We start from the raw sequence: 54,872 nt of genomic DNA, 5'->3' as shown, positions 1-54,872 counted from the left end.
CGCCGTCCCCCGCAGCCCGGCCCCGGCCGCGCAGGTCCCCCCTCCCCGAAGGCCGTGAGCAGTGAACCGGGGCAGGGGGTCGCTCCTCACCGTGGCGAGCAGCCAGCGGCTCGTAGCTTACTAGCGAGGCCCTCCATGTCATAGGCCCCCTTACGCCCCGCTCACGCGGTCGGGATAAGCTGGGCGAGGTGTAGCGACTCGAGAAGCCGATAAAGGCATGCGAGAGTTTAATGGGATCCTGCGGGGGGGGGGAGGAGAAGCTATACATGGTGTTTTGCCTTGCTTTTTCTAAGGCTCTTTTAATATTTCTTGTGCGTGTTGCGTTGTGGTTTTGTTTGTTTTTTGTGGGTTTTTTTTTTTAATGTTTATAGTAATTAATAAGCATTTGATTTTTATTTTTTTTTACCTGGGTCGAAATTTGCTTTCAGACATAAATATGCATCCCCCACGAGTATTTAAGTAAGGAGCAGTATTTTTTCTGGATCTTTTTTGCTTAAGACGTTTTGTTCTCTTAAATTTAGCTTTCAAAGGTTTTGGATCTGCCACCAGAAAACTTAATAAAGTCCATATCTGCAGTTCCTGTCTCCAAAAAACGGTAGTGTTTACATATTATCTTACAGTGCTGTGTCATGTTTTACTATTTTCTGTTGTGCTTATTGTTGCAAGAGCTTAATAGGACTTTAGGGGAAAACAAATACAGAAAAAACAAACCTAAGCTGATATACAATCCAATTATAAGAAGATACCTAAATCTAATTAAATTGCTGTGATTTTTCAATATAATTGCTTAAAAAGATGTTCAAATTATAGGCAGTCCTTGAATGGCAGATATTTTGGCTTTAATGATCTGAATGTGAAACTACTTAGAACCAGTATGAAGTTATCATGGAGTTTTTTTCAGTGTCCCATTCAAGAGTTGCAATGATGTTAGTAAGTAAGTTACATTTTTTCATGAGCATGATTTTTAGTTATTCTGAAATGGCATTCTCACCATATCTGCTTTCTGACTGCATTAGAGCAAAGGTAGTATTTGGCCCTATAGTGCAGCTTTCTAAATACAGTAAACTTTCAGGTATCTGTGACTGGGTTATGCTTGGCAGTTAGACTTGTGATATGCAGTCAGCTTGGATCTGCCAAGTCTACCCATCATTTTAGCAGGTTTTTGTTCTTCCTTTTTGTACGTTCTTTTTTTTTTTTTCAGTCGTGTTGCTGATTTCCAGCTTTCCATTGCTTCTGTAACAGAAGACAGTTCTAGTGATTGCTTAGCACCAGATCTTAATCTTCAAGCTCAGAAGCTAGCTGAAAGGGTAAGCTAATGTATTAACTGTATTTATGCAATAACAAACTTACAGGCTATAGGTGTAACAGGCATCATTGGGTAAATAGTGTTTATTCAAGCATCTGTCAGGGCCAGAGTAGTCAACTGCAACTAGTATAATTGTACACAGAATCTTCACACAGAATTGGCAAAGCAGTTTTAGTTAAGGTTCTTGTGAAATTACTGTTTTCAAATAGTTTGAGATTAAATAATATTTGTGAAGTTAGGAGGGTATCTACAGGGTATGCCATGGTCTGTACTGTTGCCCAGCACTTGAGGAAGGAATTAAGTATACTATTTTGGAAATCCAAAGACTGCAAAATCCAGCACTAGCATGACAATGGGTAAATTTAGCCTGTGGGACAAACAGGCCAGACTTGCAAATCCATAACTGCTTGAAATTGAGGTTTCTTAGAACAGCAATTTTTTCAGGTGTGTTATTCTGAGAAATTGAAGTAGCTGAGGTATTAAGACTAACCACAGCATAAAAAAAGAAGCAGTGTGCAAAACAAAGTCTACAGAAGTGTCACAAACCTTGAAGGGAGGGAAGGAAATAAAAACTTGGAGAAATTTGCAATTATAAAATTGAACAAAAGTGGGATCAGAAAGGTGATGCTGAGGTTGAGGGATCACTTGAGTTGAAAAAAATCCTTTACAATCTAAAAATGCATTGATCCCAATGCAGAGGAGTATAAACTAGAAAATTGTGTTAAATTGTGTGAAAATTGCAAAGAGGAGCTAGATCAAATACTGAAAGTGCAAACAAAATTCTTCATCTGCATCAGAAAGAGCAAGCTTGAGAAGGAATTAGCCGGGCTGCTATTTGATCAGGAGTTTAAAAGGTCACATAAAAACAGTTGTAATACTGTTGAGAAGCTGAACTATTTCTCCATGTCATTCACTGCTGAGATATTGAAGAGATCCATAACTTGGACCCATTCTTGTAACATGAATATTCTAGTGAAAGAAGAACTGATGGTGCACAGATATACAGCCAAAAGTTCTGAAACAACTTAAAGATGAGCTAGAACCATACAATAATTCAGGTTGGAAAGGACCTCAGGAAATTATCTGTTCCCATCTCTTCAGTGCAGGTTGTTGATGGTTATTGGATTTGGTTGCTGAGGACTTTTGAAATCCTCTCAGGTGTTGAAAGCCTGCAAGGATTTGACAGCCTCCCTGGGCAATTCGTTCCAATGACTGTAATGTCATAGTACCAGTTTTTTCCCTTGTGTCTAGTCTGTCACTTTAAAAACAGCTGCTATTCCCAGTGTTTAGATAGCTGCAAATTATCTCTCTTCTTTGTTGTTTGTGGCTCATTAAATAAACCTGGGATACTTACCCTGCCTTTTTACATGGAAAAGCAGTTGTAACAATAAAGAACAACGGACCATCAATATAATTCCCCAAAATGAATAGACCGTGCCAGTTATACAAAGTTTAAAAATTCCATTAATCTGTTAGGAATGTTTTTTGTTGGGTATTGAATAAAGGAGATGCATTTAGTATAATTTGTTCAGACCAATAAGCAATGTAGAAATTAGCAAATGACCACATACCAAAAACTAGCAGAGAGACAGAAATATGTAGGCAGTTACCTCTTTTTGTCATGATAAGCAGTTGAAGTGCCTCAAGGTTCAGCAGCATGTTCTTAGTCATTTCTGAGGAAATAGGTCACAATATTTGAAATACAGATATTTAGGTTAGGCAGAAGAGATTGAAATTTTTCTTGTTGACTAGAATAGCCTAAATAATAAGGCAGCATGATATTAAAGCATAATGCGCTCTGATGTGCTGAGAATTGTCTGTCAGAAAGGTCAGGACTATCTTGTTTCCAGCAGCTTTTGATTTCACCTGGCTAGTTGTTTCTTGATTGATCTTTGGACCCTTCTTGGTGGAGGGGACATTGTGCTGTGGGGATTTTATGCCTCTGTACAGCATAGTGGCATTCTGATCCAAGCCTTAAGCACAGGGAGATTTGGTTACTAAAGAACCACAGGGCACTTGGAGGAGAGGTTATTAAAGCTATGGAGGGGCCAGATGAGCACTCACATTAAAGAGAGATAAAAACCACTGAGCTGACAAATGACAGATTATGTAGAAAACGTTCAGCAGAACAAACAGTATGGAGAGAGCCCAGTGGGAATTTCTGTTTTCTCTCTGCCCCATAAGTTAAAAGGGTGTTTGTTAAAATGGTTAAAGTGGGAAATTCAGAGTCGATATGAGAAATATTATTTCATGTAGCTAGCTTGTGAATAAACATTGGAACTTGTTGTTGTTGGAGCTTGTAAAGGTTAAAGAACTTCAAGACTAACCTTGATTTCATCTTCTGGTTAAGTTACTGTTAAAGCTGGAGACCTAGCATGGAGGTAGAATTTCTTTTTCACTGATGAGTTTCAGTAAGAATGTATAGCTTGCCTTTTTGGATTGTTTTATCTCTTATATGCTTTCCATCCCTTTTAAATTATTTTTTTAAAAGACAATTTCTTGGCTGTGAAAGACAGAAAGTTTAGTAAGAAACTCTCAAACCTGATAGGTTGAGATCCAAAGCTCCGAGGCCATGAAAAGACCAAAATTTGTGTAAAGAATAAGTTGATGTTAGGGGTTGGTCAGAAACTTCAAGTAACAGCAGTCAAAAATTTCTGTGTCTGTTTTTAAGACACTAGTTTTGATTTTTTTTATTTTTTTTTTTTAAAGTGCTGTCAGGTGCTCAAAGTTGTCAAATGTATCTCAGTTTTTGTGTGTACAAAGAGATCAACTACAACTCCCAGTCAAAATAAAACAGACTGTATGCATGCAGGGACTAAAGTAAAACGTGTGACATTTCAGGCTGAGTTACATTCAAAGCTATTAAGGATGGATTGGAAATAATAAAATTATCCATTTTCCAAGAAGATTGATTAAATGATCCATTTTTGATTGCTTCAAACCAATAAATAACATTAAATGTTTACAGTGGATTAAATTAAGATTTATAATGGATTGAGTTACAGTTTTCCAGTTTAGCTGTTTTCATGCAGGGTTTCTGTTTTATTTTGTTCTTTTAGCTAAAATGTGATGCTGTAGTGAGTGAAATCAGTGCTGGTCCAGGAACAGTGAACTTTACAATAAACAGGGAATTATTAGCAAAGGTGAGTACTGTATTTCAGGTGCATGAAGTTAAAAATAAATTCTTCAATATAAAACTTAGAACAGAATACTTACAGTTATCTTAGGTATTTTCTACGTAAAACTGTTTTGCAAGTTCTCTTCTACGATCTCTGTTTCTGGTTTGTTATATAGGCCTAGAATTTGGAATGAGGGTCACAAAAGTTTCCTTACCAGGAAAGAATATATCACTTAGACATGTAGTCCTCATTTCTTGAATGGTAAGACCCTTTGTTTTTGTGAATTGCTAATGCTTAGACATGCCTATGAATCAGTTGCTTTATCCTTGAATTTTCCATTAGCTATTTGTAGTCAATCCATCCTCATAAGAACATAGCAGCTGACCATTCACTGAAAGAGTAGTTTCAATGGTAAATTTTAATCATGGACAGGGTTTCACAAGGTACTTTATCTGTAGGGATTCTAGTCAGTTTAATGATTCAAGCTGTGTGTCTAGCTTAGTAGAGTTTTGCTAGAAAAAATGTGAAATTAGGACATATAACTTTGCATTATGTCACTGAGGGGAGAGGAGGAGATAAAACCTAACTGTAACTTTCACTGATAGCAGATAAGTAGAATAGGTCTATGGGTAAACTGATGATTTTTGTGTGTGTCTAGCTTACCTTCCTAGGTGCCGTAATAAGAACAGAATTAAAGCTTTTTCTCCAGGTCCCTTTTTTTTTTTTTTCCTTCTTCTTCTTTAAATTTACTCAATATCTACAGCAGAAGAATTGTAAAGTGATTTTTGGAGGGGAAAAAAGAAACATTTCCACTGAATGAAGTGAGATTTTTACTTTTATTCACGTGTTAAAGGTCTCTATTGTCTTCAGGAAGTCTGTCCAGTACATGCAGCTTCGTATATTAGGTTTTGTAGTGTAGTGGCATCTGTGTGACAAACTGAAGTATGCAGGGTGTGTACAGGGACTTTCCTTCCTGTATGATTGCATTACTGGTAATACATACAGCATAGGATTCCTCTTCCCACAGGCTGTTGAGGAAGTATTTTAAGGCATTTTACAGAGTCTCCATACTTTCAAAGGAGGTACGTTTTTGTATAGACCATTCATAGTGGCCTTACAAACTTTCAGGTGATGGAAAGGAAGAAGGAATGTTTGGACACATGAGGATTGAATAATTGGCTTTCTTTGCTACTAAAGGAGTAGAAAGCAAGATGACTTTTGGTGCCTAGAAAAACCTAGCTTCCCCGTTCTTCTGCTTCCCTATTGTATATGCATGCTCTCTTCCAACAGGAAATGAAAAGAACATTAGGCAGATACTATTCCTAAAAAGGATTAATGAAGAAATAACAGTGAACAGTGATGTAACGTAACTGGAAAAATGTAGAAACATTAATCTGCCTCGTTCTAGGATTAACAATGGAAGCAGTTTAAATTTATACAACTGAAATTAGAAACAGCTAAGCCTCTTTTGTCTCTGTCCCTTAAACCACTGGTTCATGTTTAAATATGTTGTTAGTTATGAATGACCAAACCTTCCATGAGCTGTTGTTGCAGTCTACCTGCAGTGAACTGATGGAGAGAACTCTGTAGTAGTTGTTTTGTCTCTTAAGTTGGCTTTGGTGATAATCATGAAGACTAGAACTCCTGTACTTCTGTGTGAGATTTCCTGAAGCAAAAGAAATGTGTTCATGTGCTATTCAGGTGACCTGCATTTGCTTATGCAGCCAGAGCTCATTGGATTTCTTGTAGGCTCTCAGTCACAAGGAGTGTGTGGGAGTTCTGATGTCTCCCAGAGGGTTGGACCTAGGGCTGTGCACAGCAGGTGTCCCCTGTATATTACATCTTGACAAAACCCTTGGGTATTCCTAGGAATTTGAGAGAAATGGCCAGACACCTCAAAGTGCCTAGATAAGATGTATTCATGGGAAGAGGATGCTTTTGAGAAAGCTCAGAAGTATGCTGTGTAGCTTTTTTTTATTAATTAAAAATGGCAAGACACTGAGCATTTGGCTGCACAATGAGGTAAGTTCTCTAGTGAAGTCTACTGCTCATGAGCTCTCCTACTTTTTCATCCAAGTCTATGGTCTAGATCTACAAGATACTCTTTATTTTAAAATGTGTGCTGGTTACAGATGAGCATGCTTGTTAGCATAAGGTAACACTCCTATTTACATGACAACTCCCTCATTTTACATGACACTATTCTTCCCACCTGCTTAGACTGAGTTTTCTTTCCAGTCCAGCAGTTACCCCCAGGTTACACTCTTGCCTTTTTATTTTATGTAACTATACAATAATTTTAGTGAAAACTAGATTTTCCACTTCATTTTAAGTTGTCACAAATTCAGCCTTGATTTTCACCAAAACTCTGACTGTGTTTTCTCTAACTTTTTGAATTGATGAAATACAGCTTTCAAAAGCTAATGGCATTTTCACCCGCATATGGGATCTTGTTTGCTTGGCAGACCAGCCATCTAATTGCTAGTGTGAGTAAAGGCTGTGGGATCGGTGATAGATGGACAGTTTTCCTGATCATGCTTTTTTTTAATCATCTTGTGGTTTAGACTGTGTTGCAGCAGGTGTTGAAAGATGGCTCAGAGTATGGAGTAAAAAGTGAACTTTTCTCTACAGTGCCTAAACAAAAGGCAGTGATTGAGTTCAGGTAAGCACATGTAATAAGTCCTTTGAAAAAATTGACTTGTCTGCTGATTGATATTTTTCTGATTGATATTCACTGCTATAATGTATGATGCCTGTGAAATTAAACCATATTCAGGGTGTTGTATTCAACCATATTTGATACTCTTATATATTTGCCAAGTAGAATATAAATTATATTTAGGGAATTGAGGCTTTCTCCCAGAATACATTTTTGACATTTAAAGAGTTCATGCCTCACACTGCTGTCCACTAAAAATATTCTCATTTAATGCATAATAGCATTCAGTTTTTAAGTAGACTTCTTTTATTTTATTATCAAGAGACATCATTTGAATTTTCAGCCAGTAACCCGTTATTTTTTTTCACCTTAATACCTTCATCCCTGACTTGCTAAACCAGCCGGGCATTTGTCATGTTAAATTTCAGTTGCTGGCTCCAGAATTTCTGTCCAGTGCTATTGTGTTTACGGTCACCTGCCCATGGAATGAAAAGTGGCTGACTCGGATCTCTTTATGTATAAATATCTTTGTTCACTTATAACCTCTCTGCAGGCTTCTCTAGTCACGGGAAGTAATTCAGAAGCTGAATTTCATAGCTGAACTTCCATTTTGTTATCAGGGCAAACAATTGTGGGTACAGGATTTTGAGGGGGGCAGGGCCATTGCTGGTAGAAGATGTGATTTAATTACTGACTTTTGTACACAAGGTCCCCTGTCCTGGTATCAGATTTATCTCTAATAAATATATGAGGACAATGATCTGTATGTACAAAACATGTAAAAAGTGGGAAAATATCCTGGGCTGCATCAAAAGAAGTGTAGTCATCAGGTGCAAGAGGTGATTCTCCCCCTCTACTCCAGTCTCATGAGACCCCACCTGCAGTACTGTGCCCAGCTCTGGGGCCCCCAACATAAGAAGGACATGGACCTGTTTGAGCAGGTCCAGAGGAGGCCACAAAGATGATCAGGGGGCTGGAGCATCTCCCCTTTGAGGACAGGCTGAGAGAATTGGGGTTGTTCAGCCTGGAGAAGAGAAGGCTCTGGGGAGACCTTATAGTGGCTTTCCAGTACTTAAAGGGGGCTACAGGAAAGATGGGGAGGGACTCTTTTCAGGGAGTGCAGTGATAGGAGGAGGGGGTAATGGTTTTAAACTGAAAGAGGGTAGATTTAGGTTAGATATAAGGAAGAAATTTTCACTTGTGTGGTTGGTGAGACAACTGGGAACAGGCTGCCCAGAGAAGCTGTGGCTGCCCCTTCCCTGGCAGTGTTCAAGGCCAGGTTGGATGGGGCTTTGAGCAGCTTGGTCTAGTGGAAGGTGTCCCTGCCCATGGCAGGAGGGTTGGACTGGATGATCCTTAAGGTCTCTTCCAAGCCAAACTATTCTATGATTCTATTATAAGTTAGTGCAAGTCTTTTGTCACTAGTATAGTTGAGTTTTGGGGGATTCTTTGTTGTGGGGTTGTTTGTGGCTTTGAAAAGCTGGTTGGATAAAAAAAAAATTGCTGTCTAGAACAGAAGTTAATCAGGGAATTTGAAGGGAAAATTGAAAGTGCTGGTTTTATTCCAGTTTTGCTATATGCATGAGTTGAATTCTTTTGACTTGGTGATCTGGCAGTCTTGTACATTAAACAAACATTATTTGTGAAAATTTGTTACAGCTCCCCTAATATTGCCAAAAAGTTTCACATAGGACATTTGCGTTCCACAATAGTAGGTAAGTATGCATTTAACTGCCTCCTAAAAGCGCTTCTTTGTCTTCCCGTTTCACTTGACAGGGGAACACTGCTAACCTTTCACACTTCTAGTGGAGCGGCTGTGTCAGGCTGGACTTGCTAATTAAAAACCTTTGGCTCATTATGCAGTGAAGAAAAGAGAGTGGTGTGTTGCTGGCAGATTTATTAAGTCACACGTAATATAGTTTTATGACTCTGAACATTAAGTGAAGTAGTTTAAATTTGTTCTACAAAGACACCCAGGGCAGTTTTCATTGAGGTGCTGTGAGTCTCCTTTGAATTTTAAATTTCCAATTTGCACTCGATGGCAGAGCAGTCAGATAGTTACATCTTGGTGGCTGTCTTGCAAAAAACTTGCTTTTATATGTTAATTAATTTATGCCAGTATTACTAACACAGTTGCTGTAATTTGTAATGGAATAATTAATAAGTTTATTGTGCAGTACTCTAATGGCATATGAAAAACATTATTTCTCCCTCCTTTCCCTCTCACAATAAAAACTAGTAGGTTGTTAGCAGAAGATCCTACAGCATCTGTGCAGCTAATAATATATTAGTTTTAAATGATATTTAGTGAATCATGTATAATTATTAATTACATAAAGTTAATAATTCTGCCTCCTCATGGACTGATAGTTGAGTGAAATTGAATATTTTAGGCTCTTTACGTTCCATTTCTGGACCCTTTGCTATAGAAAAAAAACACTATGAAAAATAGTTCAGTGATCAATGGTTGACCAAAAGTAAGAGGATGAATTGGCTACAGAAAATGGAATTGCAAGCTGTAGTATGGTATTATAATAACAGAAGAAGAGAAAGCTTTCTGCATTCTTTTACATCAGTATTGTAATTAAAAGGTGCCCATGAAGGACAGGAAAGTGATGGGGGTATTTCTTCCTCTTTGTAATTCTATGGTTGCATCTAAGCTCAGGAGAAAGATGAAGGGTTTTTTTGTAATAACAGAACCAAAATGTCCTTATGTGATTCTGTAAGTTTGGAGCATTATCAGACACACAGTGTGTTAAGTGGCAGAGCTCAGTGCTGTTCCAGCAGTATAGAGATATTCAGGAGTTGATGTTTTCTATTTAACATCACAGTTAACAGCAGTTTGTGAATTTTGAGTACTTGTTTAACCTCCTGGTGTGAGGCTGCCTGACTGCAATGGCAATGATGTATACTGCCACATATTTGTGAGAATACAAAAACACTTTTAAAAGACTTTTTCATGTTCACAGACTTTGCAGTATGTGCATGCATATACACGTGTATGCTTTTATCACTGTGCTATGAGAGACACCTTATGGCACCTTTCAAATGCACAGCCTCTCTTTTCCTGCTCAGAATACTGTTGCTTTTAGTTGTGAAGTGTTTTAGCAAATTGTTTGGAATAGTTTATCTGATTGCTTTTCCTCTTCAGTTTGAATATAGATTATGCAAAACCTGAAAATTCTTTTGTTGGGATGAGAGACTACTTACAATTGAATAATAATACCAATTTTGTTTCTTTATCAGGGAATTTTATAGCAAATCTCAAAGTTGCACTGGGACATGAAGTAATAAGAATGAATTATCTTGGTGACTGGGGCATGCAGTTTGGTATGTTTTAATATTTGTGTCTCTTAGTCCCTTTTCTACTGTACAATATGGACTCAGTTTCCAGCTTCAGTTTTTGCAGGCCCATTGGTTTCACTCTGGGCTCATAAAGATTAGTATTGTGTTCCATGTATGTAATGTGCATTTAATTTCCTTAAAATATGAACAAGACAGTCCAGACTGATTCATTAGCAGTATGACCTATACTACCGGACAAGAAATAACAGGAGGGAATTTACCTGACAGTCCTTCTGTACCTCAGTAGCTCCTCTCTCAGATTATGTATGTGTAATTTGGGGTTTATTATTAAAAGGCAGTGGAAATATTTTCTGAGTGTGCTGGCTATACCTTTGGAGCTCTCACAGCTGAACTTGCTGTCTCCAGACAAAATGCGTCCATATTACCATAGGTGTTGCATGTCTACTGCAATACTGTCGTCTTAAATTTTGCATGTGTAACTGTTGTGGAAGAGGAAGCTTGCTAACTTACCTATGCCACACCTGTACACACAGTAATAGAATAATTGTAACAAAATGTGTATTTTATATTTGGTGGTCTTTGTGTGTGCTTGTTTTGTTTGTGTGGGGGTTTTTTTTGTTTTTTTGTTTTGTTTTTTTTTTCCTCTGGAAACTAGTTCATTATTCATAGAACATAATTAACTTCCACAGCAACTGCTTTTTAGCAGGTTGAGGCCCGGAGAGTTTGTATCTTTAAAGATATCCTAACACTTCCCCCAAAATATTTAGTTTCCCTTTAAAATGTAGCACGAGAGAGGCAAGTAGGTGGAGAATGTGCAAGTGAATAGGCCCTAGAAGGCTATCAACTTGCATGCCTGTGTTTGCATGCACACACATACACACTCCTACCTCTTCTGAAATGTCCATCAAATAAGTGAGGACTGAAAACTCCTCTTATGTGCAGCCTAGCATTGTTTGATACTTATTCCCTGACTAGAGATCATGTAAGTCTGATTGTTGGATCTGTAAATATCCTCTTAAACAGCAGTTGACCCATCCATAGGATTAACAACTTTGTTGCTTTCTGTTGTTAATCGTGCATTTTAATTTGATTCATATTCTCCTCTCTTACAATTTCCCTGCAAAAGCTGTTTTTGACATATTTTTAGGCATTTAAAAAAAGGCAATCATGCCCACTTCCTTGTTCTTGAACACTGATACACCTGTGAAAACTATAAAACTCCTCCCAGTCTTTTTCAGTAGGTTCTGAAAACAGTGTCCGTATATTTATTTTCACATGGCAAATACAAAGTGCAGTGTTTATTAAGCAGTCACTTTTGCTCATTCCAGCCCTTCTGCTTCCCCTTCCAGTTTTGCTGTTTAATGGGGATATCAATGAATCAACTTTATGAACAGACCTGGGTTAAAAACTTAGCATAAATACCCTACTTCTACTCTATTTATGTATTCATATTCAGCAGTGTAGATAACATAACTAAAATATATTCAGTTCTACCTATTCTCTTTTTAAATTCCTGGGTTTTAGTCAGTTGAGTAAAATATTCTTGTGACTGTGAGAGCAGTAATAGAGTATTTCTTTCCTTTGTTAAATTATTTCCTCTGCAGCTCATATTTCCTCATCCTGTTTCTGATCAAACAGTAATTTATAGCAGAGCGTTGCTTCACTTAGGATTTGTTTCACATGAATTGAATACAGAATGAGTTCACCTAAAATTCAGTAAATTTCATCATTGCATATTTCTTTCATTTTTGCCCCTTAGACATAATTTTATCACTATGCTATTGTATAATGAATGTGGCAATGACAATTAAGCAATGAAATGCAATGTGGTTAAAGGGCTTCTCAGCTGACCTCGTTCACTCTGTCTTTGAAGATACTAAATTGTACTCCTAAGTTTGAATATCAGGAATTTAATGTATTTTAATATATAAGTTTCCTGAAGGTATAAAGATCACAATGCCTGTTATTTGCATGTGAACCTGTTATCTAGTACACAACTGTTAGAATCACTGTTCAATCATTTTGACTAGTAGGTCCAACTGTTTCTTTAAAAATGGGTGCTTCCCTCTTTATTTGGGCTGGCTCAGCTGAAATATATGACAGGTTTTATAGCATATAATATAGTCATGCCTCACAAAATTATAGCATAGGAATATTATTGTAATGGTCCTTTCCCAGAAGCAGTGCTATAATTAACAATCTGCCAGCATTTCTATTATAGCTGCTGTTGTCAGAGGCTTGAAAACGTAGTAACTGAAAACATATTTTGCTAAAACATGCCAGAGAAGTCCTCAACTCTAGGCAGTTTTGGGACAGGTTTCTTAAGGTAACAAAGCTTATGCAGTCACACAGTCTGTCCATCTGTCTTCCTGTCACTCTGTTCCTATTAAATTTTGAACAGAATGGCCAACTTCAGCCAGATCTGACAAAGAAAAATGTCTCCAAGAGAACAAATTTCTTTGGTATTTTGACAGTTGGCAGCTGAGTAGGGATAGAAATACAATGCAGTGCCCTCTGGGAGAGAAAGTTAACTTCTGTGTTTAGCCTGCCGGCTAACCAGTCAGCACATCTAAGTCGGAATCAGTCCCAGCACATGCTACATCTTGCCAATAGTTAGTGAATATAACAAGGGCTGGGGATAGTTTGGGGAAGACAGAAATGTGTGGAAGGATGTGTTTGAGTTGAATAAAAACTGGCAGTCTTGCTGGGGGTTGGAGTGTGAAGCCAGCATTGAAAAGTGGAATGTGTAGGTACAGTAATATCTCAGAGAAATCATTAGGAAATGAAACTCTGATTGCTTATAAACAAGCTGTCCTTAAAGAAACTCACTTTAAATAGAAGTAGGCTAATTTTATTTCCTAAACCCTAACTTGATTTTCTTACCTAAATCTGCCATGGCTTCTGTCGCACTCAGTGTTTCCAAGAGGATAGTTCTTGAGACAGTGCTATCTGTTTAGTTGCAGAGATCTTTTCAAAGGGATACTGCATACCTGTTCCTCAAATGCTGTCTTCCCATCAGTCCCGGTCCTTGTCACTCAGAAGAATGAGATGGCCTTAAAAGCAGCCTTAGAATATCTAAGAGGCTGCAGGGTTAATGATGCTAGCTTACTGAATGACTTAATGAGCTCTTTGATTTAGACAAAAAGATTGGTATTTGGGTCTTGCCCTTTCTGATGGCTTTCTAAAAGTGCTGAAGCCAAATTGGGTACATGAAAAAAGCTTCATATTCTCAGCAAGCAGCAAAAATATTGCATGAGTGGTATGTGGAATACCATATTGTGTCCCAGTTTCTATTGTCTTCAAAATGGTAAAATACTGTTATGGGAGGAAGCAAAACGAGTTTTGGGCATGTTCTATTACTGGACAGTTTCCACTGTGTGGCTTCTCATTTACAGCTGGTTGCTGCGTAAAAGATAAATTTTCTTTACAAGTCCAGGAACACAAATTCCATTTATGGGGAATTAAAAAATCGACATAGTATTTCTTACTAGTTTCTAGCTATTATAGTTGTTTTTTTTTTCATGCAGTGGAATAATGTTTGATTTGTTATTGTAGCATACACCATTATATTGTTTAAAAATGTAAGACATTTCTTTTATTGCATACAATGTTAAGAATAGACTTGCTTATGAAAACAACAGACAAATACACTGTTGTCTAACTCTGTATTTAATTGTTATTCAAGGTTTATTGGGTGTTGGTTTCCAACTCTTCGGCAACAAAGAAAAGCTAAAAACCAGTCCTTTACAACACCTTTTTGAGGTAAGTTCAGATAGGACCAATGAGGGACTTCAGAGGACAGTCCCTTTAACTTAGCTGTCAATTTTGTACAGAATGGTATGTCTGCAGGATCATGGTGAGACTCATATTGGATTTAAATGACCTTGCTTGAAGGACCAGTGCTGACCTGGGCCACAGCAGCAGGGACATTTTTTACCAGGCCATGGCAGGAGAGGTAGGTTTCATTAGGCTGAAAAATATGCCTCATAATGGAGGTAACCATGTGGATGCTGTGACTGCTGGTACCATCACAGCCAGCTTGGCCAGTATCAACTATCTTAACTGGGCATAGGCGACCACTGATCTCACTGTGGTAACTGCAATGGAAATGGTGTCTTGCGTCTAATGCTGTAGTTATGTTGGTTACCAAAGCTGTGAAAAAAAGTGGCATGTATGGTGTAAAAATCCTTTTGTTGTGAGTATTTTTAGAATAAGTAGTATTTCATTTACATTACTCCATACACAGATCACTGTTGTTGGGGAAAAGGATCTTTAAAGTGGTTTGTATCTAATATGGAAGCTTAGCATATACAGGTAAGGAGGAGTGACGGTCACTTTCCAGAATACTCTTCTGGCTCTGCAGAATGCTCTTCTTGCTTCCAAGAGCATGAAAGACCCAGGAGCATTAGAAGGTGCCGTTTCTGCTGACAGGCATTCAGGAAATGCCTTTCAACAGTAGGGAAGGCTGTTTCATTGCAGGAGGTTGCCCTCTCGGTTGCCCACCATGCCCAGCAGCATGGTGCAAGTGCTACAGATTGTATTTCTGTGTGTCAGGGACAAAACTGACTTAGTGGACCCTTCAGGTTAGCCATAACAGTTGAGGTAGTTTAACAAGTCTTGTTTTTCCAGGACTAACACGGTTTCAGTGGTTGTTTTGCTCCATCCAAATATGCCTAATAACATCTGAGTTAGTATTTATTTCTTCTTCTACCAGTTTGTGTGTCACTTCTTGTTTCATACAATGCAATGAGCAAAAAAGATTTTCTTCAATCTTTTGATACTTGTAAGGGATCTTTGGTTGACAACCATGCTGTACATAAGATGGTTTATGTACTTACCCACACAAATCCAACATCCTTGAGGACAGGCAGACAAAATTTTCTGAATGACTAATGTTCAAGCCCTCACCATTTAAAAGAAAAATCTCACATGTTTATGGGGCTTTGTCAGGGTTCTTGTGTGGCACTGTCAAGTGTTCTCTTATTACAAAGTTGAGCTGTGCTTCACCTTCTGAGCTGGATATGGGAACTGTTGCTAATGCCAGTGTTCAGACAGCCTGTCACAGGATAACATGAATCTGTTCACTGGCAAAGGAGCAAACTGTCTTTGAATACTTGGATGCTCTACAGCTGAATACATATTAGGCAGATTGTTTATGTCGCAGAGTAGCTCCTTCTGAGTTTGCCAGTTTCTTTGACATAGGTAAGTTTTGTTCACTTGTTCCCTCATCCCTGAGGCCTGCTCAATACAATTGATAGATTCTCAACATGGAGGTGTTTTAGAGCTGTAGGACTGTTTTAAAGAGATGACGAGAAGTAGTTATATTCTTGTGGTTATGCATTGCTGCATATTATTTAATTCTTATTTATAATTTCAGTCTGTTCTTAGGTTTTAAGTTTTGAATACTTGAATTTTGCACAAAAGCTTTAAAATACCATCTACTGCAGTAGCATGTAGGCTTTATGCATTAAAAAAGTCACCTTCAAGTGTAGAGAAAGGTATTCAGTCAAGCTGCAGAAGGTTCTAAAACAGTAGCTGTTTGAGACTAAATTCGTTTCTCAGATACTCCCAATTTTTAAGTATTTGTTCAGCCATATTCCTGGTTTATATAAAACACTGAGACATGCTTCAAAGTGGTGTTTTTTTCTGCTGTTGTATGAAACTAATCTTTCCTATAGTTCATTTAAAAAGAAAATTTCCATAGTGCAGTTTCTATGTAAATAATATATATTATATATGCAAATGTACCTTTCCAGATATCTTTACACCCTCTGTTTTGGTCAAGAGACAGATGCAAGTATGCCTTTTGCTTTATTTTTGCTTTATAACATCAAAGATTAGAGGGGGGGGTGTGGTTTAGAATGTGTGAAGCTACGGGTTGGGGAGGAGGGAGCATTATTCCTGGAAAGGCTTGAATTTTCCCTTTACTTTAAATTTCGGTTTTGTGGCAGAACTAAACAAACATTAATCTTTGAGGCTTGTTAGCAGTACTGCCTGTTAAAACCTCTAAAAATCTTGGGACATAAAAGGAAGGGGAAAAGTTCAAGAGTTTTGCTGTGGAAGCTTTTTTTTTCTTTTTAATAGGCAGAACCCATTCAAGCAAGATATTGTTGGCAAACTCTTTCTCTGAACATTCCAAGAGTGAAGTTTTTATTTATTTTTTATCAAGATTGCAATGATTTAGGGATTGAGAACTATTACAAGGACTTAAAAGTTAGACATCATTCAACTATTTGGGTCTAAATATGTCATCTAACCACTAGTTCATTTAATTATTTTTACATAGTACTTTAACTTTTTAAAAACTCTTCCACGGGTTTTCATGATGCTATGTGTATAAAGCAAGGAGTCATTGCCTGGGCGAATATTTGGCCTTTAGGTATAAAGGAATATGTTAAAAGAACAGGAGAGCCAAATTTGCTGTACATTAGGTAAAGTTGGCTAATACAAATGTTTGTAATTCTTTCAGTAAACTAACAGTGCACGTGTATGTGTCTAGTTGGATGTTGACATTCATATGCTTGACTTCAGCCACAGAGAGTGTGTATTAGTGTGGCTGCAGAGTACTGTAAGTAAGGGGTTTGGGATCAGAACTGGGGTTGGGGTTTTTGGGGCTTGTAAAACATCGAGTCCCTAGGATTTTGCTGCTTCAACTGCCATCTGTTTTAGGCAGTGCAGTTTTAAGTATCAACTTTGTGGTCCTCTGAAGAAAAGTCTCTGCTTTAAAAGTCTCTGATGGTTTCCCTCTCATGCATGAATTAGTACTTCCACATTCTGCTGTGGCAGTTGTTGCAAGGTTATGAAGAGGACAATAGTGATAGCAGTAAGGAATTATGGCATTAGTCTTGTTTCAAGATAAGCTGCAAATTTTTTTGTTGGAGTTTGGAGTACTCATTCATCCTTTAAATAGGAAATGTGTTCATTTAACACATCTTTAAAATTTTGACATAACAAATGTCATCTTTAAATGTATTTGTATTGTTCTTGTAGAAGATTGCTTATTTTTATTGGAGGAGAGGGTTATACTTCAACATTTTCAGTGCCATTTTATTTTAGGTGTATGTGCAGATTAACAAAGCAGCTGAAGATGAAAACACAAAAAAGCTGGCTAAGGATTTCTTTAGAAAACTGGAGGAACATGATGAACAGACATTGTCACTTTGGAAACAATTTAGAGACTTCAGTATTGACGAATACATCCGAATTTATAAGGTACAAATAATCCACGGCTTTTTCTGTGTTGTTGGTAAAATGGTCTCTTTTTTGTCTATTGCTCCATTAGTCTAATTGACAATGCACAGCATCTTTTCATCCAAGAGACTGCCAAGAGGGAACTAACTTAGGAACAGAGGTTGCTGTATTGTTCTCAGTTTGTTGCCTTTCCAGTAAACTTCACAGTGTTGGGAAGATGTTTCTCAATATGCCAGGTAATGCCCTGTTCTGTTTGGAAAAAAGCACAGTAGTTGATTTAACATCCAAGCAGACCATCACTTTAGTTGCTGACACCCTAGACACGTTTTATTTAATGGAATCCATGTAATTGGCTCTTAGACTAATTTTCCCTTCCCAGAAGCCCCGAAGCTAGGGGTATGGTGCTAAGCAACAAAGCAAATCAGTGTTAGATAAATACTGTTCAGTTTTGCTTTATCTTTGAAGTTGGCACCAACCCATTAAATTTAACAGTTTCCATGTAATAAACTTTATTAGGAGATAATTCTGTTTTCACATTTCTGATCTAATGTTATAATGCAGAGCTGTGTATGTTGTATATTAAATCGAGTGTAAGAAATTACAGCAGCAGGAGTTTACAGAAGTAATCAGTGGATAAGTTACCTGCAGGTTCAGTTGGGCGAATATACAGCCATGTGCTGCATACTGTTATCTCAAGAATGGAGGCAGCATCCACTGTTTCATGGGAGGTGTTTGTGCCACTGACCACAAAATGAATTTTATTAATTTGGGAAACATGAGTGAGATACACCTTCTGTCATTGAATCCAGTCTCTTCGTATTAATATAATGTAATCTTACTCAAGAACCAACTGAGTCCATCTGAAAAACAGCTAGTGTTTTTCTTTTCTGCATTCTTGCAATGAAATTCTGGAATTGGTGCACAGTTTTGATGGGCTTAGATATTTTTTTATGACTTGCAGCTCCAAAGAATTTGTGAGTCATTATATACCACCTCCTTCTTCTAGTATTATTCTTTTCTTAAAATTGTATTTTTCCATCTCCTTCCTCTTGATGTATTTGTAGAAATTGGTCATGTCTTCTTTCATCTTTGATTGCAAAGTTAAAAGAGAGTGGCCTGCTCCTTCCTCAGTAATGCAGATAAACTGGTGGTGCTTTAATTTCTTCTCTGAAACGTATCACTGGATTCATGCCAAATACTCTTTAAGTTATGATCTCCTAAGTGAGACATAGCCTTGATAATTCTAGTGGAAAGTTGACCTGTTAGGGTAAGTGGATATTGGCCTGTGTATGCAGCTGCATTATGATGGTCACTCATGACTGATCGCATGATGATGGTCACTCATGACTGATCGCATGATGACTGGTGATCTTTCCCAATTCCATTGAAACTAATAAGTATTGAGCTGATGGACAGGGAGCTTTGTTGCCCTCAGTTAGAAACCTTGTCTTTTGTACTACTAACATTTCACCCAGTTTTGACTGTTAAGGTCATCCTAGCTCTCCTAGGTTTACCCTCATCTTTCCTAGTGATGGTAATTTCTGTATGTTCAGCAGTGTTTGTGAGCAATTCCTGCTTCTTAAAATTTCTTTTAGCATCTTTTTGAAATAGGATTGGGTTTATGTCCAGGTAACTTCTCTGCAGTCCACTGGTTTTGCCTATAGCACAGCAAGTTAGAGACCTTCCTCAGAATTTTTGTACCACTTGATCTATCCTGTTGATGCCTAGTTTCTCATGAACATTATATCCAACACTGTATTCAACTCAGACTAATTCTAATGCAGAAATTGATTAAATCAAAATCCAAACATCTATTCCTTTTAACAGTGAAGTGACATTTCCTGAAATAAAATTATCTTTGCACTCTGACCTGTGACACAGTTGTATCATCTGACTTAATTTGAAGAAATTATTAGCCTCAGTCTTAACCATGTTACCCTTCTTTGATATTCTTGGAACTTTCCAGCGTCTAGGAGTGCACTTTGATGAATATTCTGGAGAATCATTTTACCAAGAGAAGTCCAAGGAAGTTCTAAAGATGTTGGAGAATAAAGGACTCCTTCAGAAAACAATGTATGAACTCATTATTCAATCTATTAGTGTAGTTTACTTAACATCTCAGTTGCATTTCAAATGAATTACAATGAATGAGGTTTGTACACAGTCTAAGGGGAAGAGTTTTCTTTAGATGGTTTTGGTAGCAGCTCTAGTAGAAGACCAACAGGATTTGTGTGGGTACAGCTAAAAATCGAGTTTACCTTTTCTGTGGCTAGCACAGAAGTCTGGCCATGACAAATTAGGTACAATGACAATGACTCCTAATGGCCTTTTAGGCTGTTAATTAGTTTGGTAGCTGCATGTGCTATTTAATGAGCAGAGTTAGATGAGATCCTTGCCTTGATGAAGGAGCTGCCTGGCTGAACTGGGACGGAAGCTGTACTTGTGGAATGTACCAGAATATGGGCAGGTGGCTCCCTGGCATCAGCAGTGGTGACAACAAACTGGTGACAAACATTCAACAAACAGTCTTCAAAAAGACTTAAAGGAGACAGTCATTCAAAGAAAAGAAGGAGATTGTCTGGAGGGAGGGGGCATTCCATGGCAAGAGGCCTTTGTTTTGGTTCTGAATTTGCCTGTATATTGCATCTGACTTGCAGTTACTTCAGTGTTTTCTCTCAACTCATAGAAAAGGGACAGGAATTGTGGATCTTTCAGAAAAGAAAGACCTCTCATCGTTTTCCACTGTCATGCGTAGTGATGGGACATCTCTTTATATAACAAGGCAAGTAAGCCCATCTGTGTTAATTGCCATTTATTTTGCCAGTGGACTTTTGTACATGAGTACATTTGTAACTGATAGCACAGATTTTGAAGCTTTTAATTTCTAGGATGGAACACTTTGACCAATGAGTAATTGTAACTGGAACTAGCAATGTAACTATGATGAGATAAAAATGGCTCAGGAAAAATAACTTTTTAAATACTCTTCTTCCTCTTAAGTAGTATGTTAGTAAATCTCCTCTTTCCATAAATCATTGTGCTTTCTCCAGCTAGAAAAGCTGGAATTTCTTAATCTGATAAACACCAAATAATGCAGGTTTAGAAAGACCTTTGCTTATAACATTTATTGACAGTGTGATGAAGGAAAAAGTGGCTTTTTCAGCCATGTCTTCATTGATTTAGTGGACCACCAGCACTGTACTATCAATTTTTCACTGTTTCCTGCCTTCTCATCAGTATTCTAAAATTCCTCTTGGGTATTTTAATATGGAAGCCTTAGCAGTTTCTTTGTGTAATGTAAATAAATGAGATACCTAGCCCTCAGGGTAAACTGTGTGCAGCTTTTCAGGACAAGAGTATTGGCTTCAGTCAATCCTGCACATTAGGGAGCTTCTGAATCCTGTAGCCAGATAGAGGCAAGGCTGCCACAGCTCCATGCCTGTAGGTCCAGCCAGTAGTGAGGCTGAGCACCTCTTCACAGTAGGCACACAAACACACACACATGTATCTATACACAGAGCGAACCAAACAGGGCAAAACAGACAAAACCACCTGTCATTTGGACAGCACAGATGGCCTCATTTTGTTCCCCTCTGATTAGGATGAAGATCTACTAGTGTGAAGAAATACACATGTATGTGTGTGTGTGTGTGTGTGTATGTATGTGTATATATATATGTGTGTGTGTATATATATATATACCTATGTATGTGATATGTGTTATTTACATAACTAATACAGATACGTAGTGTACGTACAGAGTATGTATGCATAATGTGAATCCCCCAGTAGCTGAGCTTCAACACTCAGTCTGCCTGTTAGCTGGACCCTGGATCCCCAGGTCTCCCCAGTTCCTGTCCCCTGGATGTGTGAGCCCCCAAGGCCCACAGCCCCTCTCCAGTTGCTGGTACAGACACAGTGGATCCCTCCAGCAGACCAGCAGCTGGCCCTGGATCCTCCCTCTCCCTGTTGCCTCCTACACAGACACACACATGTACACAGGTAGGTCTCAGTCAGCCCCCAGGCCCCATGGTCTGTCTGGCAGTTGGCTTGGTCCCCCTGATGCCAACATGCCAACACTACAGACTCTTTGAGGTGCCTCATCTTTGAAGGCACACACTTACCTGGCTCCCAGGGCACTTCACCTACTTGCTGGCTAGTTCATCTTGATATTTTGCTGTCAATCACATGTGGATGTGTGTGCCTTCATTCCAGTTGTTGGCAGCAGGGACACCTTCGCCCCTGTGACCCATGGTCAGACTCCAGTTACTATCAATTGATTTCACTTACCTCCAGTCAATTCATTTTCTGGAACCACAGATGCATGGCCTATATGAGCTGTACTCCCCACCTCCAGTTACTTAGACCTCCAAACACACATGCACACAGAAGAGAGACACCCCCTCACCCAGGAAAAACTTGAAATGGAGCTTAATGAGAGGACAGTACAGACTGCTGATCAGGTGCAGGGCACATCTGGACAAAAATACTAATAAGCAATCAGTTTACGAACCTCCTGTCCCTTTTATCATCTCCCTCTCTTTTCCCATCTTTGGTTCCTCCCCTAAGCATCCCATAGGAAGTCTTGTGCAATTACAAAATGCTTTTCCCTTGCATCCCATGTTTCCCGTGTCCCTTAGGCAGTAATCTCCCTCAGTGTGGAGGTGGTCTGGAGAGCTGCTCCTGGTGACTCCTGAGGTGAGTTTTAGACTGGGACATGGAGCTGATGGCTCTCCTGTGACAGCCCTGGGAGTTGTTTCTCTGTACTACTTTGTGTGTGCGAAGATGAGCTGTTTATCATACAACCTTATGGTGAGACTGGCTTAGTTCTCCAGGAGAGAGTTGTTTCTCTTGAGTCCCAGCTGACTGATTGTCTCAGTAGGCAGACAGAGACTAGACTTTGTGCGTAAGAACTGTTTCTTCAGCAATTTTTGTAGCTAGTGGTTTAAAAAAGCATTTCAAACACATAGTGAACAAAGTATACGTGTCTTCTTTTTTGTGTAAGGCATACATGGATCCCTCTAATTGGGCAGTCCTCTCCCTTCTGTAAGAGCAGGTTGTTTTCCTAAGAGGCAAATAATGAGGTATGTTTGAGTGAAACAGTTTCTCATTATGTCTTTCAGAGATCTTGCTGCTGCTATAGACCGAATGAATAAGCATAATTGTGATACTATGATTTACGTGGTAAGTAATTCTAGATTTACCAAATATTTTTGACCCTGACTCTGTCCAGTAATCCCGGAGCCAGCCTGTTGCTCACAATATGACTTGGTGGTTTTGGCAGTAAAACAAATGCCCTTACTGCCCACCAGCTGTGCCTCAATGTGGCAGTGTTACATGGTTCTGTTTCAGAATGGTTGAAAAATCAGCTCTGGAGTTATTCTTTGCTATAAAAATTCATCGCAATTCATTTTAAAGGAACTTTACTCAATTGACATTGTATTTTCTGTATAAATGTTGTAATTAATATTTATACAAATCAGAAAAAGATGTTAGCGTTATAAATGGTTGTAAAGTATAAATTTAGAAATTAATAGTCTAAAAATGAATCGTAAGTCTACTCTAAAGTCCTGATACCTTATCTGAAATGTAAATTTTTATGCCTTTGAACAGTGCCCCAGTTTCATTATGTAGAAATTGCACATAAAGTACTGCTTAATCAATCTGGATGAAGCAGTTGTAGACAGGGAATCTTTTTACATTTCTTGTTTTGGCTTTTTGCTTTTTAACAATTGCAACAGTATCAGTAATGAATAGCAGGATTATTTCACTTGTGTGAAACTCTTTTTGCTCTAGTATTACCAAGGACTTATCACATGATACTTTTAAATCTTTTTTTCAGCTTTAGAAAAAAAATATTTTGAAAACTCTGTTCTTTCATGTAAAGTCAGTTAATAACACATGGAAAAAATCTGCATGTTGTTTGTTTGTGATGTGTTTGGCAATGCCCATCTGGCTCCTCTGGTATAGCTTTTTCAAAAGTTGGTATAATGTTACAAATACCATGATTCAGTGGAGGGGGAGAGATCAATAAACATAAAATTAAATACACAGATATCTTAAAGTGTGACTTTTAGTTACATTCCTCCTTTCATTTTTCTTCAGGAAGTTTCCAGTAACTTGCGATTCCCACATATGGTCATAGAACAGGGATTTTTTAGTTGTGGTTTTTTGGGGAGGAAAGGCTTGGTTTTGGTGGGATTTTTTTTGCCTCAGCTGCCTGGAACGTAGTAAGTTCACTGGAATCAAAATGCAGTGTGGCTGTGAAAGTGCAATGCATTGGGAGTTACCAAGTTTCCTGTCTAGTTCATGTGGGTAGGTAATTATTTGTATTTCTTACGCCATGAGGTAGTAGGGACCAAGGGAGAAGGAACAATTAGAAAGAAAATTGTTGAGTGGTTATTTTGCACAGATTAGGGTATGGGCTGCATATTAAGCTCATGGAGCAAGGAAGTGCATAAGCAATAGTCTTGAGCTGACTGGCTGCTCAGAGCTGAACTTCAGTTAACTGTTTTCTTCCTTGCCTGCGCCTCTGATCTAGTCCAAACAGATACACATCAGAACCGGACTGTGATGCCATCAGTGTGTCTGTTATAATCAAATGATTAGCCTGTCTAGTCCTATTCTCTCAACCTTGCTAAGTTTGCAAAGTTTTTGGATGACATGGTTAGTATTTTTATCACTTCTGACTTTCTGAGGACTGAAAAAGTGGGTCATAAAATCAGAGGGCGATAACATGAACTGTTAGGAGAGTTTGCGGGACAGTTGGCCTGATGAGGGAGCTGCCAGCCTTGCTGAGCTTTGCTGCTGTTTTGTGGCAGGACAGTAGTGGGTTAGGATTTTACTCAGTGTTAGCAGAGGCTGAAGAACTTACTGGATTTAATTGAGAACACTGATTTTAGCCTTTAATTATGTAAACACGAATGTATTTCAGAATCCTGATCTTTACAAGAAAATTATTTAGAGGCTTTTGAGTCTTCCTAAGATCATCTTATTTTCATCATATCAACTTATTTAAAATAACATTGAGTTGGTTAATTAGTTGTAATGCTGTAAATCAGTGCATTCACCAATTTACATTTTAAGAAAATCCTACTTAATGCAGTGATATTTTAAGACATTTTAAAATGTGACGTATTATGAAAGAGGTACTAAGATTCTGTTGAATATTTCACTCAAAACAGGAGATGAAAATGCCTTTATATGTGAAGAAATAGATATAATCCACAGTGTCAAGAGTGTAAACTTCTCCCTTAAAGATAACCACTTGGATTATATTTAGACCTGTATCATTTGGGGGTCTGTAAGGAAAAAATTGCACTCCTTCATAATACGAATCATCTTTTTGAGCATTTGTGTTATTTTTGCTATGTTGTGAAGCTATGAAAAAAAGTAGTTTTATGAAATGCTAGTGTCTGCAGGTTCATCTTTTCTCCCTACTTACACACCCATGTTTTGAGTACTACTTTTAGGCAGGGATTAAGTTGTATGGTACTCGTAGTATTTACTTCCATCTTTCTTAACAAATTTGATTGCATGAAAATCTAAATTGTGGATTGTTCAAGCATAATAAACACTCACTGTTAAACTTCTTGCAGTATCACACAGCATCCCAGAAACACAGGAGTTGATGCTTTGTTTTTAGGTGGCCAGCTGAAACCTGGAATTCAGCTTGTACTGCCTTATAGGTATTCTTATCTTGGCCTCTTCTGTTTCCATGGGAGTTTGAAGAATTATTTAAAAAAGCTATAGATTATTATTACAATATTTTCTATCAATGATTTTTCATATTCTTTTGTATGCTATTTCTATATGCATTGGTTAAGACAAGTAATTACAAACTTAAGTTGGCTTTTAGATTTAGCTGAAAATTCTGCTTGGTGAACAGTCATGAAGAAGCAATTAAGTTCAGAAGGGTTGGAGTATTGTCATGAGTTGTCACAGTATTTATTCACAAGACTGCAGTCCTTCAAAGAGGCTTTTAAATACTGTGATCATGGTCCAGGTGGTGAGGGACATGCTGTTGTGCACACAAAACAAAACCGGTTTCTGTCATGGAATGTCTAATCTCTTGTAAAACAGGAGAATAGAGATACATTCTGACCTAGAGAAACAGGGGAAACAGTGAGGCAGCCTTGGCCAGTACAGTGAGCTGGCCTTCATCTAAACTTCGTAAAGTTGATTCAGAGATCTTTTAGCAAGAGAGATCTGACCTTGTTACAAATACAGAGAGGTTCTCTCATATGTGAGATGTGTGGAAAAGAGCTTGGAAGGCCTTGTTTGAAATGCTGACCACCACTATTCATTTATTAGCCTCGCTCATGAGTCGGTGCAGAGAGAGGTGATGCATAGGACCAGAACAGGTTATGAGAAACTGTGAAAGAGGAGGCAGGTGCCTGAGGCTTGATACAGTGGTAGAGCTGAGAAAAAAACACAGATAAGCACTTCACTCACTGCTCATTCCCTGTCTTGGAACACCAGCCAAATAAGGAAATAGTGGTTATTTGGTTATCACTGCAGTGTTTTTTAAGGAGGGGTAAAGGCACGCTTAAGTGATGTAGTCAAAGCAACTGGGTAGGAAAGTGAACTTCATAGCAACAGCTGTAGCTAGAAATACATATGAAGATCATTGTTAGACATAAGCTGCCATCAGAAACTGCTTTAAGTCACAGGAGAGAGTAATTGGAAATGGAAGAGAGCACAAGATGCATAATTAATATGAAAATGTGACCATTTATACTTTTTAATTATGCACCTGACTTACGATGTAAAACTCCACAAATCATGCTGGAGACAATAGAAACCAGTGGGTTCTAGAGACAGAGAGCTTAAAGAGGTGTTCTGTTTCTAAGCCAAAGGAACCTTAAATGGGAGTATAACAAGAGCAGCAAGGTTCTGAGGTTAAAATGGAGGTGTTTTGTTCAATGGGCAGCTCACAGATTATGTGAAACTGGAGAACATCAAGGCTTCATTTCACTTCATGGCTTTGTCTTCATGACCTAGGACTAATAATTTTTGAAAAGGTAGATTTTCTAACGAGGTGCAAAATGCCATTGCCATAGATTCCAGCTGTTATATTTTTCAAGAAGAGCCTGTCTTCGCTGTCATTGCTGGCACAGTGTCTGTGGTGTTATGTATTTGTGTGTTAAAAGCTAATCCTTACCAAACTTGCAGTGTTTTCTGATTTGCACCAATTCTGTTCCTTAGACAGATAAGAGTCAAAGTAATCACTTCCAGCATTTGTTCCAAATACTGAAGCTCATGGGTTATGACTGGGTAGAAAGGTATGTATTTATGAATCTAAATTATATACCTCTTTTTTTTTTTAAATGGATAATATGTACGTTAGAATTTCAGTGGAGTGCTCTTTTGAAGAAAATCTCCTGATTGTGTCCAGCTGTCACCATATTGTAGCACACATCATGTAGGCATTTTGGATGAAACTGAGCTACAAGATGTCTGCTTGCACTCTGGAGTTTATTAGTTGCACACAAGCAGCACATTTGGCCTGTAGGACCCAACTAAAGCTAGTCCCATAAAGAGGAAAAAATAGAAAACAAACCCTCAGAACTGTGTGGAATGTGGGCCTCAGGTCCTTGGCATCAGCCTTTTCATTCTATAGGTCAGCTCCTGCTGGTCTGCTTTATTTGCAAATGGAGACATTGCCATGTGTTCAGGATGTGAAAAACAGCCCTGTCTATCATTTAACAGGTCTTTCATAACTGCTTAATCTGTGAAAAAGGGAAACAGTCTTTCAGAGACTTTATGTCAGAGCTACTGTAATACTGTGTGTTTGCATATTAAATGATCTTGAAGTATGATATTTTAGCAGAATCTGAATCTGAGTTTGAATCATGCTTCAGGCTTGAAGTATCTATTGCAGGGAAATGTATCCCCACTATTATTCATTGTAATAATTAATCTTTTTAGCAATCTGAGCAAAGGTCAGTAATAGATCTGCAGACTAAATCATATTCCTCTCTGACAGACTCCATGTCTTTTGTGGCAAAATATAGGATTTTAGCCTTCAGCAATACTTGTCTGCCTCCTTCCACAGTGCTTAACGTTGAACTAAGCACGTGGTGCTTAGTTGCCAGCTAGAGTGAAACTGTGATGGTCCTTAGGTTATGGATCTAGAATATTGTTATTGTGAGCAGAAGCAATGAATGTTTTATTATTAGCAATGATTAATTACACTTTCAGTTTAATGTGACCACGATAGAATTATTATGACTCCCTTTCTAATCTCATTAACAGATCTGTGTTGCCACAGTAATTTGATCTGTCTACATCCTGCCTCTCCTCAATTTATTGCAATTTATTGCATTGAGTCCTCTGTACTAAAGCTAGTAGTAAGAGAGGTTCCCACGAGCACACAAATGACCAGGTTATCATAATTCTGATCATAATTTTCCCATTATATAATAAGTATGGAGCTTTGGTTGCTGAAATGAGAGTTACTGATTATATCACCAAGCTTCCCACGTTGGAGCACTATTTATTCAGCTGTTATTGCTGTTTCCTGGTAAGAATCCAGCTCTGAACAAACACTGCAAACATTTCTCTTGATTAAAATGTAATTTTAGGTCCTGTTGCTTTTCAACACAGGTGCCAGCATGTGTCTTTTGGTCTAGTTCAAGGGATGAAGACTCGGAGAGGAGAAGTAATTTTCCTGGAAGATGTTTTAAATGAAGTTCGCTCAAGGATGTTACAAAACATGGCTTCCACAAAAAGTTAGCTTTTTCAGGTCTTATTAATTTCTTTTGATGTTCTGTGTTGATTAAAACCATTTCATCTTTTCTACCTTTTGCTTTTCCCTGCATCAGACTAATCGCAGTCATACGCCCTGATCTGTGAACTTTTTGTATCTCCCATAATATAAACATTAAAATGATCCTTTGCAACTCTGTGAACTTCCCTAAGTTACGGATTTGCAAATTTTAACATTCAGTGAAATTAGCATGCTTTTACATTGGGAAGGAAGTACCTGCCTTTGGGGAATAAGAGTTGCTTTTTTCATGGAGGAACACATTGGCCGATAGTGGGATTGGGGCTGCAGTTCAAGGAACAGTCAGATCTCATCCAAAGGATTTGTAGCTCCAACAGTTTTCTCTGGCAAGATTGACGGTAGCTTGTCTGCAACTACTGCCTTGTCATCCTCCCAGCGTCATGACTGTTTCCGGAGTCCCCAGGAGGTCACTGCTCTGCAGCAGGATCTGCTGAAGGTTGATGTTTGCCTGCACCTCGGGCAGTGGCTCTAGAGCTATTTCCTCTTGACGCAGTAAAGATTCAAGCGGTTCCCAGTGAAATGCTGCCCCCACTTGTGCTTTCTGGAGTTAGGTGCTGAACTGATTCAGTGAACTGATCTGGTTGAGTAGTGTGCATCTTCCTTCCTCTGCCTCCTCAACTTTTTAAATCCAGATAATTTTGCTTGTAGAGTGGACAAGGAGAAGGGGGGCAGGCAGAGTGATAGAAAGATGACCCTCAATTCAAACCAGTTTTACAGCAGAGAGGAATGGAGCTTAGAGCTTCAGTTTAAAGGTTAGTATCATAGCTGAGTGTAAAGCAAACTTATTTTTATGCTGAATTGAACTGACACAGCAGAGGTGCAGACCCGTGTTTCATTGCACAAGCTGTAGACAGAACAGCTAGAAGAAGTAATGTGCACCATTACCCAGAGCTTATCCCTTAGATCCTAAATCCTATCTATGCTTGTAGAAGTTTTCCTCCTTATGATTGAATTGCTGCCTTACCTCCTCTTTCCTAAATTAGAAATCATAAATCCCTGACTCATAGCAATGTCTTCAATGTTTGAAAAGTGTTTGGATAAACAGTGAAAGATATTACAAACTTGTGTGTGGTATCAAAATGCCTCAGTGTCATTTAAAAGGTTTTGGGAGTTGGGCATTTAACAGCTAATGCTGGCTTAAAAAATCATGCCTGTGCAGAGCTGGAGCTGGTTAAATACCTTTGTATAGACTCTTTCCTTGATATTAGATGTACACAGTTCTGCTATTTAAGTTTCCATTATTGTCATCCTTTTCTGCTCATCTCATTGAATCCTGCTGTCCCCATTAATCCTCTGTATAGTGCATATTTCCTTTGCTGCTTTGCTTTGTCTTAGATAGCTTTCTCTCTGTCTTATCAAGCATCTAAACAAAAGACTGAATTCTGAGACAGTTGTTATGTTTTGAAGCAAATCTCAGTTATGACATGTAATAATGTAATTTAAACATATTTGTCTCTTTGAATGAATAACCAGTCTGGCACTTCTCAGGGCTATGAACTATCCCCAAGCTCAGTTCTGTCTGAATTTTGTATATAGCAAAGATATGAGTATATGAACTACTCAAAGTTGTCCCAGTTGGCTTTGCTGACCTGGCACAAAGAAATAGCAAAGCAAAGGACAGAAATCCGAGTGTACTAAAACTGTACTGCAAAACTGTTTCAGCTTAAGTGGTACCTTAAGAGAACAGCTGAATTGTCCATGTTCTGCTGTTAGTGGGAAATCAGCTGGGACAGGAAATCATAAACTTAACTCTGCAAATTTAATAAATTACATATACCATGATTGAAAATGGCACTTGGCACTTGCTAAAGTAGAACAGATTTACCTTGTAAAAGACTATGACAAGAATCCTTCTTTCTCCCCAAGTAGAGACAAACAGGAAGAGGACACCCTGGTAGAGCACACTGTGATCTGAGTTTAAAAATAGAAAGTGCTATGTATGTCAAAAGCATCACCTTTTTACTAGGCAAGGTTGGGGATCCAAACACAAGTAATTGAATTCTCAGAAAATCCAGTATCTAAAGTGCTGTTACACTGGATACAGTTTCCTGTACTTCTGATGAACTAGAGCACCAGCTTGGTCCTGTGAACTTCCTGTAAGACAGGGAATGAAACAGGCCCTTCTGTGAATTTCTGTACACAACAGCATGCTGCTTGTCTCCTGAAGAATTGAGTTGTGAAAATGCTGGCAATAGCTTTGCAGACATGTCTCTGCAGCTGTTCTGAGGATATTTTCTCTTAGACTATTCCAGATTAATTAAGGTTTGTAATGATAGACTTCAGTCTATTTAGAGCAGCTTTGGAGAAGTTGTTGTCATGTCTACCCAGGGAGAAGCCTGACTGACTAGTGGCCTTCTATGATGGAGTGACTGCATCAGTGGACAAGGGAAGAGCTATGGATCTCATCTACCTGGACTTCTTGTGTAAAGCCCTTGATAGGTCCCCCACAACATTCTTGCCTCTAAACTAGATACGGATTTAATGAATGGACTGTTATATGGATAGGAATTGTCTGGATGGCCATGTCCAAAAAGTTATAGGTCAGTGGTTCAATGTCCAAGGTGGAAACCAGTAACAAGCGGTGTCCTGCAAGGGTTCATACTGGGATCAATACTATTTGATATCTTATCCATGACACAGACAGCGGGACTGAGTGCACCCTCAGCAAGTTTGCAGATGACACCATGCTGTGCGGTGCAGTTGATTCACTGGAGGGAAGGGATGTCATCCAGAGGGACCCGGACAGGCTCAAGGAGTGGGCCTATGCAAACCTCATGAAGTTCAACAAGGTCAAGTATGAAGTCTTGCACATGGGTTGAGGCAATCACGGTATCAGTACAGACAGGGATGAATGGATTGAGAGCAGCCCTCCAGAGAGGGACTTGGGGGTACTGGTGGATGAAAAATTGGACATAAGCTGGCAATGTGTGCTTGCAGCCCTGAAAGCCAACCATATCCTGGGCTGTATCAAGAGAAGTGGGGCCAGCAGGTCGAGGGAGGTGATTCTTCCCCTCTACTCTGCTCTCATGAGATCCCACCTGGAGTCCTGTGTCTAGCTCTGCGGCCCCCAGTACAAGGAAGACATGGACCTGCTCGGGTTGGTCCAGGGGAGGCCACAAAAATGATCAGGGGTCTGGAGCACCTCCCTATGAGGACAGGCTGAGAGAGTTGGGATTGTTCAGTCTGGAGAAGAGAAGGCTCCAGGGAGATGTTACTGCAGCCTTTCATCATATAGAGGGAGCTTATAAGAAAGACGGAGAAAGACTTTTTTACCAGGGCCTGTAGTGAGAGAACAAGGGACAATGGTTTCAAACTGAAAGAGAGTAGGTTTAGATATAAGGAAGAAATTCTTCACTGTGAAGGTGGTGAGACACTGGTACATGTTGCCCAGAGAAGCTGTGGCTGCCCCCTCCCTGGCAGTGTTCAAGGCCAGGTTGGACAGGGCTTTGAGCAACCTGAGCTAGTGGAAGGTGTCCCTGCCCATGGCAGAGGGGCTGGGCTGGTTGATCTTTAAAGGTCCAGCCAACCCAAACCATTCTGCGATTCTCTCAGTTCAGATTCTCTTGAGTATAGTCATTTTAGGTCTCTACAGTGGATGGTGTTAATACTCCCTAAGTGTACATCTGAATGCTCTATTAGCCATTGGAATGATTTGTCTTTGACTATGCCCCCTTATCACTTGGAGTTTATCAGTTTTTAAACAAGACCTGAATTGCCCTGTCATCTTCTTCCTTATCTGACATTGGCTGTCTGAATTGTGAAGAGGAATTCAGTGTAGTCTATCCAGTCTGTTGCAATGAATTCTTCTGACCTTACAATCTGCATTACACATACTAGGGGAAGTGGAGAAAAAGCCCATCTGAAACAGCTGTATCTCAGCTTTTAAGAAAGATTTATATCCTGGACTTCTTGCTGTATGCATCTTGACAATTTCCGTATTGCTTGTTCACAGTTTTAGAAGATGCTGTTTTATTGGCATCTCCAAGCCTGAGCAAGGGAGTTGTTACGCTACTATGGATTTGTGATTTCTTTTGCTGCATTTCTCTTTAGCAACCAAAGAGATAGAAGACCCTATGGAGACAGCAGAGAAGGTTGGTCTTGCGGCACTAATAATTCAGGTGAGTCTGAGCTTCCTCCCAAGGTGTTTGCATCTTCTGTGTAAAGGTAAAAATTGAGATGGAGAGACATATCTAGGTAACATTAATTTATTTTTCCAGGACTTCCGTGGCCTTCTGTCATCAGATTATCAGTTTAGCTGGGATCGAGCTTTTCAAAGTCGTGGAGATACAGGCGTATTCTTGCAGTACACCCATGCCAGGCTCCACAGGTAAGAGGAGCATTTGTATGCAGAAGTACAGTTTGACGTGTATTTTAACCTTATTAACTTACGGCTTTGTTAAGTAGTAGTGTTGACTCCTTCCCTAAATATGACACGTTCACTTTTTCAGCAGAGGTGTGAATTTACGATAGGAATCACTGAGAATTCCCAGAAGAGCAAGCCAATTAAAATGAAATTTCCACCTCATTTCCACAGGGCTGAACTAACTGTCCAGGTACTTCCTCAGTTCTAGGAACAGCCTCTCTGCATGGTTGGTGTCAGTAATGAAGAATTTAGGATTAAGGAAACTGATGTAAAAACCAAAATGCCCATACTTGTAAATTATACCAAATCACAGAATGTAGACGGTTTTGGCTACTGCTGTAGCTAGGGTTTTTTTTTAACATTCTGTTATTTCCCACTGTTAGTAACCAAGGTTAAAAGCAGACCCTTTGCTGTTGACTCAGGCCAGTTTGAACAGTTTTATCAATCAGAGTGATTTGTCAGAGCATTTTTAATGCAAACATCGATATGTATTTCCATAAAAGCATGTGAGATACCTTCCTGAATCAGGCCAAAGGTCTGTACCAGCCTGGTACTCTGAGGCAATGGTAACAGGAGATGGTATTCAGGCAGAGCATGCAAGCCCAGTCCCTTCTATAGTCTGTTCCTCTTGTACTCCCTTTTCATCTAGGTAATAATGGCAGTACTAGGGTACTGGTACCAGAGTAGTGACTACTTCCCTGCTCCTTATAGCATCCGCTTCTGGATATGGAGTGTTGTTCATGCACATCTCTAATCCTGCTGATAGTAAATGGGTAGCACAGATTTTAATTTTTTTATCTTGGTTTGAAGTCAGCTAGTCTGTATCAGTGTTCCATTCTGCTTGAGCAGAAGATGCCTACCCTTTTTTCTTGAAAACACAAATTACTGTTTTTCTCGTTCAGCTTTGCTAACAAGAGTTTTTCATCCAACATTTGTTTTTCATTTTTACATTTTAGTTTAGAACAGATGCATGGGAATGAGCAGCTAACTGACATTAATGTGGCGTGCTTGCAAGAGCCAGATGCCATCTCTGTTCTTCAGCATCTTCTCAGGTTCGTCTAGTTTTCTTTCCAAATACCAGTTCCCTTAAAATAAACTTCTGGATTTGCTGCCAGCCTGTTGAGCAGGCACAGACTGCATGATCATAAGAGACAAATGGCTATTTCAGGCAATGCCTTGTCTGTTGGGTCACACTGATTGCAATGGTAGCCCTCACTCGAAACTTTTGTGGACTTTAGAAGCCATATCAGGGAAAAAGCAATATTTGGAAAACACTGTGTACATGAGCCTCTTAATTATTTCTTGTATTCACAGAAATATGCTAAGCTCTATATAAATATTAGCTGCAAATTTGTTTGGTCCCTCTTGTTCAGTTTTTGTTATGTGGGAAAGGGGAGAGGAAGTGCTCCTGGGTGAGGTGAAATGGAGTATGTGCATGCACGTTCAGTAGCTCAACATTCTTTAGACCTACTGAACTAATACCTGTTAATAGCAGTAATGTTCTTCATTCAGTCCTAAAGTTTCAGTTTTCATTATTTCATAGGTGTGTAATTAAAATACAGGGGAGTTATCCAGGCTGTGCAGCCTGTGATGGAGTTGGAACTAATGAGGATTTCAGAATTCCTAGTGAGAGGTCCTGTATACCACAATGCGCACTGCATGGTGCCAGAAAGTTAACTCCTTTGGCCACACTATGGCCTTCTTGAGGACATCTGTCTAAACTTTAGACTTCCAAAAGTCATTCCAGAGTCCCAGGTGACTCCTTTCAGCCTGCAGCTGTAGGTTGCAGAGTCCTGCATTAACTGTAGTTGCCTCAAAAGGCCTGCAGTTTATGGTATGCTCCATGCTCTCTTGAACAACAACAGCAAGACAGCCAGCACACTCAATAAGACCAGCATTGTCTTATTTGTACAGTGCAGTTGTATTTCACAGAAAACTCATGGGTTGTTTCTTGGTTTTTATGAATTAGTGTATAGCTGCCTGTCTTGTGTGTGAAAAATGACAGGGTTAATGTATTTCAGGTTGATTTACAGGGATTACCACATCCCAGACACATGTCCATTTTCAAACAGAGGTTATTGCTCCACTGTGGGGCTCTTGTTTTCATAGAGCTTCAGGTCTGCTTATTGCAAAGGCCTTGTGAGTCTGGCCAGGCATCACACGGAATCTCTATGAAACATCTCATGGGGCCTTCGCTTCCAGCAGAAGGTAGTATCTACATTATCCATTAGACCAGGCACTTTGTGACTAACAAACTCAGGTTTAAATATCGCATGGTTTCAGGAGCAACAATTACTGTTCAGCCCTCCTTGTGAGTTGCCATGAGTGAGTTCTTCTTGAAAAATTTCCATCATAAACACTCCTGAGTTGTCAGAAGCCCATGTCCCATGACGCTGCTTCTGCTGTTTGAAAAGCTACCAGACATTTGCCCTTAAAATTAGCTGACCAGTTCTTAATGGTATTAACTTTGCAGAGTAATGAATAGGAGCTTGCAGGTAGCATGTATATCCCAGCGAGAGTGGACTTACTTAACTCATAAAATAATCAAACGAGTTGTAAGCCAACATTGAAATGGCAATTTCAAGAAGCAACAGAGTTGGTATGAAAAGAGGGCCCCTTCATTTGATACCAACTTTGTTGCTTAATGGCTGTTTGATGGTGCTTGTTAAATTAATAGTCAGCTGTCACTGCAGACCCAGGAGCTGCTGGTGTCTGTTGTCCGTGAGGCAATGCAGAGGTTCCCCTGATTCTGTCTCTCTCTCTCTCTCATCTGTTGGGCAGTGCTATAAAGGGGCATGGCTGCAGGGCCGTGCTGGCTGTGTTGAGGTGCTGAATGCACATGTAAGAGATGTTTTCGTAGCTTATGTGCCAAGGAAATGGGGAGCACTCCCTCCCTGGTGCTTTAGCTCCTACGTGACAACCGAGCCCTCATTATCAGAGCTCGCTCCTTGGTTCTCCTGCAGCTTGCCTTTAAAGGAGGAAGATCCCAGGGAAGCTCAGCTTGGGCATGCTGGTGGCGATGGGCCTGGGAGCTGAGCAAAGACCAGGAAGTCCATTCCACACTTTGAGTTTGAAATCTGTTCAGCCTCAGAGGGGTTGGAACTTCTTGCAGGCTGTGAAAAAGAGGATGTGCACAAGTGGATAGCAGAACACTTGAAGAAAAAACAGAGATCTCCATAACTGCCTGTATTACCCAGTTTAATACTGTCTTACATAAGTCGATTTCATTCCAGGATTATGTAAACACACTTTGTTTTTCTCTTTTCTAATGTTACAAGATTCCTTTTAGCTACATAAAATTCTAAGCTGCATTTACTAAAGGCAGCATCCTCTAAGGGACTATTTTGACTGCCTTAGTTATTTAATACATGCTTTTTGCTCCTAGGAATTTACAATTAGTGCTGAAATGTAAAACCAGACATAATGTTCCAGGAGCAAATATAGCTCTCGTGTTCTCCCAGCTGTAGCCTGTCTCCCCAAGCTCTGCCATCTACAGTGCTTGCATGATGAGGAGCAGAAGCAATCTCCTTCAGTAATAAGTGAACAAGGAAGGAATAATCAATTGTGTGCTAATTACATGGTTTAGGTCTGGTAATTATTTTTGGTAATTCTGCAGTTGTGGTTGTGTGTTTGTTCTGACAAGCAAGTGTAATGAGCCTTCTATCTGAGTGCTTCCTAGCACTTTAACACCAATCAATCTTTTTCTTTCTTCACAGGTATGATGAGGTCCTGTATAGATCTTCTCAGGATCTGCAACCCAAACACATTGTCAGCTACCTCCTCACACTCAGGTAAGGTGGTTGCAGATACTGGCATCTGTCTCCAATAAGGACAGGTCTTCCTGAGCCGGCTCTGCCACCCTCACATCTGCACTGCTTTGAAGATTAAAAATAGGGGGAAGATGTAAATTTGTGGAACAGCTTCTCTGGAGCAGGAAAGGTATAAGTAGGATAGCAAATAATATAATAAATAGTAGAGATCAAGGTTGGAACCAGAAACAAAGGAGCCAGAAGCCACCTCAGAAACTAATTGCTTCAAGAAAAAAAGAGTTAGTTACTTGGTTGCAACTCAGTGTCTGAACCCAAAATCATCCTGGACTAATTGTATCTTAAAGAGCAGATTGGAGCTTAAAAGCTCTCAAATCTGAAAATTTCAGGTAGGAGATTTTGTTCAAATCCCTTTTAACCACTGATCTCAGCCTGTGCGTTCAGATGGCCAAAGCATATTATTACTGTAAGTCATGATCTGTAGGGAGGTCCCCACAGGGACCTCTCTGATTTAAAGGCACATTGAAGCACTGGAGTATATTTGCTGAGGAAACTTTAGAGCCTGTGTACGGGGAATGATTTAACAAGGTAAGGAAAACTGTGTAAGGAATCACACACCTTAGGAATGACAAGGAAGGCTCTCAAGGATCTTTCTTTTTAGGTGGAGGGAGTGAATATTTTGGAGTTATTTTACAAGCATTGCATTGTTGATGGCATGCCCTGACAACATGCAGGCCACAGAAAACCATGCCCTCCCTCAGATGGGTGAAAGAGGCAGTTGGAGAGAAGTCTGTGGTGGTGCTGCTGCTCGCTGTAGCCCATCGCACTGCTCCGCTCAGGAGACTTGCTCATTCTCACCATTCTCACCATGTTTTCCGTTTCAGCCATCTGGCAGCCATGGCACATAAAACCCTTCCTGTGAAAGACAGCGCCCCTGAACTAGCCCAGGTACGGCACAGCGCTGTCCGTGGCCGGAGTCTGTGTGGGGCTGATCCTGTCGCAGAGGGCCGATTGCTCGGGCTGTGCCTAGGCGGCTGCGCAGCCGCTGCAGGTGGGGGAGCTGCCCAGCCGGCTCTCCGCAGGCAGCGCTGCTGTGGGAAGGCAGGGACTGCTCCTGGGCCGGGCCTTTGGGGACGGGTGGCTTTGCCTCATCTTTCAAAAAAAGATTCTGCCACAAGGACAATCACTCCACACCCAGTCAAACCCCTTGCCTTCTCATCACCCTCCCTTCTGAACTTTTTAAAAGTAAACATCTGAGCATTTAATTTGTGGGTTAATTTCTTATGGTTTCCTTCAGTGGTTACATGGGAAGACAGAATTATGAGGTAACTGAATCTGTCTCCTCCCTCTTGCCACCTACATATCCCAGGTTGCCTGTGTTGCATTTCCAGTGAAAGCAGGGAGGCTGACAACTGTTAATGTGCAGTTCCAAATAGATGCAAATTACTTTTCTATGGATCTACCGGGCAATGTTTGACCCCTTAACTGGTCAGTAAAGATATACTAATTACACTGCCTTTATTTTCTTTCATCTATTTCAAAAGTAGTTACGTAGCTGACTGTGGTTGGAAGTCACATCTAAGTGTTGAACTGTGTTGTGGGGAAAAACATCTCAGTGGAATTGATGGAGCTGCACTCTGTACTTGAGCTTAGATGCTGTAGGTTTTCCTTCCTGCCTTTGAAGATTGGCTAAGACAGTCTAAGCTACAAGGAAAATTACAGTTCCTTATACTGTTAAAAGATATTTCTAAATATCTTAGTGTGATAGCTTTCAAGAACTACTATTTTTTGCAGCAAGGTTGATAAAGCCTTCCCAAACAGCCAGCTGTGTAACAGCCAAGGTACTGACAAGGAGGAGTGACATTTCTAAAGCAGCCTGTAGCTGCTTGCCAGCCTCTTAACCCAGGCACATCCTCGGGCTGTACCAGCCTGGGGTGCATGAAAGATTTTTCACTTCTTAGTCACTGCTAGCTCTCCTGCAGGCATTGCCTCTGCTTGCTCTGCCTGGAGGGTACCAGACTGGGCTGGACACCCTTTCCAAGCTTCCCTTTGTTGACAGAGTCTCTCTCTGTTGACACTGCCGTGGGCAGGTGTGAATCCTGCCAGCGCTGGTCTGTTACTCAGTGCATTTCTCAGTACTCAGCTTATATGCATGTCTGAATCCCAGCGCCTTTCCTGTGGACAGAGGAAGTGCAGTGTTCCTACCTCTGGCAGGCTGCTCCTAACTGCTGTCCTGAGAGCTGTGCCCTGTTCTGTAGCAATACCATAAGCTGATGGCTGTTTTCCTTTTCCAGGCAAGGCTCTGTCTCTTCCAAGCTGCACGCTCGGTTCTAGCCAACGGAATGAAACTTCTTGGCATTACACCTGTAACTCAAATGTAATGAGGCTCTATTTGCAATGTAAAAGTCACATCTTTTAGTAAAATAATTTTTTTCCAAGATAATATAAATACTGTTCTGTGTGTCATTGGTAATGCAGTCTGGAAACTCTGTCTGCTCTTGGAGGTTTGTACGCTCTGGCCCATGTATGGCACAGCCCCGAGGGGAGGACAGGGCTGTCAGTCGCTTTCTCCCAGGCACATGGCATTTCCCATAAGAGAACTGTAGTCACCTTTGTAAATGTAACATCCTTTTGGTAAGGGAAGTGGCACTGACTGTGCTGCCCTGAGCAATTGACACTCCCCTCCTGTGGTTTGCCTTGTGTACACCAGCTACAGGTGCTCTCTCTACTGTAACAAAGGGAATGAGTCAGACCATGCCAGAGAATTTTCTTCCTGTGTTGCACTGCACTCCCCCCTTCAGTAACAGTAGCCAAGATCAGCTGCCAGACCTGTCACACCAAGGCAATGACCAGGCAGAAGTGGGTCTGCTGCCCAGCCGGTATAGCGGGAACTGCCCGTGGCACTCCCTCAGCACCATAACACGCAAGAAGCCCCAACGCATCTGGGTGGCACTTCAGTGGCAGGCTGGTCAGGACACACGGAATAGAGGAGCACCCTCTCCCCAGAACAGAATTTAAGCATGTTTGTTACTGCTGTCTTTAAGATACCCCACTTTTGGGTAAAATCCAGCTGGTTAACTCACATCTGAAGGAATCTAACCAGGATATAAACAAACCTGGTCACATTTCTGACTCCATTTTGAAGTTGCCCAAATGCACCCAAGTCAGTTTTCCCTCAACACAGAGTTGCAGCTTCTGGATGAGCTCAGAAAATGAGGGAGGAGGTTGAAATTACACAGTTGGCACTCACTGATAAATTAAATCAAAGCCTAACATGCATTACTAACTCCCTTCAGCCATCCCTCTGTATGCACAAAAAAGTTTAGAGAGAAAATGTACAGATGAAAATCTTGTCTGACACTGAATTGACTCATTCATACTTAAGCCAGAGATACAAGAACAAATGAACCTTCCCCTGTACAACAGGAGAGGAGAGGGAGAGGATAATCCCTCTACCAGATACAGCAGATATAAAAAAACATTTGAAAAGTGAAAGAAAACTTGCAACTTAAGAGAAATACCCCTTTTTTGTTCTGACTTTTTAAACCAAACAGAAAGTGCTGCTTCTACTCCCTTCTAGGTAGGTGATGCCTGAAGCATAGTTAATTCCTGGGGGAGTTGTGTCATCACATATGTTTCACTCAGAAGAGAAACTCTTCCTGTCATTAATCACACTGTAGTTGCACCTCTTTTAAGAGAAAATGCTGGCAGTAATTGCTCTTTTTAATAGATTTTCATGAAGTCTTTGAGCATTTCTACCCTCAAAGGGCAAGACAGTTTATCAAATACACAAAGAACCGCTTTCTCCCCATTATGTACATTATATACAAGTGAGTGTTCAGTTCCTTCATTCTATTCTCCTTGTAATTGGGACTCTTCGTTGTCCGATGTGAATGAAGAACGCCTTCAATAAAATGCCCATCCAGCTCCGCGGCCGTAATGTAGCCTCAGCATCAGCTACTGGAAACTTCACATGTAAAACAGAAATAACTTCTGCTTTTAGTCTATCCCATTTAAACCATTTCATGACTAGCTTAAGGCTAATTTTTAAAAAATGTAGGTTCTTTTAAAGTCCAATTTTCTTCTTGTCTGTCCATTTTTTATGGACAACATCACACAGTAGCAAGTCTCTCTTTTGAGTTCTTAGTCTCTGATGGCTGGATTTTTGTGGTGTCTTGTCGAGGTAATCCATAGAGGTAAATAGAAATACACACCAGGAGAGCACCCAGGGAGAAGGTAACAGCTGAAAGGAGACAAAACAGTTGAAACAAACACCTCCGTATCAGAAGAAACCTTCAAAAGATTAAGCTATATAAATTAGAATGATAACTGAATGACAGTATTGAAATTACTCAAAACTAAACAGGACAAGCTGTTAATAATACACAGAATCTAGACTGGCCCTCTGTCACTGAAAACACTTGGAATGTTTACAATCCCCACACCACTTCAATTAGTCTTGTATCAGCAAGAACGTGGTGATGGTCAGAGAAGCGAGTGTGAAACATCTGCAGTGCCAGATGCCATCTGACAGGCTTATGTTGCAATAAACCTAATGATGAAGACATGGTGGATGGGATAAAGTAGCCTCTGATAACACATCTTGTTTGCCTTCCCACTTGTGGACAGAGTTAAGAAACACTATTAATGAGGCTTTCACAGAAAGATTACCAGTTCAGGTTTGATGTCTTGAAAACTAGTTATGTTTTTTATCACTTGTTTTAAGGTGCTCTTTTTCAGCCACACACTGAAGATTTTCTCCTTATGCAAACCTTCCTTAAGTTTCATCTCATTGACGCCACATCAGAAAGCTAGTTTTTCCACCATTACACCATACATGGGTTATGATAGGAAAGTGAAAAATACCCAAAACAGTGACAGACTGAGCAGAAGTTATAAGGTAGAGTATCAGACACAGAATTGATCAGGGAGAAAATCCTGTGTAGTTGCAGAAACACCCAAAGCAATCTGCTGTTTCCTCTCAGAACTATTCACCACAGCCTCATGACTCCAGCGGCTGTTTGACTCACTCTCATGTGGTGGTGTCCACAGCAAATAGGGAAGGTAAAAATTAACGCAGCAGCGAGTATAACTTAACAGGGAAGTGTAAAGCCCTTGCAGAAATAGCTGAGGAATTCATTTGGCACTGGGCTGTACAGCCAACAAGAAAAGATAACTCACCACAGCAGTCTCAGGTGTATGATGCACTAAATTGCATCAGCAAGTGGTTCATGAATAAAAGCTGTATAAACTTGTAAGCTGTTTAAAGCAGAAAGAACCTTTCCGTCTGAGGCTGTAGGGTGCCTCTGACCAAACAAACCGTGAATGCCTTCAGAAGCACGGGATCATCAGGCACCTGACGTCACACAACACAGATTACACACTCGTGCACAGGAGTCCTGGTGTGGTGGAGACCAAGTTAAAACCAGAAAAATTCAAAGGAGGCGCAAATGATCGCTTTGGTATAAACTCTGTACAGCCTGCTAGCCAGGAAGGAAACGTGCACGTACAGTGAAATCAAAGGCAAAAAGGCACCTACTTATCTGGAGGCCAAAGAGGATGACTGATGCCACAGTAGAAAGAACAATGGCTGCCGCTGCAGAGAAGCCTTTCATAATGTTATCTGTGTACTTAACAACGACCGAGGTGTAGAGGCCACCTACACTGGCGAGAACTGGAAAGCAGATAACATGATTCTATTAGTAAAGATGCAGTAGGTGATTCTTGAAATGATGCATTTTACTCCACCGGTGTACTCCTTGTTTGGGCTACCTCGTCCTAATTGGTGATTTAATGCAACATTCATCAGATTGGGATGTCTGCATGGCATCTAGTAGATCAGATACGACTCACTTAAAAATTATCTAGTCACTACTCAGTCATTTAGATAGATGTTTCAACACAAGTTTAAAATGAACAGTAAATAATTTTTAAGAAAACTATACTTTTAAATAAAATCCATCCAAACAGAGTAAAAACCAGTGTGTCAGACTGAGGTTGTAGCTTCATGCAATTAGTTATATCATAGTTAAAAAAGCAAAACAATGTAAGAAGACCCTAAACCCACAAGATACTTACAGATGACAAACCAGACGTAGTATGTATAGCCATAGAAAAACCCTTTCTCAAGAACTTGGGCTCCGTCTGACATGTACACACCAAATAAAGTCACTGCAATCCCAGATAAGTACATCTGAATATTCCTCACCCACAAAGAAGTATCTGAACTCTTTAAGACCTTCTCAAAATAAACTCCTAAAAAAAAAAAAAAAAAGTTTCAGTGAGATGAAGTGTCCTCCTTAATGATTCATGGTTCATAGTGTTTTAGAGCCAGATAAGACTACTGGAATCATCTTGTCCTACAAGACTGCGAAGTTTCACAGAAGTTCCCAGTGCCAAGGACCCAACAACACACCCTACTAACGTGTGTCTTCCACAATAGCATCATTTTAATGTACATAACATCAGATGTAGATTCTATTTCTCTTTACAGTTGTTGTAACAATGAACCCCACCACTAATTGAAACTACTCCTTATTTCTGTTTGATTTGCCAGGCTTCTGTCCAGCAGAACTTCTATACAATTCTACACCAGAAAAAAGGTGTTTCGCCTTGGCACCTGGTATTTTGCCCCCAGGACAGTATTTATCTATTTTAGCATGATGTAGAACTATTTTTTTTCCCTCCATTGGCATAACTGGCAGTAAAAAATTACAAATGGGTGGGACTGTATTACCTCAGCAATAATTTCAGTACTGAGACTGAAAATTCCACAGAAGCCCTGTGCTTGCAGAGCACTTGGCAGAGTGGCAATGTTCTGAAACAACAGCTTCAGGGGTTACAAGAGCAAATCAAAATGGTTGCCTCCTGCTAATTGAAACTACAGATTGGTTCTGAGTTTTTTGGTTTCATTGTAATCGAAAGCTCTGGTTCACAGTGCCATGCTGATGAGCATTACTTCTATGCTCTGCATTACTGAAAATTCCCCAAATACTTTTTCATTATTCTACTTAGGAGGCATATGTCAGACTAGAAGGCCGACATGGGACAGGGCCATGACTACCTGCCTTATTAACCATTGCTCCCACACCAGGACTTTGCTACACAGAGAGCAGGGCTTGGATCTTCTCAGCCACTTCCATGACCTCCTGGTGTGAGCCCTACTGACTAAAATTTTATTGCTGATTAATGTCAGCAAAAGTCCTTCATATGATAGGAAAAAAATATATGGAACTGACAAGGATGGCACAGAGAAGAGACCTGTGGCTTAGAAGCCCTAGGCACACGCCTCTCCTGAAATCCCTGCAGTAGCTTCAAGGAAGGTCTTGCTACTCTTTTATTTATGAAAAATGCAATTTATAATTTAATACAGTATAGTGAATATTTATGGTGAATAAATAAGAGAACAGATTTATATTTCAGGGGTTCAAATAATAAAAAACCCCAAGGAAATATTATATTATCTCATATAAATATACATTTCTGAAGTCTAAACGTATCAAAAACCACCTAGTATTGTTAATGACTGTAGTGCTTAAAAGAATCCCAAGTAATCTATCTCGAGATTTCTTCCCGCTGAGAAGACCCAGAGCACAACCAGATGTAATCAATTTACCAGAAATCTGGCTTGAATATGAACCATACTTGTACATTTTATAAAGTAAGAAAACAGTAAACAAACCAATGAAAGTATGCTTTCAGATTTCTGAAAATGCATTAAAAAGGAAAAAAATCACTAGGCAAGATGAAGGAAAGAATGGGTGCTGTTAAGGAGAAATTACTCTTCAGTATTCTTTCAAGTCACAAAGCATCTGCCATTCTGTACTTGTCCAATGCTTTTATATGCATTGTTGGGCCCACAGATACTTGGAAATTACCACAGGATCAGCAATTTGAAGAAAAAGCTTTTCAAAAACACGTAACTGACTTTGCTAGAGTAATACAAACATTTAACATGGTCAGTCCAGAAACTGAAGGTTTAAGGCCAAAATAACTTCTTCATGTGGGTGTAGGAAGGAAGAAGAGGAAAGGAGTTTGAATAGGATTTATGTTTTCAACACGTAAAGCCCCAAAAGCACAAAAAGCTCCTCAGATGAAATACTCTGTCCTCCCAGCTGCCTCAAAGCTACAGCTGTCAGTGAGGAAACAGCCAAGCTGCAGTCCTTTTGCAGGACAAGAAAGCCATATGTGTCTAAATCCTCTTAGAGCTGCCTGCATCCACCTTTCAATGGCCTGAATCTGCAGACCTTTAGAAGAAGAGCTGTCTACCTGCCTTACCAGAGAAAGCCAGAGAGTCTTAGGATCTGAAAGCTTTACTGTCAATGCTGTATTCTGGTTTGTGGCATCTATTGGAATGAGTAAACTTACAACCTTCCAGGAAAAGCTGATTGAGCTCTATGCAATCTCATTTAGTATTTCTGCTTCAAAGTGCCCCTTTTCACTGAAAAGACACAAACAAGAATGACACCTTCCTCCTTTCATCCCCTGCCAACCAGAATGTTTTTCCATGAGTAACAGCTTTATTCTTGCAGGATTGTACAGTACTAGAGGTGGGTGATGGTACCTTCTTTTCTTACAGAGGGAGGTGGAAGAATCCAGTTTACAGCGAGGGAAATATGGCCCTGTGAGCCACATTTCAAATTAAGTAGTAATTTGCACTTCCCTTATTTCTCAGCATCAGCTCACTTGTCCTCAAGTTCTGGCCTCCTTCTGCAGATGCCAGAGAAAAACTACTCTTGAGGGAAAATGCTGGTTGTAGAACAAAACCTAACCAAGCAAACACAAAAATCCTTCATGCAGTTAATTTAGGCTTCCTGCTACTCATCTTCCTCTCTGCCTTACTAATGCTGCCTCTGCACCTCGGTTAGATTTACCACCTACAGGACTATGGCAACGTGTATTTCAGGTCTGAGCTAGAACTAAACGAGGACCTCAGTTCCCCTTATAAAAAAAAAAGCAAGTATTTAATGTGATCACCATAAGGGAGCTATTCACTGTAAAGCCTACTTTAAAAAATTGATGTAATTAATTAATTGTATTGAGTGAGTCATTATGGATGTTCCCTACAGTAGTATTCTAAGCATTTGAAAGACACTTCCACTTGCAAACCAGCTTTCTAAGTTGCATCACGTAAAATCAATAGTACATGCTCTTAGTATTTGCTTGACAACTGAAGGAATCATGTCACGAATCTGTCATAATTACTGCAAGTAGAAGGTAGTTGTGGGCAGAGGGGATAAAGTAGTTTTTTATCTTCTAATAAGCGAAGACAGTTAACTAATGTAGAATGTTCTGTTTAAACATCATGAGTTCTCCAGTCCTTTTGATGTGACCTGCGTACGGAAATAATACTGTACCTGCAAATCCTGAACACAGTACAGCAACAGCAATCGCTCCAAACCCTAGCCATGGATTCTGCTCCACCTGCAACAGCAACCATTATTTTAAAAAGGATGCAACACTTCAGTAATTTACAATAATCAACTCCAGAGGTACTTTGTTAAATACAGCAAAATTATTAGCATTTCATTACAGTGTAAGATTACTTGCTTTGCTAGAGCTGTCCTTCAGCCTAGCCTGGTGTAGCTGTGTGGTGTTTCACTTTCCATGTGTAACTCTTACCAAGCCCTGCAGTGCTCAGAGGCACTGTCTACGTGGCTTTGGCCAGTCTCCCAGCTGTGTGACCTGCCTTTCCCACTAATGCTGCTGACCAGCAGTGAAAACCTAAGAAACAGAAGACACTTGTTTCTTCCTAGAAGGGGATTAGGTCAGTGCCCGTGAAGGGTGTGTTTCAATGACATACCCACACCCATAAGGCACTGGAGTTTCATTCCTAATTCAACCAATTCCATTGCTTCCATTCCAAGTTCTCTGCTCCAACAATTACAATACCAGGGCCAACTGCTGGAAACAATGTATTACTCAGATACTCCTATGAGGTGCCTTACACTGATTTAAGATGACTGTGGTAATTCATACTAATTGTAGCAATCAGGTGCCTTTCCAACAAATGAGGCTGGAGCAATACCGCAAGCCTGCATGAACTGGCGTACAACAAATGTAAAAGTGAATGATCAAACAAGTGGTTATTGTAGATGAAGTGGCTGGAAATAGGAAACGGATGCTGCTGTCTGGAATGTAAGAGACTTTGCCTTGATCCCAGCTGCTGTGAACTGAAATACAAAGCATAAGGTAGTTTATTCTTTGTTGTGAAGTGGGAAAATGTAAACTCTTACCTGTACTTTTGTAGCCTGAGCAGGCTTCCATTGGACAAGGGTAACACCACCACACAGCATGAAGACAGAGAACCACTGCAACTTACTAAGGGTACGGTTTAGCATTAGGACTGTACATAAAGCTGTACAAGGGATCTTCAGCTGGTACGTCACCTGCAGAAGATGGGAATATTGCACAGAGGATGTGGCTTTATGAACTTCTCCGAAACAAGAAAAGGAAATCAAGAACTCAACTACACAATGAGACATAAAATTTTATACTCATTGATTTCCTGCAGATCCTTGGGTTTGTGTACCCTCGCCAATTACAACAAAGTGAATCTGAAGTGATTCTAGCAGTGAGTGGGGTACTCATAAAATCAGAGTACTGCAACAGACTGTATGCTCCGAATATTACAAAGCCCCATTTGGCTTTTAACACTGAGGCTACAGAGGGAACTGTGTGCTGGGCAGGCAGATGCCTAGCACGCATGCCTCACAGAGCACTGAAGAGAAATGTATTTACATATCAGTTACTGACAAAAACATGTTTTACCTGGTAGACTGCCGCATCCAAGTTGCTAAGAGCCACAAATGCCATATTGTTTTGGAGGGCATATACCAAAGACGGAACACTTAATTTTAGCAATTCTGTAGGACTTCCAAATACATTTTCTTTTAAAGATGTTATTAACCTTGCCAGACTTCCAGTTTCTCTGCAAAATAAAAGATTAATATAACTGAGAGCTCTCTTAAACTGATATTTGAAAAAAAATCAGAAAATTCTTCCTTTGGGAAGGCTGAGAATTTGTTCTCTGCAATCAGTTGTAGCTTCTGCTCATTAAAGAAAAATTAACTGGGAAAAAACAGTGAAGTTATCAACAGGTAGAAAGCCCTGAAGGTGAAGCAGACACTCTGGAATCCGGAGGTTAGATGCATTAATGTGTAATAAAGTAAACAACAACCATGAACACTGTAAACAGTGGAATAAGTCACTAAGTATACAGGCAGTAGGACAGAAGGCTGTCGATATCCTCCCCCCTCCCTTTTTTTTGTATTAACATGTGTGAGATGTCAAATGCCCGTGATTTTCCAGGTCCTGTTTAAACTGGGCCTCAAAGTGCAGCCAAAAGAGATTGTACCCATGAACACCGCTGAGCTGGAGACACCTCTCATTCTTCAGCCAGCTCTGGGCTCCTCTTCTCACATGTGCTGCAGAAATGTGGGACCAGGACCAGCACAAGCACACATGTGAAGAGGTCTGGTGGGACGTGTGGCAGCTCCCTGTCACCTTACATCTTCACACGTCTCCTTCATGTAATTACAGCCTGCACCAGAGCAGGCAGTGGGGAAGAACACATTGTTTCTTGCTGCTGTCCCCTTTTGTGGCTTGCTCCTCAGCTTAATAAAGCTGACCTCTGCATTGCTAGTTCTCCCTTATCATTTGTCCATCAGTCTGACATTTCCTGCTTACTTGTCGCTGCTACTCAAGCCTTCCAGCTCCCTTCCCAGGTCTCCCCCCGTGTTCCCCCATTTACATTCTTCTCTCGCTTGGCCACTGACAAATATCAACCTCCAAAATCACTCCTCTCCCCTCCCACAGGCCTCTCAACTTGCAACTTCTATTGTTCTTGAATTGAACGCTTCTGTTACACACACATATGAGCAAATGGCTCCGCAGCACTCCAGAAGCCCAATTCTCCACATTTCACCCACATCCCAACTTCTTTCTTTTTCACAAATGTACTTCATCTACCTGCCTTAAACTCTTAGTAGCAATTACCAGAATCAACAATCTGTCTATACCCCAGGCTCCTTCATTAACCACCTTGTTCCTGTGTATTTTCCATTCCTGATCAACCCTTGACTCCAGGTTCTTGAACTTTTCCTCTGCAAGTATTTATGGACTATCCTCTCATGTTCCTTCCATCCAAGTATCTCTCCTCTCTCCTCCCTTGCCTACCTACCTGGCTGGCACCAAGCATATACCTCCTTTTCTCCCTGCCCCTCCCCCCCCTTTTTTGTAGCAAGAGCAGTCTTTATACAGGCAGCTGCAAGGGATTCTTTTTGTCATTTTCCTGTAACACAGAGCACACACAAAAAAACAGAGTCAGGGGCAGTGCAATTACCAAACAGAGGTTAGCATGTTGTCGTACAAGCGAGCTCACATGTGAAGCTCCTTCCTAGCTTAAGTGGGTACTTGGCCTGAGACAGACTTGGTGACACCGAGCATGTCACATAGGTGTCTTCTGCAATACACATCTGGCCACAAGGGACAACCATTGACATGCAAATATATAGACAAGTAACACTCAAAGCAAAGTTTGCAATACCAGGAAGGGGAAGAGTTCTTGCTACAGCTCACCATGGTTAATTACATTACATACAGAACTGCATAAAATGTTATGACTCATTGACATTATAGGCAAAATTGTTGGTTTACTTATTCCTCAATACCTGTATTTATTTTATAGCCCAACATTGGGAGATAAAATGTACAAGAAAACCCAGAGTTCCTGGTAATACCCAAGTACAGCTGGACTAAAGTGCTTCCATCTCAAACATCTAACTGCAAATAAAATATAATTAGCACAGATACAGTTCTACTCTGTGTGATTAAGAAGTAAAAAATTAGCACACACTAGTGGTTTCTACTATTTGTTGATGGTAAGGTGTGCTGTCCAACAGAAAATAATATTTAAACTATACCAGTTTCTATTCCAGACCATGCTTGGTGAATTAAACGATCACATTTAAAGTCAAATCACAGCAGTAATAGTAGCTTCTGTCTACTCTGACTTCTAGCACGGAATTTCAGCAATGAAGAATAACAGATGTCAAATAAGCACAATTTTCACTTCAGTTTTTGAGAACAAGATGAACTATCTAATAATTCATCTTTACAGGGGTGTGCTTTCTGAAGCATGCACTTATCAAGAATCTCTAACTGCAAGTTCAATTCAGTACAAAGATCACGTGCAGAGTGATTCAGAACTACACAAAAGAGAATCTAAAACAAGCCTCTGTGTACAGATGATAATGCAAAATAAGGTGTCCAGAGATGTACACTGTAAAATCAAATAATAAAAATTAATCTAGCTTGAATTCAACATTCTTGATGTTGATCCAGATTCAACTTTAAAAACATACTCTATTTTCTTCACAGGTCTGAACAGGTGAGAGATACTAATAACAACCAGTTCTGCAACAGAAGAAGATGTATTTGTTAGAAAAGCTGAAGTTAAAATTAGAATTTGCAAATCAGCTCTACTTCTCTTCATCCACTGTGAAGTAATTACGTACATCTAAGAATGTAGACAATGTAATTACCAGATGGTGAATTGGACTTTAAATAAATAGAAGTTCAGAGTACAACTGAATAAACAATTAACATAGCTTAAACTATCACAAACTTCTCTTTTGAAAGACCATTCAATATGCCTTCCAGGAAAAAACCTTAAAAGTAAACACAGTGAATACAGAGTGTAAGAATGTGTAGGAAAACAAATTCTGCCGGAACAATGCGAGAGTCATAGTCCAATATCCTGCATATTGCAGTAATCCATGCTGGCTGCTTCAAAAACGTACCCACTCAAATATATCTTGCTGTACAGAAAAAACATTGTATTCTGTCTGCTAACTGGTTATTAAACTTGAAAGGCACCTTGTCTTGGGTGAGACAAATTGGTTAGGACTGGAAGAAGCTGTAAAGGAGACACTGAGGAAAATACGATGATCAGCATATTCGTAAGTGATCTAAAATGGGAGATTACTAGGAAACTGGCAAATGTTGACAATCATACTCAATTATATGTGATATCCAAAACGAATCTTTCAACAGGTGCCAAAGGGCCTCTGGCTACACCAAGCAGGATTCACCAGATCTTTTCCCATCTGACAAACAGCTCAGGCTGGGAAAGCCCCATGCTTTTGCCACCAACTAAGGAAAGCTCAGCTGTGCTTGCCCTACTACCTAATATCTCTGTTCTAAGCATCCTCTGCTGACTACTGTCAAAGGGAGGGCAATGGGCTACATGGATTTTTGGCTGTGCAGGGCTGTTCTAAAAACATAACAGACTTATGAGTTAAAAGTGATTGCCTTTTTAATTATTTCAAGAAAAAAAAAACCCACTCATACACTTTATGAACACAATATTACTGACACTTAACAGGAGGCAGATTGCTTACCCTGCTGAACTAGGCCTCTCCAGTATACTACAAACAGCCTGGAGCCCAGAAGCATAAAAACAGATCTGAGAAATTATATGCACAGGTGAGGCTACCAAATGCCACCCACAGGTCCCTCACCACTGACAAACGTGGGCTGCTGAAGCCTCCAGAAAGCATGCTGACCACAACACCAAGAACCACAACGCAACCACCCATCAGCAGAGACACTTCTGCCAACATTTTGTGCTGGCCTGGCAGAGTGAGAAGTCCAGGGTGCATAACAAGGAAAACAGAAATTTGCCACTGGTCATACTTGCCTTTTCCAATGTGTTGCATTTAATGAAAGGTTAAGCAAAAGGCAGTTTGCCACAGCTGCATTACCAAATTCAAATATTGTCTTCGCACTTCTAAATGAAGTAAAATGCCATTTTGATGTTCATTAGAAAAAAAACTGATAAAAATCTGAAGTACACCATGTGACTTCACAATCCTCTAGCACAAACCAGCCTTCTGATATACCACAAAGAGACAGGCAGGCACCCTAAAAGAAAAATTGTACCACAACAGCAAGAACTAGGCTTTGGAAAAGTCCAATATAGAAAGACTTCAAAGAAGGATGTAGCACAGGGAAGCTGAGAGAACAACAGCAGACTCATAGCCTCCCTGCTTCAGATGCTCACGTGTGGACTAAAGTTCTAGCTCTTAGTGGCACTCTGGGATTATGGAACTAATATTTTCTGACCATGGGCTTGAAGCACCAATTCCCCAGGTTAACAGAGACAGCACAGTGTCTGTCTGTAACATTGTTTGGGGAAATTTATGAGTATGAACATTACAATTCTATGTAACTCAGCAGACAACAGCCCACAGTCCAGCCTTCATCTATATCAATACTTTAAAGACCCAAACCATCAAAGATAATGCATGCTGACATTTTGAACCTATTCCAAAGCATACAAAAATAGAAATGAATGCAGAAAGGACACACCTGAATATTGTGCTGTTTACAAAGCAGTTTCAGTTGAGGAGGACTCACAAGCTCTAACTCACTGTAAAATGACTCTTCCACAGCCTAAAATGACTATCCAGCCACGTTCTCACATGTATATGTAATTTGGTACCTGAGAATCTGAGGTTAGAAGGAAGGATTCCTTTTCAAAATACTGATTAGCATTCCCATACTTACTTAGCCAAGATGCCCACACTCAAGAACAACTTGATAACTTCAGTGATGCACACAGCTGTTGTCGAAAAGTAGAGTTCTGTCTCCACTGTCCTCGTGTACCGCAGTGCGACTGTGTATGTGGCAGCAACCAGGGTCATCACTGTGAGGCAGTACAACTTGAACAGTAAGCTGACATTTTCTGAAAGAAAACAAAGATAACGACTCAGCATGCCCTTCATTTTAATTTAAGAACTGAAACAGTTCTGGAGGACTGCATCAAATACTCCTGTGACAGCGTACAATAATTACGGTGTTGCGAAACAGTTCCTATAAAGTTTAAGTTCAACTTTAAAGTCTCTTCTCAAAGAAGCTTGTACAGGAACTCCAAGTGTTTGAAAATAAGATGTCCTCTTGCCCTCATAGTCATCCTTCATTCTAGAAAAACTAATCACAGACTAACATTTATCTAACAGTAATCAAAAAGTCTTTCTGTGCTTTTCAGTAAGTGAAAAGCAGTAAGTGCTCGCTCTGAAATGACAGCTGATCTTCTCCACGCAGTATTCTGAAGTCTGACACAAAGAGCACTGGCAAAGTAGTAAAAGCAAAGAGAAGGAAAGTTCACTATCAGCAAAGAAGGGAATCAATCCAGCAAATCTTAAAAAATAAGGCAGCATTTCCTTCATCCTTATTTTCCACCTAAGTTAGTAAAAGAGAGCTTTGCTCAGAATGGTGATAGGACTTCACACAAAGGGCTTTCTTTAAAAAAATATTAACTGTAGAAAGCACTAAGGTTACAACTACAGAAGTAAATTAAACCATACACAGACTACATTTCATCTGTGCTATCCCTCCTGTGTTCCCCACTGCTCCTACAACAGTAATAATTCTTGTAACAGATTTGCCCTGGCCCAACTACCATCCTGCACAATTTGTGAGTTAGCCTGTCTCAGGTCTACTAGTGAAAGGCCGTTTTTCATACAGCCGCCCTCTCCTGAGGCCTGAGAGTTTCATCAGGTGGACGTGGCCAGGCCATGCCAGTTCATTCCCACAACAGAGAATGGCCAAGACTGCATCCGCAGCAGTAAAGAGAACAGCGCGTGACTCCAAACAGGACTTCTCTGCATGAAGGCATGACCTACAGCATGAGACATCAGCAAATGCGTGATGTCTACAAAACCATTTTTCAAACTGGTAGATTACTCTTTGTTATGCATGACACCTGATGGTCATTCAAGCAGCACCTTGGGGGCCATTATCTGTCATGTTCTGAATATCCTAAAGAAACCTACTTTAATTGGCATTAAGTTTATGTTCCTCTGCTGATTAGGGAATGAGCTAACAGATAAGCCCCGGGCAGATTTGTAATAACTTTGTTCATTTAATATGGGAATGATTTGCTGAATCCAGTGCAACCGATGTTTTGGTTCATTTTTCTTTCAAGCCAGTGATGTCTTCTATTGCATAACATTTCTGCAAGGTACAGTTAATACCTCCTGCTGCTGCAATCATTTAAATTAGCTACTTCCTTATAGATAAAAATCTTACCCACGTCAGTAACCACTTTTAAAAGATAGAGCCAATTAGTTTTTGGACTAGCAATGCTTAAAAGAGACTTACAAGCTGTAATCCATTTTTAAATTAAGTTTAGATTGCAGGGAGGGGCGATGGGAATCCAGGGGCATAACAAGCAGGAAATAAAATTAACCCGGTCCAGTTTTACAAAAATGTGTTTTCTAATGACATTTTAGCGCTGGCAGAAATGATATTAACAATGTGGTTTTACAAACTAAAACTTAAGCCTACGCACTACTAAACTGAAACTAAATATAATCCTTGCCTATATTACTACTCTTTAAAAAATAAATGCATGCCCAAATTTGGCAACTGTTTGCAAACTTGGGTAAATGAAATGCAGCAGGACATAATGAATCTAGCAACTACACTAGACAGTTCTAGCATTCTGTAAAAAGCTGTTTATAGTTAGTTTTCAGTCTGAACGTTTCTCCAGCTTGGCTCACATGTCTGCATCAGTACCAGTGCAGCACTGAGAGCAGAAGGAAAGCATACTTGGGGCACCCGTATCTTCTGCTGCTAACTCTGAACTTAAACAAGCTTAAAAAAAAAAAAAAAAAGTGAACTGAAAGAAGTTCTTGTTGCTTTCCCAGTTTCTCTCACTGGCTTCACTAAATCCCACTTGAATGAAACTATTTCCAGCAAAAGGAATCAGACAGGCCAAAACCCTCAGGATATAAGTGCAGGCCTCCCACACATCTCCACAGCTCACGTAACTGCTCTGCCAGGGCTCTTTTAAATGGCAGCCCAAGGCCAAGGCTGGCAGACGACCTGCAGCCTGCCGAGGGCCGCTGGGCGCCTCAGACCCAGCCTTACACACGTTGCAGGAAACCTTCCTCCTGGGGTTCCCCCCGTTCTCGTCCCACTAAGCCTGCTGCCAAGAGTTGAGGAGCCCTGCGCAAGGCCCGCTACGGGCGAAGCTGGCGGAGGGGAAGGAGTCACCTTCCCGAAGGGTTTAAAGCCCACCTAGCTTGCCCCGGAGCTCTGGCTTCGAATCCTGGGGTCCGGCGGGGCTTTCAGGGACACCGTTGGCACCCGCAGGGTGGGCGCCGAGGAGCAGGGAGGTGCCCGCGCGCGCTGACGACCTGGGCCTCACGGCCTCGGGCTAAGCCCGAAAGGGCAGCGCCCACGTTCCAGCGCTCCCAGAGTGGGAACCGGAGACGGCTGAGGGTCGTCCTAAAGGCGGAGGCGCCGCCGGCGAGCCCCGGCCCCGGAGCACCCGCCGCCGCGCCTGACAGCACCTCCCACACG

General features: G+C 40.2%; 2 protein-coding genes across 3 annotated transcripts; one reads left to right on the top strand and one right to left on the bottom strand.

The window, feature by feature from the left end:
• Nucleotides 1-4,407: 4,407 nt before the first annotated feature.
• On the top strand, nucleotides 4,408-38,900 carry RARS2 (arginyl-tRNA synthetase 2, mitochondrial). 2 transcript variants are annotated; one of them, XM_026844463.1, is made up of 18 exons: nucleotides 4,414-4,449; nucleotides 4,601-4,686; nucleotides 6,990-7,087; nucleotides 8,744-8,799; nucleotides 10,331-10,414; nucleotides 14,076-14,152; nucleotides 17,447-17,602; nucleotides 19,548-19,654; nucleotides 20,268-20,363; nucleotides 22,705-22,765; nucleotides 26,789-26,865; nucleotides 28,190-28,314; nucleotides 32,421-32,488; nucleotides 32,588-32,697; nucleotides 33,690-33,785; nucleotides 36,450-36,524; nucleotides 37,385-37,448; nucleotides 38,795-38,900. In XM_026844463.1, exons 2-18 carry the CDS (start codon nucleotides 4,684-4,686, stop codon nucleotides 38,879-38,881), a joined length of 1,440 nt encoding a protein of 479 aa, XP_026700264.1. In that variant the 5' UTR covers nucleotides 4,414-4,449; nucleotides 4,601-4,683; the 3' UTR covers nucleotides 38,882-38,900. The 2 variants fall into 2 exon arrangements, with proteins under 2 accessions (XP_026700265.1, XP_026700264.1); XM_026844464.1 differs by lacking the exon at nucleotides 10,331-10,414 and having other exon boundaries at nucleotides 4,408-4,449.
• Nucleotides 38,901-40,189: 1,289 nt separating this feature from the next.
• SLC35A1 (solute carrier family 35 member A1) lies at nucleotides 40,190-52,483 on the bottom strand. Its single transcript, XM_026844109.1, has 8 exons — nucleotides 52,465-52,483; nucleotides 52,071-52,248; nucleotides 47,271-47,430; nucleotides 46,736-46,888; nucleotides 45,857-45,923; nucleotides 42,579-42,755; nucleotides 42,040-42,174; nucleotides 40,190-40,743 (listed from the first exon to the last, which is right to left on the bottom strand). The coding sequence occupies exons 1-8, from the start codon at nucleotides 52,481-52,483 to the stop codon at nucleotides 40,613-40,615; spliced, it is 1,020 nt and encodes a 339-aa protein (XP_026699910.1). The 3' UTR covers nucleotides 40,190-40,612.
• Nucleotides 52,484-54,872: the final 2,389 nt, after the last annotated feature.

The sequence above is a fragment of the Athene cunicularia genome (assembly GCF_003259725.1).
Source record: "Athene cunicularia isolate RWA chromosome 3 unlocalized genomic scaffold, athCun1 chr3_part1, whole genome shotgun sequence".
NCBI classification, from domain to species: Eukaryota; Metazoa; Chordata; class Aves; order Strigiformes; family Strigidae; genus Athene; species Athene cunicularia.
Note: the sequence above shows the minus strand (reverse complement) of the source record. Positions and strands in the feature narration are given on the sequence as shown.

Coding starts and splice junctions, on each gene's coding strand:
- RARS2 (XM_026844463.1), top strand. Junction 17,603..19,547: donor AATACATCCGAATTTATAAG/GTACAAATAATC, acceptor GGAACTTTCCAG/CGTCTAGGAGTGCACTTTGA. Junction 32,489..32,587: donor TTGCGGCACTAATAATTCAG/GTGAGTCTGAGC, acceptor TTATTTTTCCAG/GACTTCCGTGGCCTTCTGTC.
- SLC35A1 (XM_026844109.1), bottom strand. Junction 46,889..47,270: donor TGGATGCGGCAGTCTACCAG/GTAAAACATGTT, acceptor CATCTTCTGCAG/GTGACGTACCAGCTGAAGAT. Junction 42,756..45,856: donor ACTGTGTTCAGGATTTGCAG/GTACAGTATTAT, acceptor TTTTTTTTTTAG/GAGTTTATTTTGAGAAGGTC.